This window comes from Hakea prostrata, chromosome 4, assembly GCF_041222555.1.
Source record: "Hakea prostrata isolate BN-2017 chromosome 4, UWA_Hpros_2, whole genome shotgun sequence".
Taxonomy (NCBI): domain Eukaryota; kingdom Viridiplantae; phylum Streptophyta; class Magnoliopsida; order Proteales; family Proteaceae; genus Hakea; species Hakea prostrata.
The window spans coordinates 26908117-26980205 of NC_142603.1; the positions used below are offsets into that span (position 1 = coordinate 26908117).

A 72089-nucleotide genomic window follows, 5' to 3' on the forward strand; every position below is an offset into this window, starting at 1 on the left:
TCTTGCAGATGGGTCTGTAAGGAAGTTATACAAATTGAGCTAGTAATGGGTTGCATTTATAGTAAAACTAACATGGATTTCGTTTTGACTTGGGAAACAGAGAATTTTGATTGTTGAAACACGTGTAGGTAGGCGCTGATCACTTGCACCGTCACCTCTGGGTTCTGAGTTCTGACTGATACAAGGAAGCATTGTGTGAGTTACACCAATTTGAATGACTTCGATCTCGCCTACCCTCATGAAAGAATTCAACTCAAAATCTCAGACAAAACAAGAGAACAGAAGGAGATTACCGTCCAAAACTCAAATAATATTTTTTTCCTGGATTTGAAAATTGAAAATATCAGTTGGAACTTGAATGTTAAAAGTTGGAAACCGTCAACTCGCAGACGGCCCGTATAGATCGAAGAAATCTAATTAAGTTGGAAGTTGGAATCTGCATGTAAAGTCGCTGCTGATGAACTATATGATACAAAAAATATATTTTGGGAAACATTGGAAGGAAGTCTAATGAGGTAAAGACCACAAAAGGGACCAAATTCACTAGTAGATGGATTTATGCTAAAAAAAAACATTATATTTAGATGGATTATTATAATGTTTTACTCTTTTTATATGAGCTTTTGAGATTGTGGTCTATGATGGAAGGTATCAGTATTAAATTTGTACCTTGGCCTCTAAGGAAGAATATTTAGATTCCACCATTGAGGCAATCAAAGCTATCGTATTACGTATTACGGAGATTGTGAATATTGTTGTTGGAAAGTGTACACTTTTATGGAGATACCATGTATGGAACAAGATCACTAAGACGAATATTTAAAGGAAAAAATATCATTCCTTTTCAGCATCATAATATATTAATGACCTGTAATGCATGTTGTCTTCCTCACTTGTGATTTTATTTGCCGGTAAAATGTGTTTTAAGAATGTTGTAAAGAAGCCTTTTCTGGGTTACAAAGATTTTAATATGAACACTTATATTTTGCTTTTCAACCTGAGTCAAGCCTTAAAAACTTAGTCAAAAGTTGTATCTGGACTAGGTTAGTATGAGAAAATATAAAGATTTTTTTAAAAACTCAAATCAGACAATCTTGGTGAGTTTTAGTCACTTTTTTTAAATGATAAAGTCAATTACTTTGAAATTAAGTTGAGTAAATAATGGAGTCCCTTTCCTTTGCTTGCTCATGAGATTTCTACTTTCTATTTTGTTAGTTCTTCCATATAGTTTTATATAATTTATGCATATTCTACAAAGAAAAAAAAATGTGACTTGCCTCGAACCAGTATGATAAGTTCATAGAAAAGTATATTTTATTAAAGGAATAATAGAACATTCAACTTAGAACTTCATTTACAAAGTAAATTAAGAAAAAGAAATAAACTCCTAAAAATCTAGGGCTCTAAGATAATGTAGACCTGAAAAACGAATGAATTATTTGTGAGTGTTAAGCACACCCATGCAAGGGTTGTCAATCACGGTTCTGTATATATTCTTGTCCTACACTTTTGCAGTATGAGTATCATGTATATGAATAAAGCAAGAGCTTGGGATTTAATTGAGTATCACTAATTAGAACCCATCAAGAGTAGGGCTTGGCCTGGAATTCTTCTTCCCTCCAAGTTTGTTTTTATTTGTGAATCTATTATTAATGACCTACACCAGGAAAGCTAGGTGCTGAAGCCTTATTCCCTCCAAGTGTATTTGCATTGGTGAACTTGTTTACTACACCAGGAGGGCTAGGTCCCAAAGTCTTCTTCCCTCCAAATGTGTTTGCATTGGTGAACTTGTTTCCTATTCCAAGGGGGCTAGGTCCAGAAGCTCTAATTCCTCCATTAATGAATTTTTGACCTGCATCAGGGACGCATGGCCCTCCGTCGGTGAACTTGTTACCTGCACTAGGAGGGGTAGGTCCGGAAGTCTTCTTCCCTCCAAGCGTGTTTGCATTGGAGAACTTGTTATCTTCACCTAGGTTGGGGTCAAGAACTGGGCTGCTGGGTTTAGCATTCTTCTTCCCTCCAAGACTGGTAGTGTTGCCATCATGGCCTTTACCGCCATCGCCTTTACCGCCATCGCCTTCACCACCATGGCCTTCACCACCATGGCTTGGACCTGAATTCTTGATTGCTTCAAGGGTCAACCTATTAACGAACTCATGGTTCTCATTCTTGAAGGGACGAACAGCTTCTGTTAAAGAGAAAAGAAATCTTGGCCAGAAGAGGGTGATGAGCAGAAAAAAGAATAGAGAAGATTTGGGTTCTCTTGCCATGTCTAAGTGTCTTTGTTGTCTTGGCTTAGTTTCTTGCAGATGGGTCTATTGTTTTGCAGGTGTGTAAGGAAGTTATACAAATTGAGCTAGTAATGGGTTGCATTTATAGTAATTTCGTTTTGACTTGGGAAACAGAGAGTTTGAATCGTGGAGTAAGGTGCTGGTTGTTAGAAGTTGGAAACTGCAATCGCAGACGAACTAGAGAAAGAGGAGAGGATCTCGGGAGACTTGAAATCTTTACCCATTGCTCTCTAGTGAAAACGGCTTCCTATTTAAAGTTTAACAAAGTGGGATTTGAATGCTGCGTATTTAATGCGCGGCACTGAAGTGGAACTGCCTTTAACAAGTCCTACTAATAAGTTAATTCTTGTCCATTACGGGAATTATGCGGTCAATGGCTGTTGTTGCAAGACTAATTTTCACCATGTAAAATTTATAGGATCCATTTCGAGGTCTAAACGCACATAGATGATCTTTTTTTTAGGTGGATCATCGTCAATAGGTATGGGTGTTGTTCTAAATTTCGAGTTCTTTAAAATAATTGGTTATAGGCCCGTACTGTTTGGAGGTCATGTATTGCTTTTTAGGGTTTTTTTTAGGCATTTTGATAATTTTTCATGAAGTAGAGTTTTTTCACGTGTAACAATTTATAGTTTCTTAACAGGGTTGAGAGGGGTAGAGAAACGGCTAGGTTGTAATATTTTTCATCTTTTCATCATAATGAAACACCTCATTTGCTTGGCTGTAAATGTGTGACACTCTTATATTTAGATGTGTGATGCTCTTATATTAATGTAAAAAAATTACATTAAAACAAATTATTTACTATTTACATCTACACAAGGCATCTTGGGAACATAGATCTAAGAGCCAAAGAGAGGCAAGCCATGCTGTCTTACTTGCACCTAACATGACCCACCGAGCTAAAGAATAGGCCTCAACCAAGTTATTTGAATAAATGACAAATAGAAAGAGTTGTGAGTTTGGTATTGGGAGTTAGTGTCCGACACCAAAGCAACTTGGGCCGGAGCTCTCTGGACCAACTCCGGGAGGGCAGGGTGGGCTAATGCGGCCTGGATCAGCACCAGAGGTTAGATCCACTTTTTGGGCTGATCCAACAGGTAAGTTATTCAATCCCTCTTGGTTCTGATTCTGGCTTTGCTTAGGAAAATTGGCCTCGTTGTCGGGATCGGCAAAGATCCATGGAGCAGCGTCAGTGAAGGAAAAGACAAAGGTCTCCAAAAAGAGAGAGAAATAGGAGGAGGAGGAGGAGGATCTAGGGAGATTTGAGATCTTTAGCCATTGATGTCTAATGTCTCTGTCTGCTTCTGAGCTTTTCTCCTTGAGATGTATGTATTTGTTACATGTCAGTATGTAAGTTACGCCGTGAAGTTTGAATTTGTGAATAGGCTTTGTATTTATATACTTTAAAAGTGTGAGAAGTCAGTGTTAAACCTTGAATTTAGGGTGGATCTCCTTACTTAATTCCCCACCTTAACAAGCCAGACTAATAGGTTGACACAAACCCATTATGTGGTAATTGCAGCATGAAACTCAGACATTAAATCATCTAACACCTCTAATTAGCATCGAGAAGCATGGGCTCAATGGCTATTGTGAGATGATCAATTTTCACCATGTAAAATGTTTTGGGAATCTGATCACAGATCTAGATGATTGTCTTTTACGTTAACCATCGCCAAATAGGTATGCCTCTTGCTCTAAATTTTGAGTTTTTTAAAATGATTGGTTGTGCACCCCCTAACTTTTTGGAGGTCTTGTTTGTCTTTTTCAACTATTTGGTATATGGGTACTTAGGATTTTTCACCTATAACTACTTGTATAGTCTCTTTACAAGGCTGAAAAGGGTAGGAAATCATCTTGGTATTATAATTCATGTGGAGCTTTTGCTTTTTCAACATTTTGGTATGGACACTTTTGTTCATTTTCTTTGAAATAGGATTTTTCACCTATAACTACTTATATAGTCTCTTTACAAGGTTGAAAAGGGTAGAGAATCAGGTTGGTATCTATCACTCAACGGATCTATCAGTTAAGATTCAACGACTATTCAAAGAAGACTCAAAGACATCCAACGAAGAAGATTCGAAGGTACACTCTATATAAGACATTACCTCCCCACCAAGAAGAGGACGGACGAAAAAACACTCAGATGCTTACTATCTGAATTGTATTCCTGTTATTCATTCCTTAGCTCTGTGCTCTAGCAGAGCCGTTTGTGATTAAGTTCATCAACTGACTTAGCCTTCAGAGGTGGACTCCCGACCCCAACGGTCGGGCCACATCTGACGCTTTATTTTGCAGGTCATTCTCAGGAGATCTAAGGGCTGAGCAGATTTTGGACGCATCAGTTGGTTAATATATTAATCACCACCAAGGTATGATGTGCGCTTATTCAAATTAAAAATTGCACAAGATGGTCCACATATATATCAAACTGAAAGGAAAAGAATATCCAAGGACTCATATTAGGTCCATTTCTTATAAGGAAATTGACCATCCATTTCCTTGTAGATGTGTACCATGTGTCCTAATATCTATTAAATAGTTGAAATTCATTTGTAAATCACATCAATCATTCATTTGATGTGACTTATAAATAATTTTCAATCATTTGATGTGATATTGGAACACATGGTACATATCTATAAGAAATGAATGGTCCATTTCTGACAAGGAAGAGTGGACCTTGATAAATTCCAAATATCCAAAGGGCAATCAATCATCTTTTCCTTTGAATTGTAGGGGTAGTGAAGTATTTTCATTGACGGATCCAACCAGAACCAGTAGATTTTACTTGTCGGAGGCACGACTGCAGATTTTTATTTGCGGCAGCAGCTGCCTGCTGCTGCTGACGGCTCTGATTGAGCCACGTCATCAAAAAAAAAAATCAACGATCCAGATTAAAAAACATAAGGGGTTATTGTAAATATTGATTTATTTTTCTCATACTTTAATCCCTTAAAGTTTTATTAATTACAATAACAAGTCCGAGCGGCAAGTCTGTTCTAAGACAGACCCTGCGATGCGAACGAATATTCAAATCTTTAATCAAACCCTGAGAATCTGGAGCTTGGTAGAAAGGCAATGGCAACCCAATCGGGTTGGGACAAGGATCACTGCAGCTGTTCGATCTCAACCCCAACAGTGTTCGATTTCGTAGATGATGGTGGAGTGCTCCTTGTCACGCAGGTCGAAAGCCCTAACGGAGCCGAACATGCCGACGCCCCAGGCGATGTCGTAGACCCGTTAGTCCGTTACCTGTCCAATTTGCACATTTGAAAACCGTGACGCGAACCGTTCGGTAACCTCCTTCCCGAGCGGAGCACCGCCGCTTCCCACCAGCTGCAGCGAGCTGAGATCGTACTTATCCACCAACTCCGACTTCACTAACGCCACCACAAGCGGCGGCGACACCGGCATATAAGTAACCTTATACTCCTCTATCGCTTTCAGCATCCCTTCGAAATCAAACTTCTCCATCAGCACCATCGTCTCTCCCAAAGCCACTGATTCTGTTTCTACATTACCTTAAAATAAGTGAATTAAAAAGAGGATGGACGAGGAGATTATTAGTGAGAAACCTCGGAAAATTCAACTCAGGAACAAAACGTCAAAAACCCTCAAAGTTTTGGTTGTTGCAGAATGCCGACAGCTATATTTTACGATTCTCTATGGTTGCTTTGTTCGGTTCACTATCAATCAACCCTCAAAGTTTCGGTTGACCTGATCTTGCCGTTGGAGTTTCTCTTGGTTCTCTCTTAGAATTGCCGGAGGTCGAGACGAGGACCTGTTACAATTAATAAAACTTTAAGAGATTAAAGTGTAAGAAGAAAAAAATCAATATTTACAATAACCCCCTCATTCTTAAATCTGGATTGTTGATTTTTTTCCGATGACGTGGCTCTATCGGAGCCGTCGGCGGCAGCAGCTAAAAATCCCACGACTGCAACCGTCTACTACCAGATTGCGCCAAGGGTTCTTGAATAAATCCAATGGTATTGTATTAAGAAAGTCGGGTATACTTGTAATTATAGATTTCTTATTTTACATTTTAAGATATTAATTTTCTAAATTTACAATTTAAAACCCCTGTTGAAATCCTTTTCCATCTCGCGCGACAGACATTCTTCTTCTCCGTTTCCGTAGCATAGTCAGGCTCATCAAATCTTGACACGACATAGGAATATTAAGTGGCATAATGTAAACGAGAGGGAGCTGCGACGAGAGCTTTGACAAGAGAGAGCTTCGACGAGAGAAAGCTGCGACTAAAGAGAGCTGAAACCTCTTTCCTTCAGGGACAGACCTGCGACGACAGAGAGGTATGTGGATCTTCGAATTTTCTTTCACTGTCGAGTTTTTGATCTCCTTCCAAACGAACTATTCTCCTTTGTTCGATCTCATCTCGAACGGTTTAGGATTTCTTTTCGTTTTAAGGTTAGGAGCTATATGTCCCCAAATCGGTGTCTTCTTGGGTTCTTTCTGTTTCGATTTAGAGACGTTCTTGGCTTCTTTCTTCTTTTTTCCCCCCTTCTTCCCGAAACGTATTTTTTCAAATATTTACACTGATTTAGTTTTTCAAATATCTAACACTTCTTGTTTCTGTTTGAGGATCCTCTCTTTGTCAACAACAGCGTGTCCTTGCTCCAATAGTCCATGACTTCTCTTTCAGGTGCTCAATGTTTATTCCTATATGTCAGATTCTTCCACGATTTCTAGCTTCTCAGCAGAAATTTCTATTATATATTACAGGTTGGTTGGTTGGTTTGGGCATTCGTAGTTTTGGGTTGTTTGTTTTGGCTTTTAAGGGTTTTATGGTTGAATTTCCTTTTTCCTGGAATTGGGTTTTGCTGGGTGATACTTTTCTCTAGTGGGTTGTTCTGAAAACCTTGTTTTTGCCCTTAAGAATATAAAGATGGGGTGAATGTTGCCCTCTACCCTTGGATTTTGAATGCTTCATATGTGATTAGGGGTAGTTAGATGAGATTGGGAAGGGCCTCAAATGTTCTCTGAATTGGTCTAGAATAGAAACAATCTGAGATAGTTTTTGCTGGAATTGTGTCTTTAGATCCAGCTTGAAATAGTTATGTGACAATTTATTTGCTTGGTATATTGTGCAGATGTTTGTCCTTAGGATTTTACATCAAAACCTTTTTCAACTGGGGACAGAATAGGACATTCTATGCATATGGTCATCATAAGCTTGTTCTCTTGAATTGCTGGAATGTGTCTTTAGATCCAGCATGAAATAGTTATATGACAATTTATTTGCTTGGTATATTGTGCAGATGTTTATCCTTAGGATTTTACATCAAAACCTTTTTCAACTGGGGACAGAATAGGACATTCTATGCATATGGTCATCATAAGGTTGTTCTCTTGAATGGTGATTTCAATTTTGACTGTGTATGCTACCAAAAGTCGTAAATTACCGTCAAATTGTATTAAAAACAATGTTCTCAAAAGTTATAGTTTATCATGTCCTACTGAGACTTTCTTATCATTGTGATTGAACAGTGCAGATTTTTCTGCACTGAATATTGTCGGCTATATTTGGATTTGTCCGTACAAGTTCTTTTTCTTTCTCGCCTCCCCCCCCCCCCCGGAAAAAAAAAAATCCCACCTTCTTTTGGGGTGGTTGTTTGCATATGATGATGTCTCATGTCTCTTTCATTTCAAGTTTACTTACAGTGGTTAGAAAACAACCTATTCATTTTAGGGGCAGTGGTTATGAATTAGATGTTAGTATTTCCTCATTCATTTCAAGTTTGAACTACCATGCTTCCTAGTAATAAATTAGATGTCAGAACTTCTACATCCTATGTACAAGAGTAATCTCTAATGAAGGGAAGGTAGGTGAAAGGATAAGTTTACCCTTCAATAAAAATAAAATAAAATTAACACCTTGAATTATAAAAATGAAATGACAAATTTGATTCTTGTTTTGTAACATAAACAGGCTATGATAAGAACCTGAATCATCCCTGTATTCTCTGGCAACCACCTGCTGCTCCTTTGGTAATTCCCGCCGTTAATTCCCCTCTCACCGATGTAATTTCACACTCTCAATCGCTCTGAATTGCAGAATAGAAATGAACAAGCAAGAAAAGAACTAACAAATGCAATTGAATTCCTTTATCAAACTGTACAACTCCCTTACAAAAACTCTACTGCTGCTACTGTCACTTGACCAGTGAACTCAACTAGTTCACTCACTGCAAGCAAGCTTGCCCCCACAAAACTTAATTCATCCCTTCCTTCCCCCTTGCATTCTCAACATAATACAGCCCCAAAGACCCAATGAACTCCCTTCCCAGGTGACCCTCCCACATGGGTTATTTTGATACCCTATGACTACCCTACCCCTACACACTCACATGGTGTCCTATCACCACTCCCTTCCTAAAGTCTCACCTTGCCTCAAGTTGAACTTGTTCCTCCACCTATGACCACTGTGACCCCATTGCACGCATCTGGTGTAACTGCCGCCAGGTCATTATCCTCCTCATGTAACATCAGCACCTTAAGCTTCTTGTAGGGGCACTGACAGGTCTTAGAGTGGGGTGCATCACAGTGGAAGCATAGGCCCTTGTCCATCTTCGATTTGATTTCTTCCAGCTTCAACCATTGGGATCACTGGTTCTTCGCTGTGGGAGTTGCCGCTGCCTGAGAAGATGTTGGTGAAGACAAAGGGCTTGTTGGAGCTGAATTGGGTCGAGGTTGGTTTGGCCCGGTCGACTTAGCCAGGCTAATTCTGGCCCCATTTAAGTTACCCGTCGCTGGGCTGGACTTCGGCCCTTTTGCAGTTACTGAATTAATTTTTACCCCCCACTGGGCTAATGCATGGGCCGTAGGAATGGGCTGCACCATACTGGGTCGGTGTAAGCCTTTAAGGGCCCAGTTCCTTGCTTCTACAGACTGAGCCAACTCCACAGCTTGGGTCAAACTCTCGGGTTTGAATTGGCTTACCTCAGCCCGGATCTCATCTACCTGACCTGAAAGGAAAGCTTCATGAAGCCAAAGCTTTGTCTCGACAGCTGGCCACTGCATCAAGGGTTTCGAATTGCTCCCAAAACTCACCAATGGAGCTGTGCTGTTTTGGCTGATCAAGGCTTCTTGAGTGCTCTTCGACTAAGGCAAACCAAACCATCTCACCATTGTTTCTTTCAGATCTTCCCATGAAGACATTGGTGCTTGCAATTCCTGAAATCACAACCACCCAAATGCAGGCCATTGAAGCACAGTGTTGCGACTCTGAGGATCTTGTCGCCGTCAAGTCCGTATGGGTGAAAGTACTTCTCTGCTTTTGCGATCCAACCCTAGGGGTCCCTGCTGGTGAATATCAGCACCTCCAGTTGTCGTGGAACAAAATCTTTGTGATGGACGACCTCCTCGACACATACCGGATTGCTGCAACTTCCCTTCTGCCCCTTAACACCTGTCAACGGCTGTGGAGTAGTCGGTTTTCTCTCCTCTATCACTTCTGGCGCCAGTGAATCGATGTCGAGTGTTTTTCCATGCATCAGGTAAGCCCTTAGTTGCTGCTTTGAATTTGTTTCCAACTGCTGGTCTACTTAGCGTCCATCATGCTGACCTGGATCTTGAGTTCTTTTACCGATTTCTCAAGTTCTTCCACTCTTGATTCCATTCTACTTCTAACCAAGGAAGAAATTTCGACCTTGCAAAAGGTCAAAATTTTGACCGAAACCTGGACATTTTTTATCTGACTCTTGGAACCTCAATTTCAGGCCTCATATGCACTCAAATTGATTTGGATTCTTGCATAATATCTGTTTCAAGCATAATAAACACTATAGAGCTACTAGTTTACTAAAAAAACCACTGAAAATGTAACATCAAACTTTCCAAGTATATAGTACATCAGAGAAGAAGCAAGAATGTTATTAATTACCTGTCTATTTTATTCATCTCCCTCTTCCGTCTGCACCCTATACAAATGACAATACAAGTCCCATGATGTTCGACCCATATGGTTTTGGATGTAGTCAACAACTACATCTCTATACGTGGCCTCATCTATATGTATAAGATTTCTTGACGGTGGGAAGTTGTGAATCTCCAAACAAGGAACTGGTGGTGGTGGGCCTTGTGGTTGTGGAATAGAGTGGAAGATCTGCTCAACAAATGAAAGAGCACCCTGGCTCTCAGGAGAAGGATAAGGTCCATAATGATAAGGTCCCAGTGGCTGACTCTGATAGGTGACAATGGGAGGGACACCATAAGCTCCATAGGCTGCTCCATAACCATAAGGCTCCACTAGTGGCTGACTGGCCTAACCCTGAATCTGATAGCTAGGAGGGACAGTGACACCATATGGTCCATAACCATAAGTCGACTCGGTAGAACCAATACTCTCCACTGCAGTATCATATGAGGACTCTTCAGGCCTATGCCATCCGGATCCTTTGGAGGTGGAGTCTCTAGCATCATCAATGCTCATCGATCTCATAGATCCCACCAAGCTCTTGGCATCTGGTGGACGGTATGACCCATATGATGGCATGTCCTCTGTGCTACAGCCGTGCTGTCTCCCCTCCCTCGAATATGTAGAGGAAACATTTTGGCCTTGAGATGCAGTTCCAGTATGGTCTGAATCCTGTGTCGCATAGGTGAACTAACTCTCGCTCGTAAATCTTAGTGGTCGTCCTCCCCACCCTTGACTCTCACGTGGTGGTGGTGGTGGTGGTGGTCTGTCCCTAGGATCAGCTGAATCCTGATCACGAGGTCCAACACCCTCCTCATCCCCTCCATCATCATCGCCATCGTCATCATCACCACCATTGTCGTCATCACCGGAGGCCTGAGTCACCTCATCCTCAGTGTCGGACCAGACAATCAAATCCTCACTCTGGGTGGATGCACTAGGGTGTGGCACGAAGGTACGGGCGGGCTCTGCATGTGCACTCCCCTCCTTTGCCATGAAGTCCTCCACATTAGCCCCCATCTCCTCTGCAATCCGTCTATTGGGACAATCTCCCTACTCATCCAGCAATGGCTCTCCACTGTCCCTGATCCAGTCAACTACTGGGTTATCATCATCATCCATCTTAAATATATCGGCTAACTCGATATTGGTACTCTCTCTGTCCATCCCCTGTCTAATATGATCCTCTCTCAGTCTCATATTATAGTGTGTATAGACAAGGTCCTCTAGACGCTTCACACCCAACCGGTTGCGCCGCTTCAAGTGAATGAGGCTGAAGGTGCTCCAGTTTCGCTCACAACCAGTGGCAGAACATGTTTGGGAGAGCACTTTGCTTGCAATCATACTCAAGTGGTGTGAATCACGTCCAAATTGCAACCACCACTCAGCTGCAACAAACATAGACTCCAAGTCATTTTAATATTTAAATAACTAAATTAAAGATAGAATATGATAATTAAATGTATAAATGAATGAACTTACCCGCAGGGGCGGAGTCCCGTCCCCATACGGCCATAGAACGACCGAAGCTCCCAGTGGCATCCCTAAATGCCTTTATCTAATATATAAAGAGAAAAAAATAACTAGTTACTAGTTACTACTAGTTACTACTTACTATGTTAATGACTTAGTATAAAACTATGAATTGTGAATATCAAATTATTTAAATCACTATCTCACCTCCACAAGGATGATTGCTTGTTTAGCTGGATCTGGTTTCAACTTCTCCACTAAAGTTTGGACAGCATCCATCAAATCTTGCCTCATTCCAAGATTGTCCTTGTAATGGTACTTGGGATTTAAACAGTATGTTGTGTAAGAAAAAGTGTGTCATAAAAGGGACTAGTTAATGCTTAAATCTTAATAGTGTGATAATATAACATAATGAAAATTAAATTAAATATTAAACTTAACAACTTACCAGCCTTATGCAGTAGATGCTGCAACATAGACTGCCATCTAAGTTCGATGATTTGGAGGACTCTCTTGTTGCCGTGTGGGTGGACCTGAGCAACTTGCTGCTTCATCCTCTCTACTGCAGCAAATATGTGTGGTAAAGTAGGTTTTCTCTACTGATCTACCATCTTTAATACATGCACTATAGGCTCAAGCATCTTCACCACTATCCTCACGTCGTGCCAAAAAGTCTTATTGAGTATGGTCAACTGTGCTCTCCTTCCTCCCACTGATGAAGAACCTTCCCAGTTAAACCACTCCTCTGATGCAAACATGCTCCTAAGGCCAGTCTTCGTACTCTCAAAGCTCTGCAGTGCTATCCAATTAGTAGCAAATATGGTTATGTCTGGCCTCACTAACTTACCCTGACACTTGTCCCTTATCATCCTTAATGCATAGGTGTGGTTATAGATGAAGGTGCTAACTTGTCGGGCTTGCTCCACGGTCTTCTTCACAAGCTTGACCTTTCCGATGTCCTTGAACATTGTCAATGTAGTGAGCAGCACATGGAGTCCAAGAGCTTATATCTGTCCATCCATCAAGGCATAAATACAAAGTTATAAAGTGTACATGTAATGTAAATATATGTATTTACAAATGAAAATTAATACTATATGTTTAGATACCTGGAGTTCTCCTGCATCTTCAACCCAGCTTTCTTGTAGTTGAAGCCATTATCAGTCACAATTTGAATCACATTTTCCACTCCAACCTCCTTCACCACTTGCTTCAATAATTTGTAAATGTATTTTGCATCCTTCTTCTCATCGGATGCATCTACTGACTTGAGGAACACTGTCTTCCCATCACAATTCAACATGAAATTGATGATGGACTGTCTAGTGGGACCAGTCCAACCATTAGCCATAACAATCACTCCATAATGATTCCACATGGGCTTTAATCCCTTAATATACTCATTTAAGTCTTCTTTATGCTTAAACAAATAGACATTATATATCTCATATGGAGTGGGGCCCTGTACACCACTCCCAGCCTTGCCTATCTCCTCAATCATATCTCTATAGTAGGGCCCCTGGATTGTATGTGCTGGAATACTATGGTAATATAAGCCCATTTGGAGAAAGCCATCCCCACTTTTTCCTTCACACTCCCCTATAAGTGCTTCAACTTTCTCTGTTTATGCTCAGGCCTCGCAAATAGGGCCCGATCATTGCGAAGAATTTGAAGATTCGGATCTATAGGATGTGCTAACGAAGCTCGACCCCTTGTAGGGGCCCGTGGGATAGGAGACTCCTACTCTCTAGAGGACCCACAACCCAGACCCCTCTGTTGCCTCCTCGTCATCAACCCTCTGTTGCTCCCTACTCATCATCACCACCCTCCTCATCTGATGGGCCTCTGGATCAAGGTCACACTCTCCTGGCTCATCCATACCATAATCCTTAGGATCTGGAAGGTCATCTAAACATGCATCCTTGAACTCCTCCCTCTGTGTTCTCTTCTCTTTCCTCGTTTGCTTTCCACCACTAATATATGAGGCCATTGCCTTCTTGACCTCTGCGGGCACCTTTGGGCACCCTGTTACATCCCCTGTTGTCACCAGCTAGATGCACCTTCAACCTAGTGGCCCCACTTCCTCCTATTTGTTTCTTACAATAATTACACTCGCTCTTCCTTCTATTAGCTGTTAGTGGCCTCCTGTGTTGCCAAGTTATGTCTAACATCTTTGAAAGAGAATGCCTGATACAAGAAATACACACTAAGTATCTTGAAAAGTTCCACAATATGCTCAAAAAATGACACATGCTTCTAATAATAACCTCCTATTTATATTTATTTATATATATATATATATATATATATATATATATAATTTAAAAATATATAAAATACACACTATCTTAAAAATATCCACAACATGCTCCAAAAATTGCATACATGCTTCCGCTAATACTCTGCTATTTTTAAATTTAAAACAAAAAGTTAATAAGTTTTTTAATATTTAAATATTTTTTAATTATTTAAATATATATTAAATACAGTATGATTACGTAATTAACAAATTTTTTTTTTTTAATTCAACACCATCACAGCAATATGGTGTCTCAACTCTCACATACATTAATTTGAAGCTTATACATGTACTATATATATACATATTTAGCAATATACATAATTTAGTAAATAATTTTTAATAACAGAAAAATAAAAAAAATAGTAGGATGAATAAAAAAATAATTTTGACACTACAAATTCATTGATCAACACTCTAAAGTAAACATACATAAATTTGGAAGCAATCTAAGATGATTTAAGGCACAAATGAAACAAAAATAAAAAATTGAGGAAGTTGGTTACTCACCTTGCAAGATTTGAGAAAATGCACAAATGGAGGAACAAATCTAGTGTTTGAAGGAAATGGAGTTGTAGAAATTAGGTGTAAAGAGGGATGAAAGCAAGAGAAATAAAAAAAAAAACTCAAAAAGAGCTCGAAATGTCGCTGGCAATATGGGTTGAAACAGGCAAAAATGACGGTAAGCTCGAAAATGGGTCGATTTTGGACATTTTATAAGCTGCGCAAGTATCGCTTCGGCCCGATATGGTATCGGGCCATAATTTCGACTCGTATCGACCGAAAATATCGGTCGATACGAAATGATACAAGACACATTTCGTGCCTACCTGTACCTGTATTTCGTTTTGATTTGGAATTTTGCAGACATTTCGGTCGAAATTTCGACCATTTTGATCGAATTTTTTCCATGCTTCTAACCAGGCCCTAGGATCACATTGGCTGTGATACGACGTTGATAAGAACCTGAATCGTCCCTGTTATCTTTGGCAACCACCTGCTGCTCCTTTGGTAATTCCCACCGTTAATTCCCCTCTCACTGATGTAATTTCACACTCAATTGCTCTGAAATTGCAGAATAGAATTGAACAAGCAAGGAACGAACATACAAATGCAATTAAATTCCTTTGTCAAACTATAAACTCCTTGACAAAAACTCTACCGCTGCTACCGTCACTCAACTGGTGAACTCACTCCAGTTCACTCACTGCAAGCAAGCTTGCCCCCACAAAACTGAATTCACCCCTCCCCTTTCCCCTTACATTTTCAATGTAATGTAGCCCCCAAAGACCCAAACAACTCTGTTCCCACGTGACCCTCCTACATGGGTTATTTTGATAACCTACGACTACCCCACCCCTACACACTCACATGGTGTCCTATCAGGCTATCAAGGGTTAGTTTTAGCTGATCCATGTAAATTGAAGAAATGTAGAGATACTTGTGTGTGTATTTATGTATATAAATTGATAGACCTTACTTTTTGTAAACCATTTCTGTGACTTTACTTAGTCATCCACTTTTGGCTTATCATCACACTATTGGCTTCAAAGCATTTTTCCCCCTCTTAGAAATATCACTGCTTCTCTTCCTTGTCTTCTCAAGGCAGAAGAATATCTCATTAGTGGGTTATTTTAGTTAACCTATATAAATTGCCTGAAATATAGACCTTGGTATTTTGTGAGCCCTTTTTTGATTCTACCAAGGATCACTTTTTCTGCTTCTGATTCTTTATTGATTGCAAATGGGGTTCTTTTAAGTACATCATTTTAGTATTTTTGTCTTATTTGGAATCTCATTGCTTGTTTTCTGAGCAGCAAATTTTTTTATATTCGATAGTGGCAGCAAAATCTTTTATATTCGATGGGTCAATTGCCTTTTCTTATAGTTCCCCAAAATTCTTTCCCCCCCCTCCCTGCAGGCTTCTTGGTAGGTACAAAAACGTAGAAGCCTTTATATTGTACGTTCACCTACGCTTGGAAGTCCTTGAGCAGTTCCTGCTTACAGTTCACATCTACGACGTTCTGGTGGTAGGCCTGTTTTCTTTGATCTTGGTATGAGGATCCTTTAAATTGTGCATGCGAAGAAAAATAAAAAGGTTTCCTTTAGTGTTGCATTCTATAGATGTATCAGGGACGTGTCTAATTTCATTTGGGTTCGTTTAGGATCTAGCGAACTGGAAAAGAGCACTGAGGAGCAGTATCAACTTCATCTAGACCTGAGTGAAATGATGAGTGCAAGTTTGCCATTGCATGCTACTTCTCTAATGCCATCCCCAATTTTCTTATGGAGATTCAAGGTGTGGTTGGAGATTCCATATTAATAACCTTGTTACTTTTAACTTTTTATTTTTGTTTTCCTTTTGATAAATTGGAAATTGTTTTTGAATGAAGTGGGAAATGCTGCTTGTTAATCCAAGTGGATAATGTTTGTTGGAAAATGGTAAAGTTCCCAAACCAAGCAATAGATCCTCATAGTGGCACCATGCGATGCAATTTTTTAGTCAATGAGAAACTTCTTCTTTTTGTTAATGTAAAGAACTGCAAGAATTCAAGTTTGTGCATAATTCTTACAATTCTACCTGTTGTACCCAAACCAATAAATAAATCTGGTAACTATGAATGACTATCTCTTAATTTGGACTTCTAGTTACTTAACCCGTCGTGTACTTTTCAGATACCTGACAGTCTTCTAAAGTTCTAATTAGCTCACTAACTTCTAATTAGCTTACTGAGTTAGATCCCTGGGTGCTAAATAATTGGGAATAAAACATGGCCTTCTAAGAGCTGGAAAAAGCAAGTGCAAAACCCAGTTCCAGATGGCTAGTAGACAAGTCCTTTGGAGTTGAATACTGACTCCTCAGTCACAATGGACCTTGGATATTGCTCGCCAAGAAATCCCAGTGGCAACCTGGATTTGCTCATTAACAAGCTTCAACTTGGATCTGACTCACAAAGTCTTCAGGCTGGATATGATTCATCAACACTTACCCATGCAAGAGAGGGAGGCAGCATCAATTTGCCAAGCAAATTTTAAATATTCAAAGCCTATTCTGTTCTATGCTGTGGTTAATTGAGGAATTTATAAGCTTTTTAAGCAACCTCAATTATAGTCCTATCCGTGTGATTTAAAACCCAAATTTAGGTTAGGCTTTTTTGATGAATTCCCTAAATTTTAGGGTTTACCCATAATCTTCCAGCAACTAAATCAACAACACTATGGGATACCTAAGGGCTGCTCTGAAATAGATAGGAGTTGGATGGAAACAATGGGGAATAATAGATGGGTTTATATGAGATGATGGGATGAATAAATAATTAGGAGGGGAAATTTATTGGATGGAGATCCTACTCTAGAAGTTATGGGTAGGGTATGTGTTTAACAAAACTAGATGGCAGGCATAGGGGAAAGGTTTTAGGCTAAACAAATTGTTACGGGTCGAAAGAACTTTTCTATCTCTCCTTGTTCTTCCCCTTTTCTTTTCTTTTCTTTTTTCCCTCTTCTTTCTTTTCTTTCTTTTTCTTCGTCTCTGTTTTCTGATCCTGCCGCAAGGGAGAAGAGGCAGAGAGAGGGGCTGAGAGGTTTAGGGAGGGAGGGGTCCTTTAGGTTTGTGGGCCAGAGGGGTCGTATGGGTTGGAAAGAGGGCTGGGAATGTCGTGGGGGTCTGGGAAGGCTGCTGCCAAGGTGCGGCAGCAGGGGAAGGCAGTGGGAACACCTACGAGAACAGGGGAGGGGAGGGGAGGAAAAGGGCTTGCAGAGTTGCAGGGGTTTAGGGGAGGTGGGGGTGGGGGTGGGGGGGGTAGGGAGGGGCTGGGATTGCTGAAACTTACTTCAAAAACCCTTGAACACCTGCTGGAATTGTTGAAGAAGAGTGCTAGACAGAGTTGCTGATCTTGAAGAAAAAAACTTGACTGAAAATCTGCCGTGGCCTCCTCAAATAGGGACCACGGTTCTCCAAACTCAATGTTCTTATTCAATAATCAGACTGAAGATTACAGAGAAAGAATATGCCTATTTATAGCCTACTAAAAGACTCTAAGCCTAAGTGGCACTCCTTTATAGATTAAGATCCCATTCCATTGAATCACAACCGAACAAATAATAATAAATAGTAAAAGAACTAGTGGACTCTAATTGACTCATGCTGAAATAAAATCCTAATTAACTAAAGCCTCTAATTCACATATGCTCAATTCTATTTAACTAAAGACTCTAATTGAAATTTGCTGAAATAAAAAAAAATAAAGATACATGCTAAAATTAGTCTGGGGGGGGATAAGGACATAATTGCCCCTCCATGGTTTGGCCAGCCTACAGAGGCTTCCCTCTAGGTTGGTTTTGGGCCCAACTTAGGCTTTCGGCCAAGGGGAGAATTTTAGTTCACATCACCGCGTTAGGAATGGACCAATCCCAACTTATTCAACTTAATATATAAAAAACTAAAATAACCTACCTTGAATTTATTCACAGTATCTAACTTAATTTGAACCCGTATTAATCTGGTCCAAGTTCTGAAATGTAAAATAAATTAAGCAATAGGAAATAAATTCACTTACCCCAAGTTATGCTTACTTTAGGCCTTCTATGAAGGCTTGTTATATTCAACCCATGGGATCAAAGGCCTATAGTGTCACACCCCACCCAGCCGGATCCGGCCATACCCGAATACCCGTGGGGCTGATACATCGCAGGACCTAGGTTCAGTGACAATTCCATACAACACAGGATATAGCATAATTAAAAGGACAAGAATAAATCAAGTTCTAATAATAAGTTATTAAATCTGGATTATCAAAAGGTTACAATCATCCATTATCTAAAGTTAATCAAAATGGACATCAGAGTTTGAAGGAAGCATAGATTGTCATAGCGGAATTTAAACTAAATTGATTCCCTAATGAAATCCATCCTCATAAGAACAGTCTTTGCACGAGCATGAAGCTCCATACAAGTCTACATCTTCTTCAGTCACTCTTTCAAGAAAGCCTGCCGGCGACGAATCCTCCACTTGGAAGGAGTCCTCATAACCTGCAGAATATTCTAATAGAAACAGACATATAAAAAGGAATGAGCTCAATAGAACTCAGTGAGGTCAACTCAACATCTTATCATACATTCATCTACAAGATTCCACATCATATCATGCATTCGTACACAAGATCCCACACCACACATATAGCTTGAGTATCGATAATGTAATTAATGATAGTGATATGATGTATGAATGATTATGATATTATGCTCCTAACTCTATCATGAGGTCTCTATGGTAGACACACATTAAGTTTGTACACCAATCTCCTTTGGGTGGTCTTAGTCACTCTCCCTCAACAAGAGACGTCTATTGGGTTCTTCGCGGTTGTTGGGTAAAGTCTTGTCAAGCCATGGTTGGGGTATAGGTCACCACTCTCTCATATCACCGTTTGGTATGAGATTTGACGCGTGTCAAGGATAATCCTAGCCCAGTGCAAAGTCATACGGTCTCGTACTACATATGGTCCGGATATCTCCCCTCATGCCTAGTGCCCTTTTGGTTCAATACCTTTCCACTTATGAATGGAATCCTCAACGGGAGGCATCTATTGGATCTCATTCCTTAACCCAGTGGTCATCCACATATAATGGACATGATGCTCTTCATGTCCTCTTACGGATCATTTCACCGGTCTTGAGTTCCCAGGAGCCCTTATCTATTATATGCAACCCTACCTCTCTATGATGATAGTGGGCCTGCTTGACGCTTAGGACCCAGCCACTAACATCACGGGTTAACCGGCTTCAATACCCCTGCCGGAAGGGTAGTAGTACTCATGAGGTTACCTAGCCAAACACTTCTAGACACTTAGCATTCATGTACTTAGGTCTAGATGCATACTCATGTAAGTTCACTAGGGTAATGGGCGAACCCACAACCCTAGTTTGAAACATAAAATAAAAAAGAGTAATTTAATTCAACATCATCCATATATCTTCGTATCAATAATTTAGAATTTGAAAATAAAAGAAAACACTCAATCCATTCAATCTCATCCATCTCATACATTCTCATATTGTTTTCAAAGAATATTGAAAATAGAAGCAAAGATACTTGCTTACCTTTCATTCGTACAAAGTCCCACACATAATCACCAGATAATAAATATTAAAGCAAGGCAATCTATCAATAATGAAATTTAATTACATAATTAAACATGCAAGATAATGTTGAGTATATTCCTCACCTTTTTAGTTAGCATAAGCTCTCCAAAGTTCCACAAAGTTACACTTATGAGTTGGTGATTATAATCAAAATAAACCTAATCATGTAAGAGGATCAGTAGACATAAATTAGAAGTCAATTGGGTTTTAATAAAGTTCCCAAAATCACCCAACAAAAGCCTAATCTGCCAACTAGTTTCGAACCCACTTTTCTCAACCTAGTTTCGGCTAAAATCAAATTTCACCATCGATTCGAAGTCGAATCGAAACGAAACTTTGGGAATGCCTATTTGGCAGCAAAAGGGTTCTAATGGTACCTTCAATTTGATCTAATTCCATCTCAATCAAAAAGCCCCAAATTTTGGCTCTCGCGAGTGCTCTCGACTGGGTCTGAGAGCCAAAATGCAAAATCGTTTACAACGACTCGCACAAATCACTTATAAACCAGAGGGAAACATAAATGAAACTATTTGCAAGCATTTAAAACACCTATCATGTTACAACTACTCAAATCCAACATATATTGCGAAGAACTACTCCTAAAACTAAGCCCAAAGAAGAGGGTTTGATGAATCTTACCTTTCCTAACGATTCCGCAAAGATCCAGGTGCCGACACGCTTCCGAATGGTTAAGAACCTTCTTCTCCCTTGGTTTCTCCTCCTCCTTGAGCCTTAGCCTCGTAGTAGCAACATAAAATGTGATTATGAGTGAAAGAGAGCTTCAAAATAGGGTTTTAAAGGGTAAAACCCGATTCTGCCCCGAATTGGGCTGGGGGCAGTCTACCGGCCCGACTGACCGGCCCTGGTTGAGGGGCCAAATGAAGTCCAAATTGGGAGATCTTTGGCTTGTTGGAAAGGTCTTTCGACGCTCTTCGTTTTGATACCTTATTCGCGTCAATCGGATTCTCCATCACCGGTCTATGGCTGTTCCAAGATCACCCTTTTTACACCATCATGATTAATCTTCTCTCTTCAATTAAACTTTAGGAGAGTTGATGAGTCATCACAAGGGTCATCCACCAACATTGGTTCCATTTCCAACCCTTTGGGCTCCACTTGAATGGCCCACATTTTTCGTCAACTCGAGGCCCGAATTTCTCGATTTTAAAGCCACGGGTTAAAGGGGTAGAAATCCGGGGGATTTCACATATAGCCTATGTGACTGAACCCTCGTCCTTCTTTGAAAATATGCCCCAATTGCCGGTGGATCTGCATCGATCACACTATGGCATAGGTCACTTTGAATTGATGTGTAAGACAGTAGAGAGCTTGGTTTTGTTGATAGTTTGCCCTATGCCATCGTGGTGTAATAGTCAAGCTGCACTCTTACCACATCCAACCCTGTATTTCATGAACATACAAAGCACATTGAGGTTAATTGCCATTTTGTCCTTGAGAAGCTGTAACAAGTACTTATTTCTTCTAGTCATGTTCGTATAGGAGAGGAACTAGTGGACCTGCTTACAGAACCTTTGGGAATAATGATTACATTTGTAACAAGTTGAGCATAATTAACATATATGCTCCAGCTTGAGGGGAATTATTAGAATGTGGTGTAAACGGCAAAAAGAGAAAGGACAGTACTCTCAAGATTAGTGCTAGGAGCAAATCCTGAGAGGGGTTAGTGTGGGTGATTTTGTTTCCACTTTTTTTATTTTTATTTTTTATACTTGCTTCTATCCCTTCTATTTCTATTTAAACAAAGTTTGTGCTGGCTTTACTCATTGACTTGAAGGCTCCTTTGGTTCACAACTTGGTTTTCTCTTCTTTGAGTTGCTTTATTATTTGCATGTTCTTTGGAGTCTTTGAAGAATGGGCTAGTCTAGAGATGTCAATTGGTTAGTTTGGTTTGGTTTCCTTGGTTTCTGTCTGCGTTTTGGGGAAACCAAAACCAAACCATTAGGGAATTTTCAGTTTGATTCAGTTAAGATTCAGGTTTTGTTAATGATTTTTTAACGATTTGGATTTGGTTTGGTATTGATTTCTTGTTATTGGGCTGAATTCAGTTTGTGTTTTTTCATTCACTCCATTCGGTTCCACATCATTGTTAGAAAAATGCTTCCTAGAAACATAAACTACATGATTAAGGTTACGAACACGTGGAATCACAAGTGACAACTACCCAAGATTGAGAACTTTCTAAGTATGCTCTTTGCAGTAAAACTATGAAAGAAAACCATGGTTTTTAATGAGTTTTGGCCTGGTAATGGTTTCTTAACTGGGTAGAACAGTTTGGTTTTTGGTTTGGTTCCGTGTGGTCCGGAGTTGTAGTTTCCCAATTCAAAACCAATCTGATAAGACTTCAGATTCAGTTTGGATTGGTTTATTCGGTTTGGGCCCCTTCTTTTGGTTTGGTTTCAATATTGACACATCACTAATCTATCAATCAGCCTCCATCTATGAAGGGTAGAATGGGATGGGGCATGCCCTCAAAAAATTAGCTGAGTAAATTTACACTTTAAAAGCCTAGGAATAACCTTTTTAGTTCATCAACAATTTACTGAAGCAGTCTGGTTTTGGGTTTTTTTTTTTGGGTTGGGGTAGCATTGTGTGCAATATGAAGAGATGTGGCTTTCTCTTTCCTTCAAGTGTCTGTACATCATGGCTCTTTTTCTGGTTTCTGTTGGAAGTTGACCGGTGGCGAAGGTTTGTAGCTATTTATGGTGACCTCGAATCCATAGGGCTTTCATTGATCTTTTGAAATTCACTATTGACTGTGAGACCTGGCTTTGGTCCTCCAATTAACAATCTTTCTTATATATATATATATATATATATATATATATATATATGCACACACACATATATCTTTGTGAATTTTTTATATTTATTAGGCCTTTTGTATGTTCAACAATTTTCTTGTGTGTTGTGTTGGAAAGAAGTTTCTATGGTGAGGGAAAATGAGAAGCAACTTTTTACTGGGTTGTCTCATTTGTAGTGAAAGTTATTTTCACGAGATGTTATTTTTCTCCCACTCCAGAACCAAAGGAAAGTTATAACATCGAATCAATGAAAGTCTCGTGAGTCGACAAGTAGTATAACTTAATGCATTTTGATTTTTTGCATAATTTTTTTCATTTTAACCAAACATAGTTAAGATTGGTTTTTCCAAAGAAACCATTTCCTTTTCCACTAATATTTGCATTTTCATTTTGGTTACAATTAATCAACATAGTAATGAGGACAGGTATCAGTTTTTTAATTTATTTTTTAGTTTTTAATTTTTATTCTGTTGTAATAACGCATCCCCCTATCCCACAAATTAGGTATCCCCCCTCCTTTCATTTTGCTGTTTTTTTAGGTAGTTATAATTACCTGATGTAGTCACTTTGAGGTTGTTTCCATCTGTCAGTGCCCATTTTGGCATTTTTGTAGGCACAGTTGAATTATTATGAATTGAAGGACCTGCTCTCTCTCTTTCATGCATGAATTTCTTTCCATCTCTGCTGCTTCTTATTCTTGAATTTTTTTTCTTCTTGCTTTCTTCTCCTTCTCCAAACCTTGTTCTCCTACTCTTCTTCTTCTATACTTCTTTCTCCTGTTTTCCTCCAACCCCCCCCCCCCCCCCCCCCCACCCACAAAAAAGAAAAGAGAAAAAAAAGAAAATCAGGTTGGTGTTTACTTATTCCTACCTTTATCCTTTAAATTCTCTATAGTCCTATCACCCGTTGTACGCTGTAGATGCTTTATATTGAATGTTTTACTGTTTAACATGAATGCTGGCTGTTTTTGTAACTAATGCCTAACCTTGCAATTTGTCAGAATCTTGAAAGTTCTTGCATAACCATTTTGATTGAATTTTCCCTAATACTGATCCTTATGTTACCTATGTTACCTAATTGTTTCCATGCTGAATTGAACCCATGAAGCCATGAATTTATGTTATTCATTGTCTTTATCACTGTTCTTTATCATGCATGCATATTATATATGTCATGATTTGAGATCTTGGCGAGATCTCACTCAAGATCTCTTTTTTTCAAGAAGGTGATATGAGATCTCGATCGAGCGAGATCTCAGAGTTCTCACAACTAGATCTTGAGTTCTTACCACAATATCTCGGTTGGACTGAGGTTTGGTCCAACCACACACTTTTAAGACCCTTATCTCAAATGGGAGAGGTCATTTCTCGACCTCTCTCGCCACTCTCTCACCAAATCTTGCAGGAACTCTCATTTTTCGCTGGATTTCTTGTGGTTTCAGCCGGATCTTTAGTTGCAACTACTCTTAGCTCATCGACAACACCAAAGGAAGATCAATCAAGCCTATTTCAAGTAGAACTTCAACCAATGTGACATTTTCCCCACAATAACTATTCATGGGGGAAGGTCGTCGGCCACAGAATGTGAAACATGAGCCATACCCAACACTTCTATTATAAACTTATGATTTATATTGGAAACTTTTGATTGGTGTATTATTGTATTCCCAAGAGTCAAGAATGTGATGTTCTAGTGTATTCGTATGGATGGAAATCTATTGCTATTTAAGTTATTTGATGTATCTCATTTATATGTCCTAATATAGTTTTATAACATTGCATATTCATTCCTATAGCATTCTATCGAAAAGGTGTAGGTTTTGCCGAGATTTCCGAAATCTCGGCCAAATTTCACTGAAATCTCACCGAAATTTTGCAGCAGTCTTTACCCTTGCTATATGAAAGGTCAAAATCTGAATAAAAAATTCCAGGGTTTTGGTAGTTTTGGAAAAATTTCACACCTTGGTTAGAACTCATGCTTAGGGCTGTTTTCTCACAAATCTAAGGCCACCAGTGTGTTTAGAAGGCCTAAAATAGACTAAATACAAACTTTGAGCCCAACCTAACCCTTAAAACCACCCTAGATGGGCCCTGGAGTTCACTTGAGTTGGCTGGGAAAAAATACCACATCTTGAACAAGATCTTTCTTTTTTGGCTTGGCGAGTTGGGTGTCAAGAGCCAGTTCTTGAACCATGATGTATTTTGCTGCTTGTCCAAATTAAGACAGCCTTTTGGCTTGGTTTGCATCAACCTAAGGTTCACTTTGTTATTTTTATAGGAAAAATTAGTTTCTGGTTGATCCTGCGTCACAGAGCCTGGCCTTCCATAATATAAGTTATGAAAAATAACCTGACTTTTGAAGGAAAATTTTTATGTTCTTGTGTAGATATGCTTCTTGTATGGCCAGTGACATACTTTTCATGATTTCATTGTGGTTAATTTTCCAGGTACTCCTGTTTCTTATCTGGGGCTTTGGATGCTGCAAGGTCTGTTGTTAATCCTTATATTTCAATGCCGCAGATGGACTATAGGAGTTCTAGTAGTTGTCCAGGAAGTGGACTGAAATGTGAAACTGATCATTCTGTTGATCTGTTCTTAGATGGGTTTCTCTATTAGATTTGCAGATTGGTTGGGACTCCGTGATGAGAATGAGTGCTGATTTGCGGGATTTATTTCTGTATGAGGCCTTTCTGTATTATAATCCTCTTCTTCTTGTGGTAAGTTGTTTTTCTTTTTGTTTTGTAATGTTTTAAAATGGCTGGACTACTTCAAACATCTAGAATTTAGGGAGGTGCTGGATTTTTTCATCTTCAGTATGCATCCTTACTTTCGGTGTTGGTTTTGTAGACATTGATGGTGTGGCTTTGGGGAGTGAATTTATGGGTTTTTGCTCAGTCTACTATCGACTATGCTAAAATATTTGATCTTCCCCAGGATCATCTTTCACATAGAGAAATATGGAAGGTACTAAAGTTCTCATCTAGTATTAATTTGGTATATAATGCAGTCAAGATTGTCCAAGTGGGTCTCGTAAAACTTTATTTTGGGCCATGGTTGGGTTCTATGGATCTTGTGTTTCTTATTTTCGAGTTTATTAATGTAATGGACATCTTTTATAAGCCGATACCCTACTTAGTTCTGTGAGAATTCAGATTGGATTATTTGGTTACCATGTGGTGCTAAGTTAGTTTAGTCTCTTTTAGATTAGTATTTAATTTGAGTGAGATAATAGTTAATTTGACTCCTGTTTTCAGTCTATTTACTTTAATGTAATACACTTAAAAGCTCTTATTGGAGGGGAAAAAGATCAGCCAAAGTTCCTCTACTTTACACTGAGGGACCAAATGCCATCTTCAATAATGGGTAACCAAGGAATTAGGGCTAAACTAAACAATACATAAGCCTTGTATTGTAAGGATAAATAGAATAACATTTTGTTTGTCCTGTTAAAAGATTCATTTGTTGATTTTGCATTACATTGTAGAAAATTTCTCTATTCATCTTCAACAAAATCATTCAGCCAGTAGCAATTATTTAGTAATCAATGTAGACTGATTAAGATTCTTACAGTAGCATATTCCTTATCTCTTAGATGTTATGTTTTGACATTTTCAGTGTGCTACTTGGATGGCAATCATTGTGCCAACAAGCATGACTGCTTACCTTTATCTCTACTCTCATGGAGAAGTGTCTTTGGCAGCATCACAACCAGTGTAATATCTAATTCACTCATAAGAATCTCATCAATGTTTTTCTCTACTAATTTTAGTGTTAGCCAATTTTGCCTTTTGTTTGTGGTTTGAGTGTGAGGGTGAGGGTGTAAAATTCAGTCTTACTTTTTTTCTTTAGATTTTTTCAATATCTATGGAGCTATGTTGCCTGTAATGAATCTGTTCAGATATATTGTGTTAATTGAGGAAACTATTTTTAATCTTCTACAGAGTAAGGTATTATCATTAAATTATTACTATTTTAAAAGAATGGTGTTGTTCTAAGATCCCCCCCAGCACAATTGACAGTTTCAGTGTCTAGGAGTAGAAACAAACTTTACTGGAACCCTTAAGTCTATGCGTGGCAAGAGTCTGGTTTTCCACTTGGGTTACTGGATGTGAACAGAAGGATAACACCTTTTGGTGTCTAGTATGATAGTTTTGCTTCCAAAAGAAGTGTATATAGGGCTATGAAGTGTAGTGTTGGGTAAAGCATGTTTTCTGTAGTGGGCTTTGCATGATACATCCGGGTTCATTGGTGATGTTAGAACCCATGGTTTCTCTGAAACAGTCATCTTGGATATGGTTTACTAGTGCCAATTATCTATAACGTAGATGATGTCTGGCAAATCTGTATCTTACAATCTACCCAAAAAAAAAAAAAACATCATTCGTTTTTGTGAATCCTATAGTTGAGCTGTTTTTTGTTTTCCGCACTGCCTATAATTTCTTTCAATTGTGTATTAGTCAGGTCCTGATTTATTCTGATTACTGTATACTTGTAACCTTTTAGAGAAGCCTCAAATAATTTCTGCAGAGTGCATCATTCCTAGCTAAGTTTAGAAATCTGTTTCACCTTTTAGTTACCTCAGTTATTTCTAAGAAATGTCAGGGTGGATGTTTCGGCTCTATTTGTGCTCCCTTACGGAAGTTCTTTTTATGCTTCTTGTTGGATTACTTAGGGAGGGATAAGGAATGTTTTAAATGCCAGAAAGGTCTTTATCCTACAAATAACCCAAGGACTTAGGATTGTGATGATGGGGTGGGTTCTGTTTGTTTTGTTGATATATTGTGCTTGAAAAACATGCCATAATGTTAAATGAGTTGTGATGGCAAACTACTTCTAGAACCTTTTCTTGTACAATAGACGATACATTTTAAAGTTTAATTTGAATGTGGCAGGTATCTCTGTATGCTGCAGTCATGATGATTCTCATATTTCCTTTCGATATTTTTTTTCTATCATCACGCTATTTCTTCTTAAGAACTCTTTGCCGGATAATATTCCCATTGCAGGCAAGTGTTGACTTGGTACTATTTATTTATTTATTTGTATGTTGTTTTCCCATTTGTTTAGCTTTGGCACATGTCACCAATGTCTTTAGTGGCTCTAGATTTGTCAAGGATGGTTAGATATGAAGTTGCTTTACTAATTACAAATTTTTTTTATGGACAAGTTTGTTTTATGGATTTTCAGCAGAAGATTTCTTTTAAAGATTAAATTTCTTAGGAGATTAGTATGGCTAGAATTATCCTACCTTGCAGCATTGATATAGCTTTTTGACTGATTTGGTTCAGATAATTGTCACCTGGAAAATTAGAGAAGAACCTACTTGATAAGGAGAATTAGGGTCTGCTGGTTTTAGGTAGCTGAAGGTGGGAATGAGGGGTAATCTAGTTTGGGTGTGCGAGTGACGAGTGTGTGACCTGATGTGGGAGAAGTCTCAGTCCAAGTAAGGGCTAAAATGAAAGTGGGAGGTCTATTGATGCAACCCTGAATTCCAGGGCCTGTAGTAGGATCTTTCCTAAAATTATCAGGTAGTCTAGGGCTCAATACTTCATTGTTTGGGGTCAAATCGACAGCAATAATTAAGGACTCATAACCTTGCTTTTCAAGTGTGGAACTCAAGGACAGCAGCTGTATTGTACTAAAAAAACTCAAGGAATCCTGCGGCTAGGTCTGATTAGGTTCGCAACTCTTAGTTCTAGGTGTAGGCAAGTATAGGGTTGACTTGGGTAGGATTTTAGGGTTCGGCTAGGTTAGAAAGAGGTTTGAAATTAAGAGAACATACATTGTTTTATACAAACTGCTATTGCAGAAAATTTCCAAGTAAAATTAGGTCTCCTAATATGTTTAGGACTCTTGGTTAGGGTTAGGATTGGATTGAAGGTAGGATAGGCGTTGGGGATGCTGGTTCTAAAAGGGTTTAGGCTTTGGATTAATAGTAGAGGAGTTACAAGGTTCTAATGGTTAATGAAGAAGATGAAGTGCAGGAAAATTCTGCAACTTCAAGGAGTGGGCTGTAGTTGAGTTTAGAAGTTGTGAAAGGGGGAGGAGGGTGCAATCCTAGAGCAAAAGGGGAAGGGGTGGGGTTTTATTTGGGGGAGAGGGCCTGCTGCCGAGTACAGAAGAGGGAAGGGAAGGATGTTTGTGATGTTGTTAGGGGAGGGAAATTCGGCAAGGGAGGGGGTTGGGTTTTTAATTTAGTTGGAGAGGGAGGGGCTGGAGGTGTTGTTGCTGAACTTGGTGAAGCTTCAAGGCTGCCGCAGGCTGGTAGAAGGTGAAGAAGAAGAATTAGAACTGCAGAATTTATCAAAACCCTCAACCCCAGGTCGTGGGTTAGCCTCCCACGACTCCAAATCTCTGAAATTTTATTAATGCTTCACTGAATTGCTTTAAATAGCCTTACACTTGAGGAAAGGGGACTTAGACTCAACCTAGGGAACTTGATTGGGGTCAACCTAGGGAATCCATGGATTGAGATTCCCTTTACAACTCAAAAACAAATTAGGAAGGAGTCTTCTAGAGATCTCATATTTAAAAGAAACTTGCAAAAATAAATACCCAACTTCCAGAGGAATCCTACTCATCGAGGACTCTACCACTTATCCAGTTGAAAAATAAAAAATAGATATGAGATCCTAAAAAGATCCTGGAATTTACCCTTTTGGTGTTCAAAGAGGGTGGGGAAAAGACCATAGTTCCCTTCTGAGGGTTCGGCCAGCCCTTTGGTGCGCCAATGGGCCTGGTTTGTGCTTTGAATTTTGATGGGCTTTATGTGGGCTGGACCTGGTTACATCATCTGTTTTCTGTTTTTAGGGTTTAAAAGGAACTGGTAAGGGTTTAGGATAACTTTGTAATGATTTGGTGTTTAGGGCCTTGGTTAGGATCAAGTGTGACTCATGATGCGGACAAAGGTTTCCTCCAAGTTTCAGCTTGCTCTGATGGTGGGAAGTGGAAGATAAAACTCTGCGGAAGTTTAGGTTTATTGGGAAATTAGGGTTATTGGAATTTTAGGGTCTGTGTGGATATACCGGTCTGATGTGCGGATCAAGTGTCAGGGCAGCTGTGATGGAGTTATGGTTCAAATATAAACTTACTCTGATGGGGGATCCTGCAGGAATGGATGATGGAACAGGTTTTATGAAGCTTCAAAAATAAACTGAGAATGGGCAGAGAAGGGGATGGGATGAGGATCTCCTTATTGATGCAGAGGCATCCCAAACAGCAGTTTCTGTAATGGCAAATCTGATTGAAGACTGATCTCACAGCTAGGGAGAAGAGCCAGGGTTCCAAACATCTAGCACCAAGGGGATCCTCTTGGGCTTTGAACCGCCAGGGAAACTGCACTCTAATCACCAGCACTGCCTCTCTGCAGAAGAAGATAATCAGACTTCAGGTTGCTCAAAAAATTTAATAAACTGAAACTGATTTATTCATCCCATTGAGGACTAATAGGACTGGACTCTGAGTCGACAAAATTAGAAATAGAACAACAGAGTCGAAATAGATTTAAGACAACCGTAACTGATTTGACTAACAAACTTAAACAAGTCTAACTGGGCTAACAGATTCAAAATGGCTCATCCCATTTGTGGAGGTTTTACAACTTACAGGGACCAATTTACTAAACAACTTAACAGGTCATGCAACTTAAAGTCCCGTGACAAGTTAAATTTGACCTGATCAAACCAATTGAACTAGGTTAGGACATGGTTCAACCAAACTACTTAAAAATTTGAAAATAAACCAAGTATATAGTACTACAACTGGTAGTACTAGAGCAACTTATTGGACTTGCGGATGTAGGTTTTAAAATCTGCATCAAATAATTTTTGTTTTGTATGAGAACTGCATTTCATTGACATGTAGGAGTGTCAAAATTTTGTTGACGGCTATGTAGTGCTTTCCACCTGACAATTTTTATTGGTACAGGTGATAACTTTTTCCGACTTTTTCTTGGCTGATATCTTAACTTCCATGGCTAAGGTATTACTTCCGGCGACCTTATTCAATTTCCTTATGATCTTTCTGCATGTGGCCCTTTTTTTAAATAAAAATTAAGATTCAATATGGATGTTGAGATATTTTATGACAAATCCCTGATGTTTTGGTTTTTAGGGGATTTGTTTTTAGCCAAGAACTTGTTCTGAACCAAATTCTCTCATTTACTAATTTCTTGGCAATATCAAGGTACTGGAAGGTAGCCATTTAATCTAGATTGAAGGAATTAGAAGAATTAGGGGAAGTCCTAAGAAACCTCTTATTTAATTCAGATTGAAGGAATTAGAAGAACTAGGGGAAACCCTAAGATAACCTTAAGAGAAGCGGTGAGAAAGAATATGCATAGCGTATACCTTGTGTTTAGTATGGCCTCAAACAGAGTTGATTGGAAGGCCAAAGCCCATGTAGCTGACCCTATTTGGTTTGGAGAAGGCTTGTTGTTGTTGTTGTTGTTGTTGTATCAAGGTACTGTAAGGTCGTCTTGAAACTGAATGAATATCTATTTAATGTTATCAAGTTTCATGTAAATAGAGAAATTCCAATTAAATAGCCGTTCTTGTTAGTTTTTTCATGGCGTGATCAGAAGAAGTTTCCCCTCACTATACTGAATTGTCAGCTCAAGTTGTGAACAAATGAATTGTGAGAAAGACTAAAGTGAATCTGAAGTGGGAAAAAAAGGTTTCAAATACTTCAGAGTTGAACTATCTGTGCCTATCCTTAACCTAGTTATATTTTTGTATAAGAAACTAATTAGCCTGATGATGTTCCCAATCACTGTATGACTGAGCCACCTGAACGGCTGAACCCCACTGAATGGTTCATTAACTAATAATGCCCATAGCATTACCTGGCATCTATTTTCTACTGCCACAAAGAAAACTCCCCTTTCTAGCCACTTCACTGACAATCAATTGGATCTTCTGAAATTACAATTATATAGTCAGTTGTGTATACATTGACAGAAACCTAAATAAATTGCTAGGTCTGAGATACCCTTGCGGTAGGAGGGTTTACACACATTTTTCTCTCATCCAGTAGTCTTCTTCTTCAATTGATTTCTATCTGTTGTTTATTTTTTCGCATGGCATCAGAGAAGGTTCAGCTTAGATTTCTTCTCTAGTTAAATCTGTTTTAGGTTCAGTATCTTTTTAGCTAGAGGTCTGGTTGGTCGCTGTTCTTGAATGGTCATGAGATCAGAACATGAGGAATAATGGATTGTTTTTACCTTGGTCATCCTTGTTGAGGATTAAAGGACCACCAGCTGCTGTTTTCTTGATGATCTGATCGATCCCAGTTGATTTGGTAGACTACTCACATTCTTTTTGTGGTGCATTCCTGCTGACACGAGGAAACATCATAAGTAGCACTAGCACCTAAATGTAGGACAGGTTGGACGTTTCATGAGAGAACAAAATGTATTGAAGTTGAATGCAACTTGTTCAGAAAAAGCTACAAATGAAGATTATATCTACAAGTCACTTCCTCGTAGGAGTACAACTGACAGATGTTTTTACCAACTCTCTTGAGAGTCGGAGAGTTGATTCTATTTCTAAGAACCTTGGCATGATTAATATTTATGCTTCAGCTTGGGGAGAGAAATCATGATTATCACCAGATGCTAATTTGAATTTTCCTCATGGGGCCTTTTGTGTTCTTTTTCTTGTCTTCTTAACCTTGTACCCTAATTCTTTATATGTTGAGTGAAGCGGGCAGTCTATACTTCCAACCACAATGGTTTTGAGACACAGACTCCCAAGGTCACAACCATCTGCCTTCTTATTTTTACTTTTCATTTATTATTTGGAAAGATATACTAGTTGTTGACGAAACTACCTTAGTTGGTCAAGATCTCCGCAAAATCTTGGTCAACTAAGGTGTGGAAGTTGCCTAATAATGTGTGGGCACTTTCTATTTTGGTGATTTCCTATTACTTTCTATTTTTCTTCTTACTTGATTGACAAGAACTCTTCGTAGAATAGTTTCCTTTTTTTGTAGATTTGGGAGATTCTATCCAATATATGTTTCTCTTTTTGCTACCCATCTTAGGAAAGTTATTCTAAATTGGGATTGTTTAGATTATAATAAAGTAAACAGGGGAGATCCAGCAAAGTGTGTGCTCTCTACCTCTTTTCCCTTTTTTGGTTCGTCTCTCTTTCTTATTCTCCTCGTCCTCTTCTCCTGTTCCTGCTGTTGAACTTTTCAGTTGCAGGAACTGTTACATGGAAATCCTGTGTGTAACCTTATTACCCAATTTCCCATGCTTTGGCTCATAAAAGTAGCGTATTACTTTGAAAACTCATGCGACGGGAGGCCCAACATGTATTCAACTGGACCCTAGACTTACCTAAGCAAGCAAACCCAGTTTGGTGATGAATTACTTCGATTGAAATTTCAGTAGTAGCAGTAGAACAGAGTTAGATATTCCACCCAGGCTTCACACCATACGCGTCAATGGGATCAAAAGTCAATCCTTCCTTCCTGGGTCAAACACAATTCTCTAAAATGAAGAAGAATTGCTCCGAAAATTCTAAGTTGTGGTTAAGGGAAAACTTCCTTAAGATTCCAAAAATCAGAAGAAAAGGTTTTGAAATGAATTGGGACACCCTCCATCTGACTCAATCACAACTCACAAGTCACAATCACTTTTAAGTCTAGCTATAATGCTATATCGACGTAAGTGATGGGGACCCAATTATAACCGATGAATTAAAGTTAAACAACTTAATTTACCCGGAGTTTAACTAACATGGACCACTATTTGATTAGAAAATAACATTATAAAAGACATGAAATAAACCAAATTCAGAAACCAATAAAATAATAAAGGAAAATTTATGTTCTATTTGGGAAATGTGAAGAGATGATTTTGCTATTCATGTATTGTTGTTAATTGTTAGTTATTTGCTGTCTTTGTTGTGCAACTTGTAATTGTGAAAACTTTCAGGTACTTTCTGATTTAGAGCGTTCTGTCTGCCGAATGGTCAATCGACAGGTTAGTGTTTACATATATATGTACTTTCTCTATGATGGTGGTTACATGTTATAGTCAGTTTTTGCATAGATTCTTAGTTAAAGTTGTATCTGAATTTTTTGCTCCAATTTAAGTGAATTAACTGATGTTGCATCCTCTGTAGTGTCCACTGTGAAAATAGTAATTAGTCTCCTATGTTGTGCTTCCAGCTCTTTGTGGTACTTTTCAATTCATATTCTCATCTTTGTGCAAATGATGATTCTTCTTTTGCTACTGCAGTGGAAATACATGTTGAGAAAACTAAAACTGAAATTACAGTATATGAAGAAAAAGGCTTTTTACTTTGATCTATTCCTCACCCCCACTCCCTGCACCCACAAAAAGAGTAAGGGTAATATCTGCATCATCCAAAGTTTGGAGCATCTTTCTTTTGTAGGCATCGTTTTAATAGCTAAATGGGATCTTTTATACAGAGTATATAGGAAGAGCATGTTATTTTCCATTTTTAATGCCCAAAATTGCACTAAAAAAGGTTGATTGATCTTGGTTCTCTTTCCATTTGATTGTTCACATTATTAATTTTATAATAGTTTATCCAACACATCATTGATAGTTAGACAGACTTAAGACTGATCAAATCCTATTGTCACATGCTCAGGATTTTGACTTGAAGTTACCATTTTGGATATCATTGTTTTTAAAGTTGTAAGCATATTGTCTGCCAACTGGGCCACCCAACTTCTCTTAACAGATCCATATAGATAAGTCACCTAGGGCTTATTTGGTGGCCATAAGCTCTGTATTGGATCATAATCTATTGGGCCTATTATTGCATGGATATACTTTGTAATTGGCTAATTTAGTGGGCCTAATGGGTAGAAAGTTGGAAGACAGGATTTGATTTATTAGTTTTGTTAGCCCTGCTTTGAGTCTATTTCCTCCATAATTTCAATTTCCCATGTCAGTTTAGGTTTACCTAATAGAAGGATTGGGCTTGGATTCTCCTTCTGAGTACAGGAGTCTATTTTTGGTTTCTATATAAGGTTGTAATAGTGACAAACAATTAACAAAAAAATTATATTAATTAAAACTTTAAAAGTAAGTATTTTGCTGCTCCTCTCTTTTTCTCTGGTGAAGATCTTTTCTTATGTTCGACCGAGGGTGGTGAGATCAGTGTTTGATCCAATTGAATCCTTATCGATGTAAAGCCTGGGAGCTTCATTGGTGGGATTTGTGTTTGATTCAATCAACCTATTTATGGTTTGGAGCCCGGGAGGTTTGGTTTAAAGCTTTCTTTCAAGTTCTTGAAGATCTCCTTTGATTCCAAGATTCAAGCTATTTCACTTTCAAGATTCAAGTTTAACAATATCAAGATTCACATTTTATTCAAGATCCTACTGAGCTGCTGCCCAAGAAACCCTACACTGCAAAAAGTTTGATGACCCAAAGCTAATATCCCACCCATTTCTTCAGAGTATCCCAAACATCTCCAGACATTATTCCTAAATTCCTAAATTCTTCATAAATGCATCCAACTATCTCAACCTTAATTTCCCAATAATCCTTAGGAAATATTCGAAGCCCAGATCTCCTGTTGCATCTACCAATCATCCATTCATTAAGAAACCTTTTCTAATAGATTCCAAATCCATAACCTAGCATAAGCAACATATCAGACCCTATCTCTAACCCAATTTTGACCTAAAACCTAATTTCAGCACATTCAATCTGCCTGTCCAGATTATCTTGGACTATGTGTGTCACACCCCACCTGAACAGCTAGGTTCAAGGCATTACTAGCATGCCACAATATCCAAGATCGCATAATTATAAGCCACATCTCACATCCACACCATAGATCTCAATGTCAATGGTATAAATAGAACCCAAATTCATTAGCAATTGGAAGAAAAGTAAATTTTACTAATTTAAATGATTAAGGTTCTTAGAAGCTAATATCTGATTGCTATGTATTTTCTTATTAATTTCAAAGCACCATTACATGGGGTCAAAAGCGAAAAGAATAATGTCTAGAATGTCTAGAATCAAGTAAAATAACTAGACCTCTATGCTCCAAAAGCACAATCAGCACACACAGTTCATATCGTATGTGTCTCTGCCTCTTGAGCCAACAAAGCATACTCCAGCGCTGGAGTATCAACTGCAACAGTCTTAAAAGAATGGTCCCTAAGGGGTAAGGTTTTCAACACAAGCTTAGTGGGAAGAGATGCAAGTACAATATAATCTCTAACTTTTCTGCAGCAATATGATTAAGCAAATAAGCATACAAGGCGATTGCACGAATAAATTGAAATAAACATACTACATGAAAATGCTTGTTACAATTATTGGAACATAAAACACACCTAGCAGGTAGTAACTTGGTCAATGTTGGTATACTAATCCTTAAGAGTGGATTAGGACGGCCTTAGTTCACAAAATGGATCCCCAGAAGTTAAAGGGTAGCCATGCTGGGAGTAGTCTGGCTCTAGTACTCACAACCCTCGATATAACTCTACTATTTCCCTTAGCCAGGATTCAGTCATTGGCTAGCTGATGTAAACCAAGTTTAAGGGTTTTAGAGGTTTAGGATAATGCCCTCACAATTGGGCTCACTCCAGGATCCTCTCTCTATGAACCGACAGTCTTATAGGAGATTTGTTGGAAGACTTAGGGTTTCAAGCAACTAAATAGTAGTCTAGAAGGTTTCGGCCAGGCTTTGACACAATGGGGGGAATGGGGTTTGAAGCTTGTATCCTTGCTGCACTTCAGTTTCAGGTCTGATAGTGGGTTTAGATTTAAGTTTCAGTGGTTGTAGGATTTGAGATGAAGACTGATAGGGTTCCGCTGCTGCTGCACTTTAATTCCAGAACTGGAAGTAGAAGTTAGGGCTTAGGGAATGCTGTTTAAGGCTTTGATTGGGCTTAGGAAGGAACTGTTGTTAGTGTTTTGTAATTTCAGGTTTAATTCTAATAAGTTTAGAGTCAGTCCTAGTTGGTCTAGGATATGTTTGAAGAGGCAGACTTGGGTGGGATTCTCGGATTAGGTTGGATTGAGATCGAGTGTAGGAGAAGGGTTGGAAAGCTAATCCAAAAAGGGAAAAGCGATTGGAGTTGGGGTTGGAGAGATATGGGAGTTCTACGTTGATGAGGGTTTAGGGTTTTGAAGGTTGAAGATGAATTGCAGAAAATTATAAATCTAACGGAGGAAGGGCCTTTGGTGGAATTAAAGGTAGGGATTGGGGAAGGGAAGGTCTACGGGTAGACCTAAGATAACCTTAAGAGAAGTGGTGAGAAAGGATATGCATAGCTTAGGCCTTGTATCTAGCATGGCTTCAAATAGAACTGATTGGAAGGCAAGAATCCATGTAGCCAACCCCATTTAGTTGGGACAAGGCTTATTGTTGTTGTTGTATAGGGGAAGGGAAGGGGTGCGATCCTTTGGGGAGAACAAGGGAGGGGATGCATTGGGGATCTAGGAATTCTAGGGAAGGGACTTCTGGGCAGGTTAGGAGAAGGATGAAAGGGCTAGGGAGGGGCTGGAGTGGGCTTGTTCTTACTTGAGGATGAATGGATGCTGCTGGGACTCAAAACACTTGGTGGAATTGAAGATGGCACACTTACCCACTGTGGCCCTCCCACAACGACCACGACTTGGTTTTCCTCCAAAATCAGATTTGCATTTGATAAGAACTCACAAATCGAATGCAAAACTAATATTATTTAATTGATAGAACAACGAAGAACAATGATAAACTGATTACAATGGTGCCAGTCACCCCCATAGCACATTGCTGCCCTTCAGCCTACGGCTGTCCAAACACTCACATAAATAATCCTCCTCTCCTCATAACATCTTACCCCTATTTATAACCCTTAATCAACCCTAATCTCTCTCTCTCTCTCTCTCTCTCTCTCTCTCTCTCTCTCTCTCTCTCTTAATGTAGCATAATACCGTGATCCTAAGGCCCTATTAGTATTCGATTCACCTTGTTAATTACAGAGATTGGAGCCTCAAAAAAAGCAAACACACTAAGACTTAAACTGTGAAATCCTACTTGACTTCAAAGTAACTTTCTAATTCTTAAGTGTGAGCCTGACTTGACTATAGACTCACACACAAACAATGACTGTCATATGTTACTCTAAAGTGATCCAATTTGGATTCCAAGAGTAGATATGGAGTCCTAATAAGAAGTAGACTTAAATTAGGGGATTCCAACACAACTGTGAATCAGACCTAGACAAAGTTTCTGCAATAACTCGCAAAATGCTAATTCAAATAATAAAACAAAAGTAGATCTAGGGTCCAGACCAACACACTGGACTCATCCAAACCTAAGACACCATGAAATTGGTGAAATTGCAAAAATACCCCTATATTTGAACAAAATTACTGGGGTTGCTGATAGGGCCGTAGGGTGTTGATAAACCCTTTGGTTCCTCATTAGGTGGTCCTGGATTTAGTTTTCACTTGCACTTTTTGTTTATGGTATAACTCATTATACTTAGAATCGGTAGCTCAACATGATCTCATGGAATTTGTGTACAGGAGTTGTTCAACGTCTAACCTTTTGTTGGTAAGGGTTGTAATATTGGATATATTCACTCAACCAATGCAATGATAGTTCACATGATATTTTGACCCATTACACTTTATGCATGTGTTCTGTACCGCATGCACTCTTGGAATAAGTGAAATAAAGAATTGTAATAAGCCCACCCTACTTTTGTTGGAACATCTACCTTAATCACATATATCATGTCTCATCATTATCACTACTATTTACAACTACACAATCAGAGTCGCATATCCCAAACCTAATGCAAGATGACCAATGAAAGAATAATAATGATGTAAGATAAATAAAATACCATAAAACTTTGCAAAACAAAACTAATCCCCACTCACCTACAGTTATGGTCACTGTTGTAGAAAAATCAAGCATCCACTATGGCCTCACAGTTAAGAGTTTTCAGACCTAAAGAAACATCACCCAACGTACCAAGGGGGCTGAGGAATAAAATCCTAAAAGCATAAGACCTAATACTTACACTTTGATGGTGTTAGAGATAATGAAAGATAATGAGAGATAAGATGATGTAACATGATAGAGGAGTCCCCATTTCGTGGTTTCCTTATTCGTTTAGGTTTTGGTCATTATTATCCTAATCTAAGTAAGTATCCTACTAAGCTTTAGGCTTAATTAGGTAACAATTAAAGTTATATTGAGTTATATTTCCTTTTGTAATTCTATTTCAGTTTATTATAAATATGTGCTTGCTGGTACTGTAGAACCATAGTTGTCAATGCGACGAGGCGATGCAAGGCGGTTTAGGCTAATTGAGGCGATGAGTCGACGAGGCACCCTCCGAGGCGCTTTTGAGGCGGTTTAGGCGTTTTAAGTGAAATTTTTAGTGTACATCTCATTCACTCTAAATCTATCATATCTTATACAATAAAAAAACTAATATCAGACTACCTCAAGTCATCCAACATACTGCAAACCACACATAATAGGTCCTAAATAAAAAGTCGCAAGAAGAAAGGAAGAGAAGAAGTTGCTTGTCACTGGCCACTGCTTGCCGGAGTGTCGTTGCGGGAATGGAAGAGAAGAAGAGAGAAAGAGATTAGGGATTAGAGTGAGAGTGAGAGTGTGAGACTTGAGTCGAGAACGTATTCTCTTTCAATTTTGTTTGTTTTTATTTTTATTTTAACATTTGATCACATGTAGCGTCATTATACATATGCATATAGGTTCAAACAATAGATACTTTACAATCGGAATCTAATAAGCTTTTCAATATGCCTTCGATTAGGCATCTTTCTCGTGATTTAAAAAAAGAAAGAAAAAAAGCGGACGCCTTATTGCCTAAAAATAAAGCGACGCCAATTTGAGGCGCTCCGAAGGAGCCCAGACGCCGAGGCGACGATTAAGCGACGCCTTGACAACTATGTGTAGAACACAGATTCTATCGCCCAGCCCTGTTCTCCAATTATTCTCTTTTCTTTGTCTCTCTACCTAGTATTGGCTTCAGATCTTGGGATTGTTTACAGATCGAAATCTATGTCACAAGTTTGGTACATAGATTCTGCCCCATTCTGCCCGAAAACCATAAAGTGTAGAAATAAGTAGATCCTGGATTCAATTTTATCCATTTTGGTTTTACTTAAACTAGGCTTCTAAAACAAACATCCCTGAAAATTCCAGAGTCAAAATTAACTTTTAGGTTGGGTTTCAGATTCCCTAAAGTACGATATCCATAATCATCGTATTTCTGTACATGGTAGTAAGATGATACAAGAACATATATTTACTAACTTCAATTTTTTTCTGACACATCCATGGTGTCATCTAGACTCAACTTCGGACATGTCTGAGAGTTTCAGATTGAAGTAATTTATAGAACTATAGTTATGAATTTTACAAAAAATTGGTTCAGGTTGTGATTCCAGTCGATGTAAGTGGCGAATCAAAGTTCCATGTGTTCTAGGGGATATACTCATTCTCCCACAATTTCAACAAAATCAGTCCACACCCAATAGGAGTTCAAATTCCAGCACTACTTTATTGAGTCAATCCTCACCCAAAGGGTCATTAAACAAGTAGAAAGAGAAAATGAACCCCATAATATCTCCCTTGATCTCATTCGATTTACAAGTATTGAAAGATCTAGAAAGCCAAACCATTACAAGCAACAGAGACCAAATCCTTGGTTTGGTTGTCCATCAAATAGTCGAGAAATGTCCCATAGTTCTCTAATGGGTGACATAATAGAGAAGAAAGAATGATAAAGAAGATAGGGGGAAGAAGGGAAATCTTAGAAGAATTTATCTTGAAGAAGAGGAAGAGAGAGAAGAACACTCACAAGAAAAAAAGAAGAAAAAGAAAAGAGGAGAGAAGGGGGGGGGGGCTGCAAACGCACAAAGCTCAAGCTTCAATTCATTTTTTCGATTCCATCCTCAATAAACTGATTACAAGTGTTTAAATAACAAAACAAACATACTTGATACGAAAACAACTATAATAGGACTCTTAGTAATTTAAAACTAACAAAAGACTGATCCTACTAGGACTCTTAAGAATTTAAAACTAACTAAAACATATCCTAGTTATCCTACCCAAATAAAAACTTTGATTACATGATTATCCCAATAATAAATAACAAAATTCCAAATTATCTCTACAACTCCCACGAAAACAGTTCCTATTTTATATCCTTGCAAGTTGGAGTTTGGGCCCACCAAATTTGAATCTATTTCCATTCAAGTTGGACTTGGGGCCCACCAAATATGAAAAATATCATCTAGGTTACTATTCATGCTACTGTAGCGTGAACAGTAACTTCTGGTTGTGCTGCATCATTCTCACTTCTAATGCTTTAATTTTTTTCATTCAATGTTGAGTTTTCTGGTGAAACATGGTGTAGAGTTTGCAACTATTAAAAATTTAACATCTTCAAGTGTACATGTCAGATCTTCAGGTGGTCCTCGTTATCCGAAAATGTTAAGTAGCCTTTTGTTTTGCTAAAAACGAGTGTTTATCTGTAATGCAGGTTGCTACAATTGCATGGTTTGAAGCTGACTCTGTATGTGGCAGTCACTCTATCACAATCCCTTTAGTGCTTGTTTTCCCTTATATGTGCCGTTTTTTCCAATGTCTTCGGCAATACAAGGATACTAGAGAAAAAACAGCCCTTTTGAATGGTAAGAGCTGATGGTCTCTTCTTTTTTCCCCAATTTATGTTGTATTCTTCTGTTTTTTTCCCCTTCTTCCTGTCATTATTTCTGTGAACTACGGCATGTATATTGTTAATAAATTGCCACAAAAATTGATTCTTGGTTTCTTTGGTTACCATGTAGTTCGGATGATTCCTTGAGAGAACTGGAATAAATTACATCATATGCATGCTTTCTCAAAAAGGCATATTTTTTCTTCGGTTTCTAATTTGTATGCTGCACAGTTGGTCAATTATTCTTCTTATGTAACTTAGCTGAAATATTGATGCTTTCTTGGTTTCTGAACTATTAGTGAAGGTGGTTACTTGCGGAAAGGTTTTAGCATCAAAATCTTCGTGTCAAAAATGCTTAAAATATTTTAGATAGCCTTGGTCATATGTTGATAAGGAGTAGAGGTTTCTGTATTTTGACCGAGCTTTTTGACCAAATCCAGTTTCACTCATTCATTTCATAAGAATTTGTATATCTTAACTTATATGAGCAAATTGTGTAGATATTGATTCCCATGCTGACAAAGTGTGAAATAAAAACCAGGAAGGTTCAGAATAAAGTACTTGGCCTTTGCAGGTGTTTCCTTCATTGTTTGGTTGAGCATTAAGTATTAGTTGTTAGAATTCTTGGTGTTCTCATGTCAAGATGCCGATTATGATTTTTTCCCCTGTTTTTTCTGGCTTATTCCTTTTTTTTTTCTTTCCCAGCTTCCATTTTAATTAATGTTAATGCTTGCTGCAACATGTTAAGACACCAAAGTGGAGGGGCACTGTAGGGACAGGCAAGTGTAGGGACATTTCTGCCCAGCCATGTGATGGACAGAAACAAAGGACAAGGACACGTGGCAGGGACTCATTGGGGAGCAGTTACTTTCTAGCTAGGAATCTTCAGATGGTATGGCTGAGGAGGAAATGGATTAGTTAGGGTATTTGGTTTGGGGTATATTAAGGGAAAGAGGGGAATAGAGAAGGTGGGAGAATTTTTTGTAAGGAAAACTGCAAGCAACACTCCTAGGTGACGGGAAGTTTTTGAAATGGTGGCAGCCATGGGGCAAGGGTTGAGTGCAGTTTGAGTCTGGTTTTGTGTTATAATATCAATCAGAGTGCATTTCCATTAATTTGTTCTTATTCATTTCATTCTTTGTCCATTGCTTGATTCTTTATCAAAGCAGCTGGGCCTGCATGCATATGGAGTGGTGTATTCTCGAGTTGTAACAGCATTTGGTACTAGGGACCATTATCTGGGTTCTTATCAATTAGTATCAGAGAGATCATGATCCCAGGGAAGTGATATGGCTACTGGATTGTATCTGCTTTCCAGTAAAGGGAGAGCATAGGAGTGGCTTACAGGTTGCTTTTTCTGTTGGGATCACAAGATCAAGTACTAGCATAGGTTGGGAGTTGCTCTTCAACACCTGGAAGGAGAAGGCTTGAGTGGGTCACCAGAGGCATCAGCTGGAGTTTGACTGGACAAGCTTCACAGAGGACCTGAAAATTGACTTTGGCAATGGGAAAGACATGAAACCAGGCTCGGTTTTGGACATCTACCCTACTGGAGTTGAAGCGAGTGGTAGTCAGGGTGAGTCAACTGGCTCCACTAAGAAATGGAATGGATTAGGGTTGGGAATAGTTGGCAGAAGATGTAAGCCGGCTGCTACAATTCCTGCTCGCCGGACTTGGGGAAGAAAGCTTGGAGGAGGCTCAATTACTCAAACTGTCCTTCATCAGTCAGTTCATGGGTTTGGCTCAAGTCCCAGAGTTCAAAGACTAAGACGTGCCAAGGTCAGGCTCATCGGAGCTCAAACGTTAATCAAATGCAGGAGTTAGAAGGTTGCTGCTGGTGGTCCATTTCGAAGGCCCAAGTTGATTTTTGCTACAAGCCTGGTTCGTATGACTCAGTCCAGCCATTCAACCCAGGCCCAAACTCAAACCAAAAGAAGATTGGCAGGCCCAACCTAGCTGTTGATTTAGTGCCCATGCAAGCAAGGGCGCGAAACAAATGGCCCATTTATTAAATCTTATGAACAGGGACATTTTCAGAAACCCCCTGTTCTCCATTGCATTGAGCAGTTCCGCGAACCAGAGCTAGAGACGTTGTTCACAAGCACAGTGAACAAGCCTCCAATGCCTCCTGCTAGGTTGATTCATTTCGTGAAGGGAAAGGGATGATAAGATAGTTGTGCTCGTGGTGACAATTACCGACAATAATAGGGTTTTCGAGGTCCCAGCTTTGAAGGTGGTTGCTCTGAGGTTCTGCGAGGATTTTGAACGTCGGAGAGTGCTTGACTTTCAACTAGCTTGCCCTTAGGCTCTTGGGCAGAAAACATTCTTCTAACTGGTCCTGACAATTCTGGTGAAGCAATGACAGTTCAGCAAGGCTCCTGGCGTGCGACATAGCCACACCAAATCCTATGTGCAGTCGAAGGGTAGGAAACTTGATTACTCAATTAGAGACTGCCTGAAAAATCCAAGACTGGGAGAGGGTTGCCGGCTGTCAGATCTTTTGATGATCAATATTTACTAGAGGGAGTCCCATGTGGTGCCATTGTGGTGCTTAAGATTTTCCTCTCCTTGGTCTCTTTGTGGTACTTTTTTGGTAAAAAGCAGCAATGAACTCCTGGAGATGTACTTTTGAATCCATCAACTTCGCATTTTGAGGCTTGCCAGCTTGTGCCAATGGACCATACAGCGTAACTATGTCAATATTGTTCACTGGATAGAAATTTTAGCATCTAAAGCCTTTGATTTGGAGAACCAGGTTTGAGGATGTCACCTTGGGGCCAAGATGAAACTGAAGGGGTGATGTATTGTTAAGACATTAAAGTGGAGGGGCATCGTAGAGACAGGCAAGTGTAGGGGATCATTTCCATCCAACCATGTTAGGGACAGAATGAAAGGACGGGGACACATGGCAGGGACTCATTAGGGGGCAGTTGCTTGCTGGGGATCTTCAGAGGCTATGGCTGAGGTGGGAAGGGGTTAGTTAGGATTTGTTTTTGTGCATTGGTTTTGAGGTATATTAAGGGAGGATGGGGAGATTGACAAATTGAACCCCACTTGGTTGGCAATAACAACGGAAACAAAAGAAATCTTCTCCTCTTGAGTGAACCTATTAGGAGACAAGCAAATAGAGATTCTTTGGGGTAATATATCAAACATGAAGTGGGAAAAATTTTATACTTGCAACTTTGCTGCAAAACACATCATGAACACATCCACACATTCACATCCACACCCCTAACATAATCAATTTTTAATGTGGAAATCTCCCCAGTGAAGAGGAAATAACCACAGGACTAGTCCATCCAAAAATCCACTATCAACAAATCAGTGGAAATGCAAGGGTCTTCTCTGAATGGAACTAACTGCAAACGACAACAATCATAAAAAATAACTATTCTTGGCATACGTCATCAACCATTTGAACTCTAGAAAAAATAAAACAAGAAAACTCAAATAGATCTCATCAAAACAGAGGCAATATTGACGTCCCAATCGTACTGAGTTGCAAGCCTCAAATGCACTATCCGTTGAAATTGAAGAGCAAGAAGTCCTAAACTTGCTGTCCAAAGATCATCTCAATTGGACAATGAATTATCACCCAATGAAGCACTTGATCAAAACTGGGTAGTACCTCTCCAAAATGGGAACCACTATTTTCTCTTCTCATTTTGATTTTTTCTTCTCCACTCTTTCTTCAACACCTATCAAAAATTAAACCCTATTGAGGAGTCCTAGAAAAAGAGACAAAAATACCCATCCACATGGGCTTCAACCATATGGGCCATCCTCCAAATGGAGGAAACCCCAAAACCAAGAAGGGAAAGAGGGGGAATAGAGAAGGGGAGAGAATTTTGTGCAAGGAAAAGGGCAAGCATAGTTTATAGGTGAGGGCTTAGCTGGGGAAGTTTCTGTAATAGCGGCAGCCATGGGGTTTGGGTAGAGTGTAGTTTCAGCCTGGTTTTGTGTTATTAATATCAATTAGAGTGCATTTCCATAATCTGTTAATTCATTTCATTCTCTGTTCATTGCTTGATTCATTAGTGAAGTAGCTGAGTCTGGAGGTGTTGTGGTGTATTCTTGAGTTGCAAGAGCATTTGGTACTAGAAGAAAGGTCTTTTTGCAGTGACCATTATCTGAGTTTTTATCATAACTGCATTGATTTCAAATATTTAGTTCCTCATTTACTTCCAATTTCCAAATGAATTACCAACTGTTGTTTTAGCCTTTCTGCATTTATGGGTTTTAATGACCCAGTCTCTGTTGAATATTTCTTTTGCCCTTGTTCATCTTTTGTTATGTTGCATATTTTGTTCTTGTAACTCATTTTTGTTTGTTTCAGCTTTAAAATATTCGACGGCAGTCCCTGTGATATTTCTTTCGGCTCTTAAATATCATGTCTTCCCTGATAGATGGACTAACATTTATCGGCCCCTGTGGCTTCTCTCAAGTGTCATTAACTCATTATATTCATTTTACTGGGATGTGACCCGAGATTGGGACCTGAGGTATGGAGATTGTTCTATTGCCCATTACTATAAATTACTTCTTACATGAAAATAATTTTCGTGCTGGATAAGATGATGTCAGTTTCCTGCTAGATATTTTGTCGGGGACATCCTATGTCAAAACCTAAATCTAGATATTGGAATTTATTTCAATGATGGGTAATGGTACATTCAAACTCTAAAGTAGGACTACAGTTACCCCTAGCCTGTTTTCTGAACTGAAGATTTTCCAAGCGTAGAAGTGGTAATTGAACTTTGCTTGTATGTGTTCAGTATTGTTGGGTACTTTGTTATCCATGTCAATTGTATAGGCTTTACTTGAGTATTCACCATCATTCATAAATTTCTTTTGGCAGTGGCTTCTCTCGGATTTTCAAGTTCAGCAAGCCACATATCTGCTCAACTTTGTTATATGGACATTCGTGGGTAAGGTTTTATGGATCAGTCTGTAAAATTAGCATGTTTTTGCTATGATTATATTATAAATGTGTTGATATGGAACTGCAGGTTTTCTTTTGGGTTATTGGAAGCAATTTGGTTCTCCGCTGTACCTGGACATACAAGCTTTCTGCTCATCTCCGTCACAATTACATCACTCTGTTCACAATCGCAGCTTTGGAAATTATCCGTCGCTTCCAATGGGTCTTTTTCCGTGTAGAGAACGAGTGGATTAAGATGATGAAGTCGAACATGGAACTTTCAATGACTGATGTCCCAAAGGAGGATGAGAGGTTGCTTGGCTCCACCAACCACACTGTATAGAACAAGCCTCACAGGTATTATGCCCCACAGCAGCATCATATTAAATTCATTTTGTAACTTTATACTCCATATTGCCATTTGATTGCCAATTTCAATTCAATCTTTAAAATTTCTTTTTTCTAAAAGGTCTATTAACCATCTTGGTGTTTACGATATTTCACTTGTGAAAAGCAGACTGGCTGTGTTTGGATGCTGAGATAAATAAAAACTAACCCCTTATTCACACTAAGTAGTGATTGATATATCGATAAATAAAACTCAACCTGTTCTTCAACGATTGACACAAGTTGTGCCCATATAATATTCAAGATTTCACTCTCAAGATCTCAAATAACTTATTTGCAAAAGAAGCAAGCTGGGATTGGGGGGACTGCAAATTCTCCATTTCCTGAAGGCTTTCTTAATCAAGATAAACAATCTGAAAATCTATCGATCAAGAGGTCACCACATGCTCAATAGTATTCTTCCCTGCTGCTGCTTCATTTGCAACTTAACCACTCAGGACCCTGAACTGAATGTCCAGCAGACTTCATAGACACCGGATGACCAGACTGCAGGTTCAACATGACTGTTGGGAACAAATAAAATAGTTGATTCTATGGGCAATTCCATCATTAGAATGGATGAGTTAAGAGATTCCTTGTGAGGAGTTCATCAATGTCTGGAGATTCTTCTGGCACCTCTTGTTTTTGTGAACAGTGATATTTTCTCAAGTATGCAGCATTCTATGCAGTCCTTTAGAAGCATCCATCCAGAAAGCAATTCAGTCAAATACAGAAAAGGTTCAAAGTACCTCCATTGGTGGGAAGAGAATTTAGGAGTACAACCTCAGTAAATTTTTGTATCAAGAAAGGTAAGTATCAATTCTCATATCCAAACTATGACATATTCAACTCCTATCACTATCATAGAGCAGACTGACTATAGCTGAGTCAGGAGGTGGAGTTCATTGACACTGGGAAACCGTTTGCTTGCATTATTACATATCTATGGTGTCTACAAAAAACTAGACATTCACAGGAAAACGTGTTTCCAGAATGCAGAGTGTGGAAGTGATATTAAATGGTTTTGCTTAATATGCATGGTGCAATTATTGGTCTTCTTTGACATATGATAGGTTTTGATGGAAGATTGAATTTCACTTTCAGAATGTAGCCAAAAACTCTAACCAGTCAGCAGGTTCAGTAATTAATTTCAGGGAGTTAGATTGAACTAGTTAGGGACAAGGCTTATTGTTGTTGTTGTAGATTGAACTAGTTACTTCTCTAAGAAATCAATTGCGTTTTTTTCCTTGAAAAGGAAGACCAGTAGATCACCATCATTTGTAAAGCTGGATCTAGAGTTGTCTCAGAAGAAAGCCTTCTACAAAAGAAAAACCAAGGACAGTACTTATCTGTTTGCTTTGTCTTTGTTTCCCTAGTTAATAGAACTAAAATGATTATATATGAACAAAAAATGCAATAATTTCACATTAAATGTTCAAAAACTCATAATGATTCTTCTACATTACTTGTTAGCTTTTCTCCCTCTACTAACTAGTCTGAGAAAAACCTGGTGAGAGATATCATCAAAGATAAGTAGTATCCAATAAAAGACATACACAAGAGATCCTGAATGATCCTCTTTATCTTCTAAAATTAATCTGCACCAGATAGATACTTTTCTATGAAAATAGAGCAGCTTGCTTGCTTAGTCCATGGAGTCAATGTAGCTCAGAGACTTGACATATTTAAACAAGTGTGTAAAACGGTACAGTATCAATAATTTGGTACAATGTAGAAATTTGGCACCTAACACTGAAATTGTACCGTATTGTTTTTGTATCCACATCTGTGATCTGGTAGCGTATCGATACAGTTTTGCTATGTAAATAATATGAAAATGGTATGAACGCGATACGGTATGGTATGAATGCGATACCGATACCGATACCGAAACGAATAGAAAATCCTTTCTAAAGATGTACAATACCCTTTTTTTTTTTTGAAGGGACAGCACGGTTTTTATATAGTTAGTTGGTTCCGGTACTGGAATGACACCTTCACATTTAATTATCAACTCTTGGGTTGGAAAAAATATACTCGGAGTACATATTTGAGGAAATTTAAACTTCCAAAGTGGAGATTTATGAAAGCTAAGAAGGTACACATAAACCATCAATTTACGCATGTTGTAGCCCGTAGGCCCTGATGTCTCACCATTCTAAAGCTTCTCCCCGTTATGATAAACTTTTAGTTCTTCATTTTCTCTTTTAAAACAACAATAATAAAATTTTGTGTTTGAGCCTGAAATTTTCACTGAACTAGAACTAAAGTGAATTTGATCAAGAAAACTCGATAACTCGTGAGTCAACTTAAAAAAAATTAGCAAAACAAATGTCATAAAATTCTGAAAATATTTTAATGTCATCACTTTTGGGGAGAACATATAGAGGTATACATAAAAACCCATATTTTTCATTATCATTTATTTAATTAATTAATTAATTAACTAATTTTATTGAGGTTTGAGGCCTTTACTTCCTTTTGAAGTGCTGCTGCAATCGAAGATTATCAGCTATCAGAATTGTTTTTATATATAGATGTTATGTGTGACTCGAATTCTTGTACCCGACTTAAAAGATTAACCTACATCAGCATATATTTTGGTAGGCGATTCAAATGGCCTGTTTTTTAAGATTTGATGGAACGCAAATCAGCTTGTTTAGTCAACTAAAACTCTATAAAGATATACTTAATGTTCTCCTACAGAGTCATTGTGAGATTTCAGGATTTTTGCCTTAGGGTTTTGGATCGATAAACATTTTGTAATGCCACTCAAGCAATTGGTGAGAGATCTCCATTAGAATCTCCTTCAAACTTGGTGAAATTTCTTCTTCAGCTATGGACATAGTACATCAAGCTGGTGTGTGAACGATACTAAATCTCTATGTCATCTAAATTCATTTCATTTTCTATTCGTGATTTATTAGTGTTCTTTTTTAAACCAGAGACCTGCATGAGAAACTTCTACCTGTTAGGCTGACTTAGTGGAATGGTAAACGAGATGGATCTCTAATTACAATATTTTTCACATTCTTTCACCATATATTTAGGAGGGAGCCCACTTCTGAGAATTGAGAACTGAGAAGGTAGCTTCTCGTCCTAAATAAATATATGATGGAGTATTGTGAGAAGAATCCCAAATGTCTATTCTCGTGGGTATGGACTATGGAGGGTCCCATGTAAGCACCCATGTCAAAGAAGATAAATGATACAACACAAGCATTAGACAGCTGCAGGGTTTTAATGGCCACATCAATGTGTTTTCACTATATTATTCGGAAACCATACAGATTTGATGGAGACAAATCATGTATTAATTTCCTCCCCAAATGGAATAAAAAGGTGTGGCCTTTCAAGACTTGTTTAATCCTTACTATAGTTTTCTTGTGACATTTACCTACCAGAGACAATCTCAGCTTGGATAGGATCACCAAGCTGGTTCTTACTTATCAATTCTAAAAGAGTTTCTGTGATCTGAATTATCATCAGCACTTGACAGCTCCTTTCCACATCTCTTTTACAAATGCTACCATCACTTTCATCCAAGCATGAAGCTTTCCGTGCCTCCAACGTAAATTTACCAGCTTTGTTTGATCATCATAATCTCAAAAGATAAAACTGAAATTGTCTTGGCATGGGCAACCCACCATTTCACATTGGGAGAGAGGTCTTGTGACAAACACATAAGACAGTTTTAGGCCACCAACTTAAGATACCATTCTTAAACTCTGACATTATCAATGACAGATACCTTTGTTAGGTAATAATCCAATTATTCAAATGATATAAACATTCTTTTGAGATAACTAATCAGCAATTTTGATGGTTACTAGGTTAAAGGAACTGTTAGAATATCCCTCTTAAACAAAAAGATTTGTGATTAGTTAGGAATAAAGCCTTATTGAAGTGTTGCTTATCAATGTCTCTAGTTATGCTGCAGATTCAAGCTTTACTAAACCCTAAAGCATCAAAAAGTTGGGGATTCATTCCCTACTTTTCCTAATTATAACTGTTAGGCAGATTAATAGCCATGATGTCACTATCTTGTTCACATGAGAACTTTATTGGTATCCATTAAAGAACCAGTGTAGAGCTGCCATTGAAGGTTCCACTGTGGGTGGAGTTGCACACTCGAAAGCAGTTGCCGAAGAAGAGGATAACTCGCGAGTGCAAGGAAGATTCGTGAAGCTAGTTGATGAATCACGATTCCTTGTTGGTATGAGTGGACGTATACGGTTCAATCATATCTACCGGGAAGCCAATCAATTAAGTTTCTAACTAGCTGTTCTTTTTGGATTTCCCTCGGGAATTAAAGGAGATCCTCCAAAACAAATATATTACTTTGTGTTCCTTCGGATTAATTAATTCCTTCGGATCTTTTAATCCTGCTTATGTGTTGGAAAAAAAAATGAAAAAAATATTAGTAACATATATATAAAGAAAATTGGTGAATTTATAATATGATGACCAACATCCAAACGATTGATTATTGAAGTAATTTTATGTTCTCGCCTTCTTTATTTTGCTTTTATCACCTGTTTGATGATGCTAGCACTACAGCTAGATACAAATGAACCTTCTTTTGCTTTCAATAGATAATAGGGAAAAAAACCTCCACAAAGACAAAGTGTTGTAGCAAATACCATGTTTTTTATATTTTAGGAATTTAAGAGCACCTTCGCAGGAACATGTAGAACATGTTCCTTGTTTACAACTAAAAAGACCATAACACTACTAATAAAAAATAGTTTTGATCTACCCATGATTCACATGAAAGACAAGAATTTCAATCTCACCTGGGTAGGAAACAATTGTTGAGTGCTAGACATTTCTATTATCCACACGAGAAAAATCTTGAAAGATAATAATGTTAATGACTCACTTGTTCCTCGAGAATAATAATTTTTTTTTTGTTGTCTTAGCTACTCCACTTAAATGAAAGATAATTGGACTCTTCGAGCCAACCAAATAACATAGATATAATAGTTGATAATTCTGGGCAATGACACGGAAAGAGCGTCCTAAGAGCACCTGGACAATAAGTAAATTATGAGACTCAGTTTGATAACCCAACAAGTATTCCTATTTTTAGAAACATCAAAAGCAGTTTCAGTGTTTATTGAAGCAAAAGCACTTTTATGTGCATTTGATAGAACTTGCTTCTAAAAGTGGAAACAGCATCAACAAGTGTTCTATTGCAGTAACTGAAGATAAAGAAGATAAAGCACATGGACTAGAGTTTCACTGGAGATGGAGGCGATGAAGAGGAACTTTAGTCATCAAAGATATAAATAAAAGATGAAGAACCGAACGATCCCTATCACTAGGGTTGAAGAAGCAACAGTGGAAGAGTTCTATTGCAATATGACAGGGTTTTAGCAAGTTCTCATGTTTAGGACGTCAAATTCCTTTAGTATTCTTAAAAATTGTTTCACTTAAATCCAACGTATGCCCAATTTTTGTTTCAAAAAGCAGAATGTCAATTTTTTTAAGCAAAAATTTTCATAAATGCAATTTATATTGCAAAAATCACCAAAAACTGACAAGATGACACCTCATCTTCCATGTATCGGTCTAGGTTTACATTTGCTTTCATTTAATGGCAATGCCTATTGCAATTACTTTGGCTCCAAACACTGTGATTGCTTTGTCAACACATTTTTTATCATCATGCCAGTTCGGACAATTACTATCTCTTCATCCTCCATGTGATCACACACTAGTGACACTTACAGGTAGTTCATCTAATTCTCGTTTGGTTTCATCTTGGATTCTTGGCTCCAGTGCAACCAATCATATTGTCTGTACGTTATTTTCTTTCTTTCGTAACTACTACAACTTCTTCCAACCCTATTGCACTTCTTGACAGCACTCTTGTACCATCGACTCGTATTGGTACTGTCTCCTTATTTCTTGCTTTGACACTATGTAATGTTCTTCTTGTCCCTGCTTTCAAGTTTAATTTGATTTCTATTCACCAGCTAACCGCTTAGACTAATTATTCAGTTATTTTTTTCTCTTAATTCTTGTGTGATATAGGACCCACAGTAGGGCCATATTTTAGCAAAGGGTGAGCATCATGGTGGCCTATATTTTCTACAAACAAGCCCAGCCTCTTCATTTGTTTCCATTGTATATCTCCAACAGCACATTTTGACCTTTGCATTAATGGCATCTTGGTCACCCAGGTTCCATGACTGCTACTAGCCTTTGAAAACTTGGTTCTTGTACTTCTTTTTTCTAATAAATGTAGTTGCACAGTTTGCCCGCTTGCAAGGCAGTCCTGTTTACCATTTTCTTCAAGTTCATTAACTACTATACATCTTGTCTTGAAGTGATCCACTTGGATGTTTGTGGTGCTTTTCACATTAAATCGCTTTCTGGGGCACTTCCCCCCCCCCCCCTTCAACTATTGTGGATGACTATTCTTGATGCACGTGGGTTTATTTGATACATTCCTAAGCAGATGTTAATTCCTTTGTTTTACATTTCTTTGCAATGGTTCATACCCAATTTAAAACCACAATTTCAATGCACTCATTTTGACAATGGGACCGAATTTTCTAATGACTTGGGATATTCTTAGCATCAGATAATGGGGCTAATGCATCAATCTTGTTGCATCTCTACTCCCCCCCCCCCCCCCCTCCGGAAAAAGAAAGAAGGGGGGGGTGTGGTGTTGAGTGTGAACACTGCCATCTCTTAAATATGACCCATGCTTTACATTTTCAATCTAATCTACCTCTTAATTTTTGGGAGAATGCATTTTAGCTGCAGCTTATTTAATTAATCAGTCATCCACCTTTGTTCTAGATGGCAAATCCCCTATTGAAGTATTGCACAATAAGCCACCTCCTCTAGCTCAGCTACTTGTGTGGATGCTTAGTTTTTGGGCATCAAACTTCTATTCAACATAAGTTTGACAAACATGTATCCACCGGTGTCTTTATTGGTTATCCTCACAGACAAAAGGGGTTTTGTCTTGTTGACCTCACCACCAAGCACATCTATGTCACTCATGATGCCATTTTTCATGAACAAAATTTTCCATATTTTGTACACATCGACCCCGCCCTCTCTGGCTCACTTGTGCTTCCTTTACCTTTGTCAAACATCAAAATGGATCATGTTGTCTCTACAAACCCATCTTCTTTACCCACACCAAAAACCATATAGCACTCACCTCAAATGCATACATACATCACCACCACCTCCTACACATCCCACCTATCTTGCCTGTCCCACTCATTCTCATCACCCACCCAAGTATTTACAGGATTACCATTGCATGTTTGTCTCGTCTTTGACATCTTCATCGTCAACTAGTTCAAGTATTGTGCATCCCTTACCTCATTTTTTGTCTTATGGTCACATTAGTCATTTCCATGGCATTTCTAACATCTTTGTCTAGGTCCACCGAACCCACTCACTGCAGTTATGCAACGCAAGGAATGGAGGGATGCTATGCAACCTGAGATCCAAGCTTTAACATGCAACAAAACTTGGTCTCTTAGTCCTCCTTCCCTGAGAACAAAGTCTATTGGCTTGAAACAAATGTAAAAATTCTTGAATATTGCGGAAAGGGGGAGAACTTGGTTTGTCGGCTACAGAAGTCCCTTTGTGACCTTAAACAAGCCTCCCACCAATAGTACTCAAAAATTTAGCAGCTTTCATCATTCAGAAGCTGATCATTCTCTATTTTATCTTCATAAGGGCATGGATTCTATTTTTGTGGTTCTCTATGTTGATGACATGGTGGTCTCAGACTCTAACACAAATTTGATTTTGTCTATCAAAGATATACTTCATACTCAATTTCTTATCAAGGAGCTTAGCTCATTAAAATATTTTATTGGGATTAAGATTGCATACTCTTTCCATGGCTTCTCTCTTTGCCAACACAAATATGTGTTGAACATATTGGAAGATTTTGGTTTAAATGGTGTTCGTCCATCTAACACACCAATGAAGCACAACTGAAATTGATACACATTACGGTTATTATCTTATCAAACCCATCCTCTTACAGGCGTTTGCTTGGACGCTTGATCTACTTAATAGTCACACACCTTGATATTGCTCACACGGTCAATATCTTGAGCCAATTCATAGCCAACCCAGTCAACCTCATCTTGGTGTGGTTCATCATCTCCAACAATCCTTCAAGGCTACTGTTGGGAAATGCCATGTCAGCATTTGCCACATCGGCCTTCATTGGTTTGATGATAACAAACATGAATTACTGATGGCTATATTGAGCTATGTTGTTTTAGTTCAAAATGAGAACAAGTGGACCAACTCCAAGTCAAAGCCATATGGTCAATTCAAGCCAAAGCCAAGATCATGCCAAGATGGACATGAAGTCTAAGTCAAGATGACCATGCCAAGATGGACATGAAGATGATCATGAAGAATGGAGTATAAGAAGACTCAAAAACTTTAATGATCAAGACTTAGTTGGAATTAGGACTTAGGACACTCCCGCATACACGCATATGTAAATACATTGAAAATATGTAATTCATGTCACTAGACTAACCTAGGATATAGTAGAAAGGTGTATGTGGCTTAGGTTTGACCAAAAAGTCCAAAAACCCAAGCCAAGTCCAAGTCCCAAACTAAGACAACGAAACTATGCACCAGACGGATGACCATCTAGTTGCTGACAGAAAATTTTGGTCACAGAAAGTCGGACGGAATTCCGTCTAGCTTGCTGAAGCCAGACGGTCGACCATCTGGTTTTACTAAGCCAATAACGGCTAGTTTTTAACAGCTATTTCCTAGACGGACGACCCTCTGGGCTGAAAACAAGACAAAAAATGTGTCCATTTTCTATCTATTGGGGATTGGGTTAAGGCACTCAAAGGCCATCTATTTAAGCCCAATTGACCCCCTTTTGAGAGGGTTGACACATATATTTGATCAACTATTCCCCAAGTGATCTTAAGCTCTCAAATCACAAGCAAGCAATTGTGTTATGCCTCTCACCCTCTCCCAACCTTGAATAAACATACCAAGGTGTTTACTAAGCTTGTGGAAGCCAAGCTTGAGGTGATTGAAGGCATCGTTGGTGCATGCATTTCATACATTGAGCATACAACTCTCATTGCATCACATTCACATAAGAGGTAAAGTGTCACACCTCTTGTAAGATAACATATTTCCTTTATAACTGTTTCAATTCTAGTCTAGGTATATTAGAATTGGTTTTGGGTGCTCTTGCCCATTAACAAAGATTGATTGGGTGCTCTTGCCCGTGAACAAAGATTTTAAAGGGTGCTCTTGCCCTACTTGGTAAACAAAGATTGTAAAGGGTACTCTTGCCCCATAACAAAGATTATTGTAATGGTTTGATCTCTACCCATTGTATTAAAAGAGAATCAATAGTGGAAAACTCTCTTGAGGCAAAGAGAGGAGTGGACGTAAACTTGTATAGTCGAACCACTGTAAATCTTGTGTTGTGGTTGCTTGTTATTGTCTAATTCGTTTGAATTTTTAATTTACATTGTATTTCCACACAAACCACAAAATTGGGATAATCTACTAGTTGCAATCGATTCACCCCCTAGGTTGCACCAACAATTGGTATCAAAGCGGGAGCTCAAATTAAGATTGAAATCAATCTTTAAAAGAGTCAAAGATCATGGCCTTTCCTTTTTATGAAGTTCCTTTAAGAACCGAAGGACTTAACACTTCTAGACCTCCATACTTTGATGGAAAAGGTTTTGCCTATTGAAAAAATAGGTTTGAAGATTTTGTTTGTGCACATGATTTTGATGTTGGAACATCAGGGGACCGACACGCCCGTGGAAAGGTGCTTGAAAAATAGGTTGAAGATTTTGTTTTGCACATGATTTTGATGTTTGGAACATCATGACATGTGGACCAAACAAAGTTCTCAAAATAGATAAACAAGGCAATAAGATACCCAAACCCAAAGCCGAGTGGACTCCAACCGATAAGGTTAAAATTCAATTAAACCACAAAACAAAAATGTTTTTGCAATGTGCTTTAAGTGAAATAGTCTACAATAGATGTGGCATTTGCAAAAGTGCCAAGAAAATCTTTGATAAGTTGGTGGTCACATATGAAGGGACCGAACACATCAAAAAAATGAACCTAGATGTTTATATGCTTTAATATGAAGAATTTAAAATGTTAGATGATGAGAATATTACTTATTTATTTAGTAGATTCACTAACATTGTTAACAAGTTGCATAGCCTTAGAAAGGAGTTGACAAATGAGGATGTCACAAGAAGAATTCTAAGAGCTCTTCCACCCTCATGGAGACCCAAAAATACCGCAATTCAAGAAGTGAGAAATCCGTCAAAAATCACCATTGATGAGCTTATGGGATTTTCGCTTGCTCATGAAGTGGAGCTTGAAGAAGATAAGCAAATTCTAGCAAGTGTGCAACAGGATCAAAAGAAGAAGTCCATAGCTTTAAAGAGTGCCACCAAGGAAGAAGAAGAAAGTGATAGTAAAGGAGAAGACTTGGACATTGAGCTTTACCAAATTGCCAAAGAGTTCAAGAGACTTCTCAAAAAGAAAGGAGGAAAGCATCCTCACAAAGGAGAATCATCTAAGGAGCACAAAGGTAAAAATCTTTCTGAGGAAAGAAGTTGTGTTTCTAATGTCACTTGTTATAAGTGTAGGAAACCGGGTCACATCAAATCCGAGTGCCCAAATGAAGAAAAGAAGAGCGCCTATATGGCTGAAATATCCTACAACACAAGTGATGAGGAAGAAGAGAAGGAGATCGATGAAAAAAGAATCAACTTGGCTTTAATGGCAAAGACCAAGGAAAACAAGAAGACCTTGAGGTAAATTCTTCCTATAGTATTAATCTCATTAGAAATGATGAAACAAATGACATGGATAGGGACAACTTATTTGGAGTATTGTCCAAAGTTATTAAGGACCCTGAAAAAGGGTATTAAGGAAGAGTGTGGTATTCTCTTTCCTTTTATGCATTCATGTAGGGGGAGTAATGGTGTCGATTCGGTACGGTAACGGTAATTCGGTACGGTATGGTACGGTATTGAATTTGAAAACCTCAAACCATAACCGTACCGTACCATATTTATACGGTACGGTATGAAAACGGTATTTTAAAAAACGGTACGGTATGAAAACTGTATAAAATCGGTATGGAAAAATGGCACGTTTCGGTATACAGTGCGGTTTTGTTACGGTATTGTATGGGAACAATATTTCTTTTTATGATTGTTCAAGTATGGAACATGCAAAAAACACGATGTGAATTATAATAAGCATACATCAACAGTGACTTATACAACCACAGCCAGTGCAGCAATTCATAACATCCTTCCCCACTGTTCAGATACAACATATTAAACCAAGACCATAAATAAGTGAAGTAGTAGTAAGGACTTGATCCATAATGAAGTAGTAGTAAATAAGATGGAAGAGCACTTGATCCATGGTATGGGAACTTGGTTTAATTGTCTCTGACCCACTGTTCTTCTTCTAATCCAAATAAAATTACCTACTCGAAGTACAATTTCATCAATTGGAAACAGATAAAGAAGAGAAAGACCTATATATAAGTGCTTAAGCTCTCACTTATTAACAAGAAGAACGGAAGAACTCACAGAATCTTCAATCACGTAGAGCCACAAAGCAATCGATTAAGGAAGAAAGAACGAAGAACGAAGAAGTAGGAGGAAGGAAGAAGGAAGAACGAAGTAGAGAATGAGGAAGTGAAGAACGAACGACGGAACAAGTCTCTGTTTAGTGTTCTTTATCTCTATGACTCTTGTCTTCTGATTCTTCGAAGTGAAGCGTGACTCTCTGAGATAAGTTTAGGGTTTTTTAAACTTTAAAGGGTTAATAACTTTACGGTATACGGTATAAAATACGGTACGGTAAATGATAATTGGTAATCGGTTTAACGGTACGGTAAACGGTATTTACCGACGGTATGACACTGTATACCATAACCGTACCATACCGAATTACCATTCGGTTACGGTAAAAACCGTACCGAATTTGAAAACGGTTCGGTATGGTACTGTTTAACGGTTCGGTACGGTACGGTTTAAGGGTTTTTTAACCAAATTGACACCCTTAAGGGGGAGAGTGCATATGTGAGGGAGAGAAATTGTTGACTTGTGCATTAATTTGGGGGAGCATAAGTTAAGAGGGAGAGAGAGAGAGAGAGAAGTTGTTGTCTTATGCATCAATTTAGGGGAAGCATGAAAAGGGGGGGGTTATCCCGCAAGTAAGGGGGTAGTGGTTAAAACCAACACCTCTTAGTGAAGAGGTCCTCCGTTCGACTCTCGCTGAGCCATATTAATATGAAACAAGCGGATCGCCTAAATTTGAATTTCATCCTTAAGGAGCCTACAACACAAATATGAAACAAAACCCTAAAATCCTAGTGATTCAATATTCACATCATCTCCTTCAACTAGATCTATCCTTTATTCGGATGCAAGGATCCGTTTTTGAACATGATCTTATTAAAATCACTGATGGGAGAATAAGAACCATAAAAAAAAACTAACCATCACATCAAGGAGAATGGATCCACACCAATCAAAGAGATGAGGAAAGAATATAGAGAGTGTGGAATCAACTTACCTCCAATTGATGCGCTAAACAGACAAAGGATTGGATCTTCTTCACCAATCACGCTTTTCTCACCTTTCAGCATGTGTTCTCTGCCTCCTAACCGTGCACAGTAGTAATCATGAATATAATAATGAGTAAAAAAGTCGAAGTTACTTATTTATAGTAGATAGGAACAAATCAGGGTTCACAATTCCACAAGCAAACTTGGCAGTCATTTGGGGCGGTTGATTGGTCAATCAACCTCCTTAAGCAACCACCCCTTAGTACTTTTCAATACTTGGGTGCTTTGCTTAAGGGGTTGATCCCAACTCAAACCTAACCCTAAACAACATGTGGGGGAGTTCTTACCTTGATTCTGGACATCTTCAAATACATTCCGACTCTGATTGATGATCCACTTTCCCAGTCCATCAAGGTTTCTACAAGGTTTTCTTTAGATTCCCAGTAAGGCAGGTTCCTCATCAGCAGAATCCAGATCCATGGACTTAGGGTATGGATCATGGACTTCAATCCGGAGACACCACAACTTATTCCGGTTGGACCTTCGAATACTGGACCTGCAATATGGATTCTCAGTTAGAATTACGAGGGTTGTTACATATAATGATCCAAAATACATATGGAAAGTATTTGAATTCAAATCCATATAACTATGGCATGTAAAAATTGTATAAATATTTCCTAGTGGGTAGATTTTTTTTCATTTCCTAAATTCCTATGTATATAATAGGTAATAAATTTTGTATATAAATCATCCTTGAGGATCATTTCAATCAAAGGTAATGAAAATATTTTATTCCATTCTTAACAAAAACAAAAATGTCTTGTCAAGTTACTTTGGCCAATTTTTTTGTTTCTCAAAGCAAGAAACACTTCCTAACTACTATGGTGCCACATAGACCATGGTTCCAGTTTCTTTTGTAGCCGATTGTATGTACCCTTATTGATCATAACAATGCCACAAGTGAAGAAGGCTAAATTAATTGTTTTTGTTATAAAATAAAATAAAAATATTAGAGACAAAGAAAAAAACTATAATGAGATCAATCAAACTGTTCATTGAGTTGAGTACATTACATATTTATAGTAGAAGTAACTTATTCTCTTTTATGGAAATATCAAAGTGTACAAAGAAATACAATATATGATTCTTACATACAATAAGATATTATCGATATAGAAGGATAGACTGCCGCCCAAGATAGAAGGTGGATAGAATGGAAATATTGATTGCTAACATTGTGTGTTGAGTTGACTGTGATCTTCAAGTAAGATGAGAATGTGAATCACCAAGATTGTATGCTGAGATGGTTGAGATCTTCAATTGGAAATATTATCTATTTGAGAGTGATGAACATCCACAATCAATATTATTTATAACAGTTTCTTCTTGTTTTTTTTTAGTCCAAATGATAGGCTTTTTTCCCCTCTCTTTCTCTTCTCTTTATGTTAAAGGTAAGAATTCATGTAACCGACCCCATTTAATTGGAACAATGCTTATTGTTGTTGTCATTCTCTTTATTTGTTCGATTATTTTACAAATAATATTTATTTATTATTTCTTGAAGTCTTTTACTTTTGCACAATAACTTTAACCTCCTCTCAATTTTATTTAGTTTCAGTCTAATAAATCTTCTCATCTTCCTTCATTCCCCCCCTCTTCTCTCTCTCTCTCTTTAGTAGACAAAAAGAACATTTGTTATCGGCATGATAGTGGGACATAGTCACATATGGAGTTGGACCCGTTCATGCTTTGCAATCTACCAATCTCTAGTGAACCAGGAAGTGGAGGAGATTAAACTTCCTTTTAAGGCAGAGGGGCCATTACAGGTCTCCATGTCCCTAAAAAGCTGAGCAAACCCCAATGGATCCCACACATTCAGGCTGGCACCGGCCATCACGGTCTTCCAATCCTCCAGTATTCTTTGCAGGGATTTTATTTGTTGATAAGCTTACTGACTAGATCCTCACTGAAGCGACAAGTTAAACCCTAGAAATGACAGAAAGCAAAGTTCAAAAGTTTTAGTTGCAGAAAATAGTTTCTGTTGTTTGTGAGAATTGAAAAACTTAAAATGTGTTCTCTATATTTTTCAGCATAAATTATATGTATGTCTAAACATTATGATGATAGGGTACAAAAGCGAGAACTCATTTACTACTGGATATTGATAAATGAATTTATGTCCAATCCTACATTAGTGCTTTACTATAAAACATAGTTTAAGGGATTCACCTACATACATCACGAAGGCCCAGTGCCTAAGAAATCTACTCTTCTTTTCCCCCTCCTCCTTCTTTTTCTCTTTTTTCTTTTTCTTTTTTAAGAAATCTACAAGTTTTAGGTAAAAGGTCTAGGTTTTTATTTTAAATTATTTTAACATTTTAAAAGTCGTAAAACCCAATCTCCTGTGTTTTGATTTTGATTTTTGAGTAAGAACACTCGTATTCAGATAATAGACTCAATCCTAAAACCTCCTCTGCATTGAAACAATCACACAACAAAAGAAAGAAAAAAAATGAACACAAATACATGCAAGATTTTATATAGGAAATCTCCAAGGGTAGAAAACCTATAGCCACCAAACAATCCACTAATTTCAACTATCTAGAAAAACCAGTTACAAAGAAAGGAGAGTTACATATTTATATCAAAACCCTAAATCGAGGTACAATCAACACTATATATTTATCATGGTAATCTATATAAGCCATCGGATAAAGAATCTGAACGCAATTAAATTGGAATTCACCAAAATAATTTTCAGCTCAAAGCTTACCTCCACCAATGTAAACTCAGTTCCTGCTGGGAGGGGGGCTTAATACTATTAATATTTTTTGCTGTTTCTAGAATCAAGGTTCAGTTACTGTTTTGGGTAAGTGGTTCTATCTTTAAATAACTCCTTGTTGTGCATTTCTAGTAGTTTTTCTCGACGCAAGACTAGGAATTAGTGAAGCTTTTTCCTTTCAGTCAGATTTTCTCTTTTGCAGGTAGACAATTTAGTCTGATGTCACCAGGCACTTGGCCTTCTCCGAGGTTCAACTTCACTCTTTATCAATCCAATAGTCCACTCCTAAAGTAGAGCAGTAGAGCCTCTCTCTCTCTCCCAACTGAAGTTATCATCCCTGGAGAATTCTAATTCATTTGTTAAAATACTCCCACATCAAGCCCTAGCCATCAGCTATTGTGTCCCACTTCAAGTCAAACTCATCTGAACCCTTGCAGCTGCCACCTCAGCTGGTATTTCATGTAACCAATACCTCTAGTCTCTGGAAGAGTTGTAATGCACATAGACATCATATATGGTGCATGTAGATCTTTACAAATGTGACAGCAAGGGTCCTAGAAGATTAGAAAACCCTCTATATAGGAACAGTACTACAGGTTTAGAACAAGGTCGATTTTCCTGAGGATTGCTATTACTTCAAATCTTTTACATCATCTCATCAGTATGCAACTCTTTATTCAAAATAACTAGAATATAAAGGTAAAATTAGTATTCCATATGGTTTTTCTAAATGAACGTAAGAACATCTTTTGCCTTCGTAATTCTAGCAAAGGGCACAATGGACATTGCACGTCTAAACTTAATAGTTGTTTTTTAACACCATTAGAATAGTGAGGGAGCAATAGTAATTTTGCAAAGAGAATTAATGGCCCACTTAGTAATTAAAGCATAATACAAAGGGACATTAGTAATTATCGCTTAATAACAAACATTATGGTTATTTTGGGTTTTTGAAAAATACAAAGATGCCACATTATCCGTGAACTAACTGGGTTTAACTGCAAAGGGGCATTAGTAATTTCATGTAAAGTCTAAGCTTGAATTAGCAATTTCAAAAAGTATAGGAGATAAAGTTGTAATTAAGCTATGGTATAAGGGGGCATTAGTAATTATTCATAAGAAGAAAAAAATGTCAAGCCTTCCCTAACTGTTTATTTTGCGGAGTTCCTTGGAGGATGCATCATCTATATTGATTCGATATTGGTATCCCGCTTACGTGCGATACTAACAATAGATTCCCAATCCTTTCCAATTACAGCTCTGGGTTTTCTGGGTACTCCTAAGCACTGATCTTCCTAAGTTTCTCTTGTATGGAAATTCTTTGGTAAGGACTCAAGACCCCTTTGTCAAGTTAGAGTGATTCTGATCTCTCATCTCTACTTTGTTGCATCATCTTGAGAACACAGGATCAAGTCCCTCGATCGACTCAGATTCCTCAATCAAAGGTCATGAACCCATTGAAAACCAACTCAAGACCCAGCGAAAAATTGTATAACTCCCATTTATGCTCTACTTAGGGACCCTCAGGTTCCTAATACGATGTTAGGTGATCCTTGGGAATCCATGGAGGCTCACTATCTTTTCGATCCAGTTTCAGGGATACCTATGGCACAGAATCAAGTAGTGGCGGACAACGTGTCTCCAAATCCAAAGGAGGATCCGGATGCCGGCATTCCCCAGAGCTCCCCTCAGGTTTTTCCATACCACAAGTTTTTTGAATTCTTCGATTTCTGCATTGTGTTTTTTATTTCAATTCTTGCTATCTTTAACATTTGGAGGAAAAAACTAGATAAAAAAATCTAGGAATAGGTTCTTTGCATAGGTTCTTTGCATAATTTCCCCTCAATAGTTTTTTTTACTCTCATTTTCTTGTTCTACATGAGAGTCTTTAGTTGGTACTTACTAGTTTGCTCTCTCATAAAATTCCCCTTTTGGGATCTCCTTTTATGTGAAATAGCATGCAAAATTTTCTGTGATCTATGTGTTTCTTGGGGATATAGAAAGTTGAAATCTGTCGGTGCCTCCTGGAACTCAACCCTTCGGATTATTTCGCTTCTCGGATTCACTATGAAGTTCATGACATGGAATGTCAGGGAGATTAATGGTTCATTCACCCAACAATGCCTAAAAAAATCTTTGAAAAAACATAAACCAAATTTAGTTTTCCTGTGTGAAACAAAATGTCAGGATCATGCTAAGTTTGTAGAAGGAAAAAAAGGTCTGTTCAAATATTATATGACGACAGGGTTTGAGGAAAGTAAAGGACTGAGAGGGTTAAAAGGGGGGTTACTGGTCCTAAACTCAATAAATTGTAAAGCGGAGGTTCTCTTATGGGATAGTTATATGTTCTTTGTGCGATGCTGGTTTGAAGGGAGGAGCTATGTCACTTGTTTCATATACGCCCCACCCCAATACTCGGAAAGAAGAAGCTTTTGGGAGACTCTAGGGGCCAACTTACAAAACTTGGCTAAACCTTATGTCATTATGGGCGACTTTAACGAAATCCTCAATGAAAAGGATAAAATTGGAAGGGTGTTTCGAGCTTCAGGCGCCTTGGCCGAACTGAAAAAAATCATTAGTAATGAAAATCTGACTGAAATTTCAGCTCCGGGGGTTTCTTTCACATGGACTAATAAGAAAAAACCACCAAACCTGATTAAGGAAAAACTGGATAGGATTTACTCCTCTCCAGGGTGGTTGAGCTTGTTTCCAAACCAACAGGTGGAGAAATTACCGGCAGCTAGGGTCTGACCATAACCCTTTGATTCTGAAACCCATGGGCGATACCAAGTTCAATCGTAAGTGTTTTCATTTTCAAAATGCTTTGTTCTCTCACCCCTTGTTTCAAAATGATCTACAGAAGGCGTGGGAAAACAACCAAAACTGTCCCTTCAGTGAGAAATTGGCCTCCTTGTCTAGATACTTACAAAAGTGGAATAGGTCAGTGTTTGGCTTGGTGGACAACATTTTCCATAGCTCTTCTCTAGAGATTGAAGTCTTAGAACAACAAGGAAACCCGGACTGGGATCTTATACAAGAAAAGAAAAAAAAGGATGGAATGGGCAATGGAGGTAGAAGAGATGTTTTGGTTTCAGAAGTCTCGAGATATGTATATCAGGGATGGGGATAGAAATACTAGGTTTTACCACTTAAATAGCAAAATAAATCTTCATAAAAGGGGAGTGGTAGTAATTTACGATGAGGGTCAATGTTTCTCGAAGCCAGGAGAGATTGCGGGTGTTTTTGCTAAATATATGCAAAATCTATATCAACACACCGAGACGCTCGACCCTCATTTTATTGAATGCCTTTTCACAATGGGTAACCCACAGGAGAGATCCCTCTCTAGGATACCCAGTTTGACAGAAATCAAAGAGGCAGTGTTCTCAATTGGACCCCACAAAGCACCAGGGATTGATGGATTTAATGGGTTTTTCTACCAAAAAGCTTGGGATCTAGTAAATGAGGACATCAACCAGTTTGTGAATGCTTTCTTTACAAACGAAATCCTTCCACCAGGGGTTAATCATACCCTTATGTGCTTTATCCCAAAAAAAGATAACCCATATGGAGTATCTGATTTTTGACCTATCAGCCTTTGCAATGTGTCCTACAAGATTATTGCAAAAGTTCTTGCAAGAAGGTTAAAGGCATTATTACCGGGTCTCATTTCCCCTTGTCAAGGGGCCTTTGTGGCCCAAAGACAAATCACTGACAATATAATGGTGGCTCATGAAATCTTCCACTACATGCGTAATGCAAGCAGCAAAAAGGGATTCATTGCTTTAAAATTGGATATGTCGAAAGCATACGACAGGGTAGATAGAGGGGTCTTGATTAAGATCTTCCAGTTTCTAGGTTTTGATAGGAAATGGTGCAAACTCATCAATGAGTTAATTTCATCGCCCACCTTTTCGGTCAAAATTAAAGGATCTCCCTACTCCTCATTTGCGGGAGGAAGAGGACTGAGACAGGGCTACCCACTTAGCCCATATCTCTTCGTATTCATTATGGAAATTTTGTCCCAACTACTTGATGAGTATAAATCCCTAAAGCTACTAAGTGGAATCAAAGTAGGAAGAGGAGCGCCGGAAATATCACATTTGTTTTTTGCAGACGACACCTTCTTATTTTGCAAAGCAGAAACCGAAGAGGTGCTGGCTCTTAAAGTTGTGCTAGAACTATTCATGGATCTGACGGGACAGGAAATAAACTTTGAGAAAAGTGGGGTCTTTTTTAGTCGGAATGTGGAGAGGGAACAAAGAAGCCAGATACTCTCAATTTTGAAAGTATCCGAAATCAAGGGAGGAACAATGTATCTGGGGTCAAACATGGTGCAAGGAAAGGCTAAAACAAAGACAATGCAAATCGTGGTGGACCGAATGATGCAGAAAATGTCAATGTGGAAGGCAACAAATCTATCATATGCAGGAAAGGGGGTGATAATGCAAGCCTCAATCCAATCAATGGCCCTATACCAGATGCACTTCCTGAGATTCCCCAAAGCTACATGCAAGAAAATAGATGGGATTTGTCAAAAATTTTGGAACGGACAGCCCAATAAGAATAGGCAACTGAATCTGATAGCTTGGGGGAAATTCTGTCAACCAAGAAAAATGGGAGGAATGGGATTCAAAAGTGATGTGTCCAAAATCTGCTCAGCCCTTAGATCTCCTCGTGACGCAAAACGAGCGCGGATGTGGCTCGACCGCGGGGGTCGGGAGTCCACCTCCGAAGGCTAAGTCGGTTGATGAACTTAATCACAAACGGCCGCTAGAAGCACGAGCTAAGGAATAAAGACGGGAAAGGTGATCTAGATAGCGGCGCGATAGTTTACGCTATCAATATGTATCTGAATCTGAGTCTGAGTCTCAGATTGTGTCTTTTTCAGATCCTCCTCACCTCGTATGGCAGTGAGGTTTATATAGAGTGTACCTTCGAATCTCCTTCGTTGGATGCACTTGAACCTTCTTCGGGTAGTCGTTGGATCTTAACAGTTAGATCCGTCGAGTAATAGACTTCTACTAGTTTGGACTAGTAGAGGACTCCTGAGATAACCTTTAGGTTATGTGATGATTATCCCTCGTAAGATTATCCGCGCCGCAATTCGAGCGCCATCATTAGGGTAATTAACCAATCCAAAGTCGGATTAGGGCGTGTTGTTGTGAATAAGTTTTTTCCAGAAACCATCTTCGGATCCGGTCGCCGGGAGCGGCGGCCCTGGGGTCGAGGGTGAACGTATGAACCCGGTCTGATCATAATTTCTCCATATCAAAAAGAATGGAGGACTACAATACGGCGTTACTCCTCAAACAAGGATGGCGAATACTCTCTAATCCAAAGGCGATCTGGGTTCAAGTCCTCAAGGCCAAATACTTTAAGGAGCAGAGTTTATTTGCACCAAAAGTAACAAGGAAAAAATGATCATGGGTCTGGAATAGTATCACAAGCATCATTCATGTACTAAGAACAATGGTGAGAAGGGCGGTCGGCAACGGGAGAAAAACATCGTTTTGGTATGACCCATGGGAACAATGGGAACAAAACCAAGAGAACAACTTAGTAAGGGAGTAGAACATTACAAGATGGCCTCCGGAGACAACGATTGCAGAAGTGGCAAGTGATCTATTCAATCATCAGGAAGCCAGGGAACCAATGTCTTTGGCGGCAACAATTCATCCAATCAACCTTTCAAACCAAGAAGATTCTTGGTCTTCTACAATCTCAACAAATGGGGATTTTTCGGTAAAGTTGGTTTTCCGTGAAATGATGAAACAGCGGTTTGCGACTCATGATCACCATCTTACAAAATGGTGGAACCAAATGTGGAAACTTCCAATCCACCCCAAATTTAAAGTATTTTTTTGGCGTGTTATAAATGCAGGTCTCCCGATCCGTGCACACATATCAAAATGGACGCAAAGCCAAGCTGACTGCATAATATGCGGAAGGGAAGAAGAAACAACGTGGCACCTTTTCATTTCATGCGAATGGGGAAAGCGAATCCACGCAGCAGGCCCATTGGGACTACGGACAGAAAACTGGAGAGACACGTCCTTACTAAACTGGTGCCAAAAGATGTGTCTACTTTTAACAAAGGAAAAGAGCAGATGGTTAATGTCAACTTTCATAATCTCGTGCTACTTTATTTGGAAAGAAAGGAATAATAAACTGTTTAATCTAAATACACCTAATCCGTTTATGGTGCTAGGGAACATCCAAAAATGGATAAAAGATTTAAAGTTGCAGACAGAGGGGAAAAAACATCAACTTATCTGTTCCCCTTAATAATACAGACCATATTAAAAGAGGAGAAAATTGGTGTACAAAAATGCCAAAGACTAACAAGAATATTATTCTATGTGCAGGGTTTCTTAATCATCAAATAGGAGCGGTTGGATGGAGCACTGGAGCGTGCAAAGACGGACATTTAACGTCCGTCAATTTTGGAAGAGGAAACGAAAATGGGATCTTGGAGAATTTGCTAAGAGGTTTGCAACAGGAGATCGAAAGCGCAGACAAGAATGGTTTTAAAGTGGATGAAATTTGGACAAACAATCCTGACATCGCAGATATCCTCCCATGGCCTTCAAGGAAAAAATGGACTCTTCGGGAACTGCCAATTATACTAGAGTTGGCAATAGCGACAAAAAGGTCGGAATACAAACCTTTCACAAGCCCAGTGCTCCAGATGTATTTTGAGGAGTATGCCAAAACGGCAACAACCTACCTTACAAGATGACTGTAAAAGAACTATTTTAAATATCTGCAACTGTTTTTTTACATAATATTAATGCAATTTCCTTTTTCCTATCACAAAAAAAATAAAATCAATAAACATATTATATAACCAAGTCAAGGTTTTAGGGTTCTGAATTTCTGCCAAAAGAATCTTAGTTTATTGCTCATAAGAAGATGTTCTCCCAAATTATTGATAAGAGATCACTAGGGCAATATTCCATTGAGATGATAAAAGTCAAAGCAAGAAGAAACACAAGATAAAAAATTCCAAGATCAAGATTTGCAGAGAAAAAAATTATAACAAGAATCAAGGTGGTTAGACTAGATAGATTCTATCTACTGGGGGAGATTTGATTATTTAATCTCCACTACTTCCTTTCTTATTTTTTATTTTAATTAGTACTGTTTATTCTTCTTCTATATTGAGTTTTCTCATCTTTACCACATGTCTATATTCTTTTACTACTGTCCAACTATGTGTATGGTTCATGTTAACTCTTAAACGCATCAATAATATTCTTCAGTTTTATTATCAGTTATTTTATTTTTCATCAAACTTCTATTGTAGATCATGTTATGAATAAGTTAGTTTTAAAGTATCTATTTCAAGTAATGTATGCGTCAAGTGATTTCAAGAGACATATCGTCTTGTATTAAATACTATATTGTACTGGCTAATACATTTTACTATATAAATCTTGAGTTCAAATTGAAACTTAGCAGCTAAATAAAGACAAATAGACAAGAAAAGGTCCCTCGATCAAAATTTGAGCTTTAAAACTGCCATTTCATACAAGTTGCACTATAGAAATTACTTTCCCCTACTGATCGTCTTTCTAGAGGTTCTTCTTCTACCTTAAACTTTGATTGTCACTAGATTCAATCAGAATACCTTAAGGTAACTTAATTCCACTCTCTGTGTGTGTGTGAGTAGCTCAACCTCAAATGTAAATGGATGAAATCGAATTTTCATTGTGTATCATTGCCCTTCTTTATAAGGGCTGATGCATCAGAAGTGACTAGTATTAATCGAGCATCTCTAGCTAATGACATAAATGTTAGTGGGTACCTAAGTACCTTACTCTAATGGTCGGCCACCTTCTCTTTCTTCCTTTCTTTATTGAACACAATGACCCATCACAACAAAGAACAGACCCTCATCTCTTCCTTTTCACTATGTCCCTACTTAAACCACCCCTGATTTCTAAGTCACCTAACCATAGTTACATTTGTCAATCAAATCAAATAATAGAAAAGGTTTTTATAAACAGACCAGATAAATTAATTCTATGTAAATTAATATGATACCCTAAGAGAACTTTCTGTTCATAGAATATGTCTGAATTAATCACCCACAATCATCCACAGGTGGGTTACCCACTCACTCTCTCAAAATCTTCATTCTTAGGGAGGTTCACTTGGTGTCAAAAAATGTCGACATTTTTCATTCTTCATTCTTAGGGAGGTTCACACTTTGATGTCAAAAAATGTCGACATTTTTCATTTTGATTAGTGAGGTTTACTGTGAGTTGTACCAAATCAAAATGATTCCACCAAACATTATTAGGGTCTATTTGATATCCCACAAAAGTATTTTTATTTCAAAAAACATCTGAAAGAGTTTTGATTCTTTCTGAAAGTAAAAACATATTTTTATGGCCTTTGATTAAATTTGCTTTTCAAAACAAAAGCAATATCAATAGGATTTTAAGTTTAGAATATCAATGTATAAATACCCCTCTCTAAACTGTTTCACTTAAATAGACCCAACAACAACTATTTATTGTGTCAAAACTGTTTGTCAAAGCAGAAAATTTTATAAATTTCAGTTTATATTTAAAAAAGATCTGAAACAATACAGTTTTAAGAAAAACGATTTTCAACTGATTTTTTTTTTCCTAAAAGCAAGAAACAACAAAACTGTTTTTCAATGGGCTATCAAACGAATTGTTAGTCTTTCACAATCTTTTTAACAACTACCTACTTCAATAAAAACAACTTTGAAACATGAAGCAATATATCCAAATTATTCAAGAAATAGTCTTCTTCAAATTTTGAAATCATCACAATTGCAAACAGAAGAAGCATGTGCCTGTTTACTTTCAAGAAAGAATACAATGTGAAGTTAACAATATTAGCACATTCTATTCTTTGTTCCACTTTCTTCTTATATATGATTCAAGTTATCTGTTCAGAAGTTTTAAATGATTTGATCAGTTTAATGTTCAAGAGCACAAAAATGATTACAACTAAAAGAAGTCTTCCTAAGTTAATGAATTAAATCAAGAAAAGTTTCCACCATTAATTTCTAAGAATACTACTTCATGAGAAGCTTCCTACTTTATATAATCAAACTTTGTGGAGGGATTTCTACATTCAGTTTGAGTGAATTACACGTGTAGAACACTTGTTCAAGGCATCATACGGTACTGAGATTCCAACTTACACTAAGTCCTGCGCCTCAGAAAACTTTAAGCAATTCAATAAAAAGTAAGTACCAATCCACACACGTACAGCAAAGAAAAAAATAAATAATTAAATAAACTTTAGGGGTTGTTTCACAGTTTTTTTACTATTTCTCTAGGTGTTAAAATCATGTATGATTACACAGGAAAGAAAAAAATATTTCAGTAATAAAAAGGTGAATGAAACATGGAATGAACTTAGAGTTTTTAGGATTTCAAAAATGGAGGTTGTGTTTTATAAGCACTTGATTGTAATTATAAGCACTTGGAAATTCAATATTTCAAGTTTCCACTGAATCTTTTTAGTCTTTTCATCAATTTAAATGGATATTCCTAATTGTTAGGTAATTGGTAATGCACTGGTCAAGATATTGAAATACTTATCTCTAAGTAAAATTTTCAAAAACTTGTTCTTCTTTAGGGTAACCTAATTGTAGCTTTCCAAGGACGGGCACAAGCAAGTTATTATAACATAAGACCATTGACCCAATAATGCATTTTGCTTGCCATTTTTACATTG

The 72089-nt window shown here is 38.2% G+C and overlaps 1 protein-coding gene and 1 long non-coding RNA gene across 2 annotated transcripts; both read left to right on the top strand.

The window, feature by feature from the left end:
• Positions 1-6391: 6391 nt before the first annotated feature.
• Positions 6392-7872, top strand: LOC149018618 (uncharacterized). Its single transcript, XR_016172960.1, has 3 exons — positions 6392-6613; positions 6926-7043; positions 7580-7872. It is a non-coding gene; the product is annotated as an uncharacterized LOC149018618 (long non-coding RNA).
• A 6778-nt stretch (positions 7873-14650) lies between these two features.
• Positions 14651-49375, top strand: LOC149018619 (uncharacterized). Its single transcript, XM_089153927.1, has 14 exons — positions 14651-14690; positions 16003-16062; positions 16174-16307; positions 25415-25453; positions 25592-25684; positions 25815-25931; positions 26583-26678; positions 27860-27973; positions 30894-30947; positions 33907-33954; positions 41490-41640; positions 46006-46171; positions 46528-46597; positions 46679-49375. The coding sequence occupies exons 1-14, from the start codon at positions 14651-14653 to the stop codon at positions 46931-46933; spliced, it is 1437 nt and encodes a 478-aa protein (XP_089010053.1). The 3' UTR covers positions 46934-49375.
• Positions 49376-72089: the final 22714 nt, after the last annotated feature.

Coding starts and splice junctions, on each gene's coding strand:
- LOC149018619 (XM_089153927.1), top strand. CDS start 14,651: ATGTCGCTGGCAATATGGGTTGAAACAGGCAAAAATGACG. Junction 25,932..26,582: donor CACATAGAGAAATATGGAAG/GTACTAAAGTTC, acceptor TGACATTTTCAG/TGTGCTACTTGGATGGCAAT. Junction 30,948..33,906: donor TCTTAACTTCCATGGCTAAG/GTATTACTTCCG, acceptor GAAAACTTTCAG/GTACTTTCTGATTTAGAGCG.